Source organism: Phoxinus phoxinus (genome assembly GCF_949152265.1).
Source record: "Phoxinus phoxinus genome assembly, chromosome: 5".
Lineage (NCBI taxonomy): Eukaryota > Metazoa > Chordata > Actinopteri > Cypriniformes > Leuciscidae > Phoxinus > Phoxinus phoxinus.
The window spans coordinates 8962154-9034242 of NC_136880.1; the positions used below are offsets into that span (position 1 = coordinate 8962154).

General features: G+C 38.7%; 4 protein-coding genes across 8 annotated transcripts in view; 1 reads left to right on the plus strand and 3 right to left on the minus strand.

The window, feature by feature from the left end:
- Window positions 1-485: 485 nt before the first annotated feature.
- Window positions 486-14215, minus strand: irf4a (interferon regulatory factor 4a). The gene is made up of 9 exons (XM_079612172.1): window positions 14078-14215; window positions 13590-13789; window positions 12176-12362; window positions 10945-11036; window positions 10063-10219; window positions 6776-6877; window positions 6151-6546; window positions 2950-3062; window positions 486-1729 (listed from the first exon to the last, which is right to left on the minus strand). Exons 2-9 carry the CDS (start codon window positions 13785-13787, stop codon window positions 1589-1591), a joined length of 1386 nt encoding a protein of 461 aa, XP_079468298.1. The 5' UTR covers window positions 13788-13789; window positions 14078-14215; the 3' UTR covers window positions 486-1588.
- A 961-nt stretch (window positions 14216-15176) lies between these two features.
- On the minus strand, window positions 15177-32971 carry dusp22b (dual specificity phosphatase 22b). 2 transcript variants are annotated; one of them, XM_079612035.1, is made up of 7 exons: window positions 32789-32971; window positions 30722-30755; window positions 30545-30627; window positions 28663-28712; window positions 24900-24974; window positions 21912-22083; window positions 15177-17058 (listed from the first exon to the last, which is right to left on the minus strand). In XM_079612035.1, exons 1-7 carry the CDS (start codon window positions 32807-32809, stop codon window positions 16948-16950), a joined length of 546 nt encoding a protein of 181 aa, XP_079468161.1. In that variant the 5' UTR covers window positions 32810-32971; the 3' UTR covers window positions 15177-16947. The 2 variants fall into 2 exon arrangements, with proteins under 2 accessions (XP_079468161.1, XP_079468162.1); XM_079612036.1 differs by lacking the exon at window positions 24900-24974 and having other exon boundaries at window positions 16255-17058.
- Window positions 32972-33889: 918 nt separating this feature from the next.
- On the plus strand, window positions 33890-58696 carry ripk1l (receptor (TNFRSF)-interacting serine-threonine kinase 1, like). Of its 2 annotated transcripts, none has more exons than XM_079614513.1 (11): window positions 33890-33947; window positions 34326-34511; window positions 35028-35184; window positions 38018-38155; window positions 40027-40258; window positions 40588-40737; window positions 42688-42764; window positions 44649-44721; window positions 52556-53113; window positions 53664-53813; window positions 57506-58696. In XM_079614513.1, exons 2-11 carry the CDS (start codon window positions 34354-34356, stop codon window positions 57778-57780), a joined length of 1968 nt encoding a protein of 655 aa, XP_079470639.1. In that variant the 5' UTR covers window positions 33890-33947; window positions 34326-34353; the 3' UTR covers window positions 57781-58696. The 2 variants fall into 2 exon arrangements, with proteins under 2 accessions (XP_079470639.1, XP_079470640.1); XM_079614514.1 differs by having other exon boundaries at window positions 53664-53808; window positions 57506-57671.
- Window positions 58697-70714: 12018 nt separating this feature from the next.
- The window catches only part of LOC306998461 (uncharacterized protein), a 3610-nt gene continuing 2235 nt past the window's right edge, over window positions 70715-72089 (minus strand). The window contains exon 3 of one of the 3 annotated variants that reach the window (XM_079612557.1): window positions 70715-72089. This exon is cut by the window's right edge and continues 178 nt beyond it. In XM_079612557.1, coding sequence (XP_079468683.1) covers window positions 71591-72089 — 499 coding nt within the window. In that variant the 3' untranslated portion in view covers window positions 70715-71590. The other 2 variants (XM_079612556.1, XM_079612558.1) reach the window with 2 other exon arrangements.

A 72089-nucleotide genomic window follows, 5' to 3' on the forward strand; every position in this document is an offset into this window, starting at 1 on the left:
CCTTTTTGAATGATAAATTAGCTATCATTCATGTGAATGTGACAGCGCAAGAAACGTTTTGCGCAAGAAACATTTTGCAACGTTTTTCAACTAAAATGAAAAAAAAATTTATGCGTTTTGTCCGTTCATTTACACGTCAATGCCATTTTGTGGGCCTGAAAGTGCAAACTTTCAGTCTATAGGCATGAAGTGTTTCTTAAGTGACATGGCATTTAAAACAAAATATTATTAGCAAATAGTTTAAATTAGACCTTTCTTTTTCTTTATTCCCTTAAATCACTTTGAATACTTTAATTCCTTTAAATAAAATGACCAAATACCCAATTTCCGTTTAGACTAAAAACCCAAATATCCACCGTCCCCAGAACCGGCCCTGGATTCTCAAGATGATTTAGTCATATTCCTGAATCGATAACCGTGAATGTGCAAAAAGCATTTTTTTAAGCCAGTCGAGAAGAAAAAAGAACAATATACAGGAGGATAATAAGAACAATATCTTTATTTGACAGAAAAACATCCAGATTCGAAATAAAATAGACAAACCAACAATAAAAACAGCTGAAGCTGAAAACAAGAACATTTTTAAGGTTTTTCTCTTCATGCCTCTTTCATTCACACATCTGACATCATCACAGTTTTGTCTCGTGCGAAACACACACACACACACACACACACACACACACAGGGGAGAAGCAGATTTTGAATTGATAACATTTGCAACTTAGATCTTTACTCGAAGGCAGATAACAATCACGCACACACCACACACACAAACAACACACACACACAAAACCACAAACTGTTTCTTAGTATTTAGCATTATATAACTTCTTGTCAGATGCCATTCAGAGAAATAATTACATTGATTACATTCAAGATATCTATACACCTATACAGTACATTCGGCTTTGCATTCAGACACCTACATGCATGCAATATAAATACTCAGATGTCGCGAGTTAAAAACAATCAGAAAAATAGAGAGTTGTGTTAGAAAAGCAGTGTAATACAGGCTGGAAAAAGAAAATCTATGCAAATATACAGCAATTTATCAAAAATATTTGACCCACTAACAAACAATTCTTACTATATTTTGAGAGAAAAAATAGTTACATTTGTAGTTGTTACTTTTGGTAAGCTTCATTCTGAAATGACCAAGTGAAAGTCCAGTGGGGTCCAAAAGTCTGAGTCCACTAAAACCTGCTTCATCTTTTCTAATTTCATACAACATATTTCACAACAAAAGCATGATGACCTGAGTGAAAAGTTGAATTTGTCTCATAGCATTTGGTTGTTTCGCTTTCATGACATGAACAAAACCTGATGATCATCTTCTGAACATAAGAAATCTCACCAAGAATCTCAGATGCCCCATGTGTTCTCAGACCTTTGGACCTCAAATATATATTGAGACATAATTCACCAGAAACTTTGATCATCGTAAAAATAACTATATGATCATTTTGTCCGAAGAGCAGTTTAGATGCGCATTGTAGCTTTTGGGATGTGAAAGTGGGCACTTGGTCAGGCAATTGCAATACGATTTCAAGTCTTCATTACCATGTTAGAGACATGTTTTATGTGACGGTTACTCTTGCAAGTGTTGGATGCTCCTCTGATACTCTTCTACAGGTAAAGCACCTTGACTCTGAAGCTCGTATCCGCGCAAGTAGTGACCGTTGGTCTGGCCTGCAAAATACAGGAGCTGCCTGGCAAACATGGGCTCCACCTGTGAAACAAGACCAGACATGTTCAACAGATCTCATCAGACACATTGCTTTGGACTAACACTCGGTCTACACCAGACGAAAAGAATAGCACCACAACTATTATTAGTTCTTGCATGAAACTCTAGATGGCGCAGGCTGATAGGTCTTTAACTCGTTCGGTAGAGATCACATCATTATCTACATAAGACAGCTGATTGGTTGCCAATGCGCTGCGGCTCAACATTCAAACAAATACCGGTGTGTCGCTGTTAGCAGCACGCTTTCAGAAACCCTCCCTCTTCCCCAGCTCCACCTGTATAGATCTGCTACGGGGGTTATTTCATGTACATGTTCATGCATGTCTTACATCCTCACAGCAATGTCTGTGAATGTATTTGCAGTAGCAAGTCTCAGTACTTGCTATTACCATACCAATCTCCCAAGAGTTGTCATGACAGAATAACCATAACGTCACAGAGAAACAATATTGTTGGAATCACTTTCAGAACGATTTTTTTCCAGCTGATGAAAGATAAAAACACTGACAGCCAATCAGAATCCATCGTGCCTTAAAGAGCTAGAGCATTTAAAAGCAGCAAACGACAAAACTGCAGCGCCTGCTTCGGATAAACAGATTCGCATCGTCCGCTGATGTGGACACTAATACAGATATCATTATAGTTATCTTTATTGTTATTGAATATGGCAATGTTAATGCATTAGTTCTTGGCAGACTAGATCAGCTGCGATATTGATTATTGCTAGTATGGACTAGCTACTGCTAATAGATACACACTGTTGCTGTGAGCATGTCAGATATGCTGCTGCTGCATAATAGACATACATACATCCCGTAGTAGATCTAGGCAGGTGGAGCTGGGGGAGGTGGAGGGGTTCAGAGGAACTGTGATCACAGCAAACACTGAACCAGCCTATATTTAAATGTTGAGCATGCAAGCTCATTGGCTGCAGGATCAGCAGAGGCCAATCAGCTTGTGCCATGAGGTAATGATGTGCTTGCAGATTTAATGCAAAGGACCAGCCTGCACCCTCAAGAGTTTCATGACTGAACTAGATATCTATAACATATCTGAATACAGTGTTTGTAGAATACATATCTGCTGTGTTCACACTAATACATCTAAAATCCAGACCTCAACATAGTGTCGGCCCAGATCCGGTACATGCGGATTACAAGCTGCGGACCGGCTTGGGTTAGTATGGAGGTGGCTGGTTTTACCTGAGCCGTGATCATTTTGCTCTGCCGCTGGGGGTCCGGGAACTCGTCTCCAAAACACAGCACCACCTGAGAGCGCGGCATGGGGCGGCCGTGGTGAATGAAACCCTGCAATTCTGTATTGAGAAGAACAACAGATCACATCATCAGTAAACAGATACTAAAGTCAAAGTTCACATATTTAAGGGTGAATCTCACACAAAAAAGCGTATCACACTATCAAAGGAAAAAAATATTCAGCATGAAGAACATGAAGCCATTTTGGATCACTGAGATTAGTGTCTCGGTTTTTTGTCAAAATTTCCCCACTAAATTATCATTAATAAAATGAATGTTTTGCCTATTGTAATTATTTATCAATGGTAGGTTATTCTCATTATATATTACTATAATACACTGTAAACAAATATATTTTTTAGAAGTTTTGTAAATAAAACAAAGATTATTGGAGTATGTTAAAAAAGAAAATACCATTTAAGCATTCACAACTGAATCAATGTGTTACTCGTCATTTACTTGTAATAATTGTGAAATTTACTTGCAATTTCTCAGTGAAAATAGTTTTTACATTATTGTATAAATAAAAGGCAGAACAACAACCATGATGCATAAATTCTTCATTTAAATAATTGTTCAAATTGCAGTAATGAGAATGAGATTTTGTTTTGCATTTTGTTAATCCAGCAATAACAATTGTGATGGGGTGGAATGTGTTTAATATGATTTCGATAATAGTACTGACAGATTGAAAATATTCAAAATGGATTTAAATGGTAATGCTTAAAATGTAATTTAAGAAACCATAAAATTGAATAAGCCTTACAAAATATGAAGTGGTACAAAAGTGTTACTGAGGGGTAATTTAAATGCCATTTGACATTCTTTAGTCATTACTGTTCCCATCAAAGATAAAAAAAAAAACTCCTGATGAGCAATAATGTGAACACTAGACCCCCATGTTCACATAAACTGATGACTAGAAGAAAGCTGAAATGCAAATGAACTTTAGCAGATGCTGATGGAGTCCGTGAATGTGTGTGATAGTCAGGAACACTCGCTAAGAGCTCGCTGGAAAATCCCACAGTGTCAAGCACCGAGTGAAAAGTGTGACATTACAGACAGACCTAATCATGTGGCAAACCACACATAGGTTAATGAACACACCGCTTCACTGCCACAAGTTAAATGACAGGCCTTTCCCCTGATATGACAAAAGAATATGGGCTAAAAGATGCTTACTTGATCAAGTTAAAACACATCAAAACACTTCTTCAGCAGATCTACAGATAGGCACACATCTCTGAAAGGAGTGCCATCCGATAAAGATTACCTATGTTGCACTGTTTCCCATACACTCTTAAAAATAAAGGTTATTTATTGGCATTGATGGTTCTGTGAAGAACCTTTTCATTGAACAAAAGTTATTTATACTGGAAAAAGGTTCTTCATTAGAATATTCTCCACACACTGAAAAGGTTCTTTGAGGAACCAAACTCGGTTCTGGAGGTCCTGCAGAGTTTAGCTCCAACTTACTGAGGGTTCAGGAGTGTTTACATTGTTTTGGAGCTGAACTCTGCAGGATAGTGGGCCTACAGGAGCACGATTGGACACCCTTGATCTATTGCATTGCTATTCATAGAAAAAAAGGTTCAAAAGGGGATCTTAACTCAAGTTTACACTTTTTTTCCATTTTAACACAACGTTTTAAAATGAAAACGATCCTCGTCCATACTGGTGTTTCTACTGCATTTCAGAAAAGATCTCCATCCACACTACACGACCGAAAACGCATGTCACATGAGCATTCATGCGCACTGAACATGCGCATAGAAGTGTAAGCAGTTGCCGATTGCTCTAATAATAGCTAGCCTCTAGAGTCCTGCGCATGTAGGCAGCTGCGGGATTATTAAATGCAGAGTTTAACTGCACAAAAGACAACAAAATCAGCAAAGCTTGCAGTTCCGTCTCCATGTTATTGTTTTCATGGTCGTCGAGGCTGGTTTGATATTCTCGTGTTACGGTAGCGTAATGGACATATGATAGGGGCTTGACGAATCAGGGAAGGATACGCAATGATCCAGAAGACCCAATCAGGGAGCGAATGTGGGCACTGGGCAGCCATGCCTTCGTTTGATCCATCTACACTGAAACACATACTAAACTAAAACAGGGTCTGCAGCGTTTACAAAAGTCGAAAACTGGAGTAGTGTAAACGCCAGGCATAACCGTAGCAAACGTTATGCGTTTTAAAACGGAAATGCACTAGTGCAAACCGAGCCTTAAAGAACTCTTTATCCCCAAAAGGTTAAAGGTTGTTGTTTTTTGCAGTGATGCCATAGATGAACCACTTTGGATTCCCCAAAAAACCTTTCAGTTAACAGTTCTTAAAATAAAAAATAGTTCCCCTAGTGTGTCAACATTTTATTTATCTGAAGAACAATAAAGAAACTTTGGTATGTGGAACTTGTGGAATGGAAAGGTTCCATGGATGTTAAAGGTTCTTCAAGGAACCATAAATGCAATAAAGAAATGTCTTCAATGATTGCATAATACTTACATACAGTATTTAATGGGTTATTTCAGTTATTTTTTATAGTGATAAAGTATGTTTCCAAGCTATCTAATTCATAAAGTTTAATTACAATGATAAATGACTTAAAACAAATTCCACAAAATGATCTCATGATTGGGAACCCCTAAAAGGTTCTCTATATAAAGCGCCTGAAAGAACTTTTCAAGGTTCTTCTTCTATATAGAACCTTTTCTTCAAAGAATGCTTTATTTTTAAGAGTTTAAGAAGTCCATCAACATGGATTATTCAAAAAGAATAATCCATACAGTAGTTATTCCTGAAATGTTTGCATTAAACTGAATGTGTAAGTGCATGTGCAAGCGAATAGCTTGTGTAAGAACGGTTTTGCGAACGAATTACACAGAAATCCGTTCTGCACGTTTCATAAATTAGATCTGCATGGAAGCATGGGCGCCACATCCCCAACCCAAACAATCACAAAAACAGCTTATCTAACAGCAGATAATTGTGTTCAAAAGGATCTAATCTAGCTGCATCTTAATTAAAGGGACTTCAGTCAAACTGGACTGATTCTTGGACTAAACACAAAACCCCACTGGCCTGAGATCTTCAAAATATACCATGGTCTAAACCAAGCACATGTAGCAGTGAAGAGTGAAATTTCCTCTAACCTGACAGGAATTGCTGTGTGTCCATCAGCTTGCAGGTCTGCTCTTTCTCCAGCTTGTTTGGCTTGTCTGCATACGGTGCCAGTGGACCTTCCCAATACACCCTGCCTTGGCACAGGCGCTTGGCGTACAGCCCGTCCGGTGCCAGCCACAGCAGAACGCCACGCTCCAAGATGTTGGGCAGCTTCTCTGCCCCGCGCCGCTGGGACTGAGGGTATGGGAAGGGAAAGAGCACGGGCTCTGCCCCACCGTAGAGCCTTTCCTCTGGGCAAGGAGAAGAAGGGGACGAAGGGGATCCCGGGGACGAGGAGGACGAGATTCGACAACCTTCAGGGCTGCTGGTGGTCACTTCCTTAACAAGTGACTCCCGATAGTACAGCGAGACGTGAAGGCGACAGTCTACAGAGGACAGAACATAGAATGGTTTACAGTTTAGTCATGGTGACTGGTTTTAAATTTTTTAAGCAAAACTGCAATGCACAATGTAAGTGTTTTATGTGGTTTCTAGGTGGTTGCTTATTGGCCCAATACACAATACCAACCTTTTTATCATCTAAATCGCGAATAATCCTATAATAACATCATATAATGTTTCCTGCGTGTGTGTGTGAGAGTCGTGTTGATTTACCTGAAATGGCCATGGCTTCAGCGGATCTCATACTGGGGTCCATTGCCACTGGATGGGAATCTGTCGGTGAGTAGGTGTAGAAGGAGCCAGATATCTGGTAACCTGGAAAGTGTACCAGCATTAAAATAGCTGAATTTACCACAGCTGACACTAATCAGAGCACCATCAAAAATAATGATACATTGTGATGACAAAAGTGCCTAAAAAGTTAATTATATAAAATATCACAGCTAACAAACATAAGAACATTTTTCTAATGTCCCATTAAGTTATGAAAACGTTATTTCTGAAAGGTCTCTGAATGCCCAGGTCTTTTAATGTTTTGGTTATGCAAACGTTAAGCATTCTATTTCATCATCTCGCAAACATTATGGGAACGTTACTTTTGAATGTTCTCCGAGCGTTCTGAAACATTTATAAAAAAACGTAGACGACCGCCCAACTAAAATCTTTAGAAAAAAACAAACATTCCATGAACAATGTATAAATAACGTTTTTTTTTGTCCTTACATTTTGAGAACATAATTAAAGGGTAACTAAACACTAAACCAACTTTTTTTAGTTAATGATCTGTAAGAATGGAGCTTCATAAATGCTGTTCATTGATTCGAGTACTTTTTTTAACATTTGAGTATAAAGTGTTTTAATTTTCAAATATATGGTGTAAAAACGTCTGAGTGCTGCCCTCTTCAGGTTAAACGGGATCTCCTGAAGTAGGGGTACTCTCTGACGTAGGGTACTCTGTGACGCTACTCTGCCACGCCCCTGGCAGCCGCTGGTATAAAAGCATCTGCTTCCGTCAACACCACTGTAGCGAGTCAGGAGTTGGAAATTGGAATTACGAGTATTGAAAACGATCAGGATAGCGTATTTTAGCCTATGATTTTAGCATCTAGTTAGCATAGCATTTATATAGTTATTTAGATTATTTCGTATAGCCTAGCTAGTTATTTAGCATAGTTGTTAGTGTTGTTAGAAGCATAGTTAGTTAGTAGCATAGTATTGCATCAGTTAGGATAGTGTAGATTTTTAGCATCAGCTTTATCTGTGTTTAGTACAGTGGTTAGGATGGTATAGGTGTAGTGCTGCCGGTTGCAACAGCGCTGCTGGACTGTATAACTTTCCACCAGACTTGGAAATTAGCGCCAGTGTTTACATGCACTTGTGTGCCAAACGCTGCTCTTCCTGCATGGACTCCACAACCGCCGGTGCGTTTTGCTGGATATTTTTTTTCACATAGCGGCAAAATATGCTTAACGGAGGTCAATAGTAATAATAATCCACTCAGATACTGTCCCCATTCTCTCTTGCGCGGCTGCTTCGCTAGCATCGTCGGATGCCGAGTGGGGGAGAAAAGTCCTCGACTTTAAATGACCGCTCTGTTGTAAAGCTACTTCCGTCACTCCAGTCACTCTCCATCTTAGCGAGTCTGACAGCAGCTGTCAGTCACTGCGGGTCTGTCAATCACCCGCTCAGCCCCGGCCTCGGTTCGTCCGTTGGGCTCTGCCCACTTTTCCAGCATTTTTCAAATATTGCCAGTGGGTGGAGTCAGGCTCTGACCAGGGGTTTAGTTACCCTTTAAAGACAAGATAACTCTAACCAAACATTCTATTAACTTTACTGTAAGAATGTTTGTTCATAACTTCTCTAAGAACTTTACATAAAAATTCTAAGAACATTCCCTGTTATCTGGGATGTTTAGCTTTCCACTTTCTCTCATTGTAGGCCTTCAACAATCAGAGTTGGGATGTAGAGCAGACCCAGACCATGACTGGACCTGCTAAGCACAGATGAAGACTAGACCCAGGCCTAAACCAGAAACCCAGATCAAGACTTGTCAGTCCAAGGACCAGGCTACCTTCAATTTACAATTTAGAGCCTTTTATTATGGAGGTTAAGTAGCATTTCAGGACCATGCACTAATTCTGTAACGGTGATTACAATTATCAACTTTAGTACAATTATCCCTGAAACAAATAATGATAAAAGCCAGATCTGGACAAAGACTTTTGAGATTTGACCTAGGCACTGTTTGCGTCATCTTGAGAAGACCACAAGACCAAGACTCCCAATACAAAATGAGTTGCAGACAGACAGAAGTTCGTCTGTGATGCAAATGTATTGGTACACCTTGAGTTCGCCGAGTGAGAAGAGACATTAATAAATAACCTTCAATACAGACACAGTTTATCATAAATATGGATTTCCTCTTTCTTTTTAAAGTTGCTCGCCTTTGATAAACGCTCTTCTCATTCATTACAGGAACAAGTGAACCAGAGAGAGCTTCTAGCACCAAGAATAACAGCTAGCTTCTCTGAAAAAAAGATAAAGTCTATGGAAGTACAGTATATGCTCTAAATGTTTGCTAGGGCGTGGCTTGATGGCTTCATGAAGATCCCGGGAAGCTGATTGGTTGTCTGAGTAAAATGAGTCTCTATGACACAGTCCTGCAATGATATCCATCTGGACTTTGACATACATTTTCTGAAGAAGAGAATGTGAGAGGTACTTGCTGTGCGAAAATACAATGCCTCGAGTCAAAATATGCTAGCATGATTAGTATATTTTCAACAAAATGATAAAACAACTAGCATGTTGCTAACATGATTCTAACTCAATTACAACTATTTAAAGTGATAGTTCACCCAAAAATGTAAATTCTGTCATTAATTACTCACCCTCATGCCGTTCCAACACAAATGGAGACATTTTCGATGAAATCTGAGAGCTTTCTGTCCCTCCATTGACAGTCTACGCAACTACAACTTTGACGCTTCAAAAAGTTAATAAACAGATCATAAGCTAATCCATATGAATTGAGCAATTTAGTCCAAATTTTCTAAAGAGACTCGATCACTTTAAATGATGAACAGATTTAATTTAGGCTTTTATTCACATATAAACATTGATCAGCGGACATAAACAGAAGCTCAACTGACGCGCGAGAACGAACCTCATTGGTTCGCACACGTCAAGCAAACATGCTTGAGCTTCCGTTTTCCACAACTGATGTGTAAGTTGATGGAAATATTCTGAGAATCTTGGACTAAACCACTTAATTCGTATGCATTACTTTCACAATATCTTTATTAACTTTTTGAAGTGGTAGTTGCATACTCTCAGATTTCATTAAAAATATATTAATTTGTGTTTCGAGGATGAGCGATAATCTTACGAGTTTGGAGTGACATGAGGGTGAGTGAATGACAGACTTTACATTTTTGGTGAACTATCCCTTTGATGTCGTCCACTCATTTTGTAGCATTGTAGAAGCTGGATGCCGTTACCGTTGTCACAGGGCGATGTGTGCCAGGGTAATGAGCGAGTCGGGGGATACGGACACTGGCCGTACGGTAACTCCACGTGAGGCGTCTGTGCATGAGGCTGGTCTGCACTATATTCCCTCCAATCACGCCTCTCCTGGGGGAGCATATATCCCGGGATCTGCAGGAGACAATGGGGACGTTTTTGAGTCTTTATCACTAGACTCATCTGAGAAAAATAACATGGTCACCAGCATTGGTTTAGTTTTGGATACTGGTACCCAGCATGGACTCAGGAATGACTATTAGAGTTCTTAACTAGATTAACCAATGAGATTTACTTTGCGTTTCCCAGAAGCATCGTAAGCCTAAATATATCATATACTGTAATCATTGCCACCAATGGCGTCTCTATGATCAACTTACAGTATAGCTTCAATTCTGCTTTTGAGAAATGCAGCCGTGAACCAGCTGGTCTTTTCGGCAGGATTGATTGTACACTTTCACTTCAGGGTTATTATGGTAAACCAAAACTAGTGCTAAAACTAAAGCCATTTAAAAAAACGTAATTTAACTAAAACTACTGATATAAAAATGTAAACTATAGACATATTTAAAAACATAATAATAATAAACATAATAAAACGACTAAAATTGAAACTAAAACAGATTAAAAAAATAGCTATTTATAAATATTAACATAACAACTATAATAGTATCTCAATGATACTAAAATAACTCTCACTTGGAAAAGTGTCTGCTAGGAAAAAATAAGTAAATGTAAATGTAGTTGATGTAGATGCAATGCTAATAGGACACTGAATACGATAGGAAATATCTCTTCACATAAAACGTCTGCCATGTATATTAATAATTTGAGAAAAGTGTGACATCTTGGCATCTTACCTGAGGCTGTAGAGGTGGATAAGGAGAATGCATAGGATAACTAATAGGAGTCACGTGTGCCGTGTTGTCCTCCATGCTACTGGCCTTAGAGCCTAAAATGCAAAAATAACAGCTCTTCATACCCTTCACAGAGAATAACTGCACAACAATGTTTATCAATCTCAAGCTGCAAAACCTGCACGTCTTTTTGTTTGTTTATCTCTCATTGTGATCTTGAATCAGAATAACTTCCCCTCCCTCTTCTCTTCTCTGATGATGAGGGCGGGGCTATAACCTGTCACTCACATGAGATCGGCCAATAGCAAACCACAACCATCCAATCAATTCCCCACGGACAAAATCAAGCCCCGCCCCACATTTGTTCTTGTTTAAGAAGCCGTTTCACATTCGTCACATTAGGAAAGAAAAGACTATCACAACTTCTATTTCACGTTGAGATTAATTTTGGTTTGCTCTCCCAGAAAGCAAGTATAGATTTCGGAAAGCTGTTAAACAGCCAACTCGATCTCATGAGAAAACAAGATGTAAAATAGTTATGAATTACCACAAATGCAGAATTCCTTCCTGTGTTGATGTATTTCTCGTTTAAACAGAAGCTTTTCTGGACATTGATCTGTACATTTTAAATGTGTATGTCTACTAAAGCATTCACTCAAAGATGCACGCTCTCCTCCAGTTCGAATATTGCCTCTATACTTCACAGGTACTTCACAAGCTCTACGAATAGCAACTAGGTGTGAATCGATTTTTTTATGTCACCTTTTATGAAATTCTTGTTCTTGCACAAAATACTTGGATATTTCAGGGTCCAACCAGATGTCTTCATGGTCTTGACCCAACCTCTCTAAAGCACAAGCTTGAGTTATGCAAGGTCTGAGGGCTGATTTTGTTGCTTAGCGCTGTGCACTTGGTAACCGAAGCTCTCTATAAAAAGCTTGAGGGATTATAGCACATGTAGCGGCTTCCTCTTAGCTTCCTGCTACACATACTGAAGGCAAGTAGCAATATTTAATGTGAATGCAAGAGCATTGGTGTGGCAAATTAGCTCTGCTCAAAATTGTGCTTACGTTTCAGAAAGAGCTGGTGAGTTTCAATGCATCAAACCAAGACCAAAAACTGCACCCTTTAAATAGGTGACTTCCTATTACCAAAAAGTTACCAATAAATTGGTAATAAAAGACCTTGTATTCTTGAAACAAGAGAAAACCAAGCATCCAAGTGTGGGAATTACCTCTCTTTGCTCCTTCTGGAATTATCCTGTAGACCTTGTAAGGGTCGGATATGTCTAACTGGCTTCGCTCCACCAGTTCATCGAAGTCATTGCTTTTGTTCAGGGCACAGCGGAGTCTCGTCTTCCATGTTGGAGGGTCTGGTTTGTCCAAGCCTTCCCTGTATTTGCCCTTGAACAGAGCCCAAGCCTACAACAACCATGAAGAGAAGAAGAGATGAGAAGAAGCCAAGAAGGAGGAGAACTTTAATGCTCACGTCTACCAATTATGAACAGATAGGAACCCCGTAAATAATGTATATAAGAGACGATGCATGTCAGAATGGATAATGGATAGTCATTACGATTCTTATTAATGATAATAATATAATATAGAAATTAATAAAATGCTGGATACTTAGTATATTGGATTGATTGTAAAATCCACAGGTCAATCCAGCCATTCAATGGCCTTTTCAGCTCAGTGCAAAACTAAAGCATCTTCTCACATAAATCATCCTACAGAATATGAGGTTACACTTTATTTTAAGCTGACATAGTTGCATTGAACTTAATAAGTAAAAAGTACCGAGAAATATTAATTAACTACATATACTCTAGTTATAGTTACTTGTAATTATGCATAATTTACTGTTATTACTACAGCAAGTAATGTGTAACTATGTGACCTTAGAATAAAGTTTAACTGAATATGATTTTTAAAAAAGTAAAAAAATAAACAGCCTAAAATAAAACGTATTACACACACTGCCAAAAATGTGCCTTTATGTATTCACTATTATAATAAAGTCTACACGTTATACAGTTGCCCCAGAACGTACATGGACACTGAAGTCACTTAGAGGTGCATGGATGCATCGCATCAGATAACAAAATATCAAACCACGTGGCTGCAAACAAATGTGTTTCTCAGAACAATCTGCACTTTTCTTCATCATTTTTTGCTTGTTGACTTCTGATCAGTTGGTGTTTTTAGTGTACGTATGAAGTCAGTTCTTCTCATGTTCGCACAAGTGTCCCATCACATTAACTATAGGCATTATCTAATGTTTGCAACCACTTCTCTCTTCATTTTCAACACTAGATCTATTGTTGCGTATCATTTAAAAGCGAACCGACTTCTGTCTGTCTTGTCTTGCTTGGAAAAAAAAGTGAGTTTAAAAGACACTTGGTTTGATAATTACTCAGACTTGAATAAGGTCTAAAACTGAATAAAGCTGCCTTCAATTTTTAAGTACAATCAACTTGGATGTTTAAGTCATTGCGACTTAAATTTGGCTAAAACGAGTTGAATCTTGTATAACTTAAGTTGAAAATTACTTATAGTTTGCATTGCTTTAACTCATCAGATTGAGATATGTTGTCATAACTTATTGATACTACATTTTTTTACAGTGACATCCTCATCATCAATCACCTTGAAGAGCGCCGCGTCCTCATCACGATTGTAGTCCTGCTTCCCTGCGTGTTTCCAGGGAATCCTGAAAATGCTTTTCTCGTCATTTTCCCAAACCAAGCCGGGATACTCCCCGCTGTCAATCTGATCGATGAGCCACTGTCTAAGTTTGCCATTCCCACAACTGACTGACATGCTGCAGTCCCCATCTAAGTTCATGTCTGTCCGGGAGCAGGTGCACATGCAGTGAGCAGAAGAGTGTTTGAGATGAGTTCATGCATGCATATTCCTTAATAACACACACAATAATCACTACTCTACTGCAGACACTGTTGTAGGCTATTAAAAAAAAGCATCTAGATGTATAAAAAGAATGAAGCTTCAACTTTGAAAGTTTGCATGCAAGTCACACACATGCATATATATGAATAAGTATGAAGCATAAGCATCATAAATGCACAGGCTACTTTTTTTTTTAATCAAGTCGCTTTCGGCTCAACAAGTCTTACCTTAGTGAATGCACAGCTTGACTTCACTTTCACAGCCGACACTTCTCAAGTCATGTCAGAGGAAGGTGTTTCTATTCTTAAATAATGTAAAGTGCACTAGGTGGAGAGATGGGTGGAGCGTTACGTGGAAGCGTGTTTCTCCCTCCAGCACCATTAAGAGTTGAAGACTTCAGAGAAACACGACACAACCGCAATAAACATCCAACATACGGGAAATCCCTCGTCCGAGACACACACATACACACACGATGGAACAAAAATAATGTCGATAAAATATGCCAGAAAATCTCCCAGCACTCGTCATCAGAATTATCCTGGTGTTTGATGTTTGTTTATGTAGGTTTCTTTGAGGAAATTCACAGCCGTCGCCGACAGTCACGGAACAAGACCTGTTATCTGAGAGTGTGTCCCGTCAAAAGAGACTCACTAATGGCAAAGTAATTGTGTCTTTCTGTAAGTTTTTTTATATTTAAATGTCACAGAGGCGCACACTGCTCGAGGTCAGTTTAAACCCCAAAATGATAGAAGCGAATCAAATGATATAGGCTATATGAAATTCATCAAGCGTTTCATATCAAGTCATTTCACATCTGATATTAAGATGTTGCGAGTGTTGAATATGCCGCCACCTGCTGTCAACAACAGCGTTAAGAACAAGTTACTTCTCAACTGTAGCATATATCATTTTCAGGTTCTGGACGATTATTTATCAGACAGTCGAAAATAAATAGGAACATTTGCTAATTTAGTTGTTAGCACAAAATGTAAAATATTAAAAGAGGGGTAAAATGTATAAATTAATAAATGGCTTTATATAATTCTTATTAATACTCTCTCTCTCTCACACACACACACACACACACGCACACACACACGTAAATAAAAGTGCCATTCATGTAAAATACTAAATCAACTACTCTATTTAAAATGTTATTTTGACAATTTAGTTGATGATACATGAATAACAGATGATAGACAAAGCAGAATACCACTAAAAGAGATTCATTTGAAAGGTAAAATTATTCTGTAACATAAATATTTACACATTTAATTGACCATATTTTAATTGAAGATATATCATAATAAAAACTGTGATTTTACTCAACCAATAGGTATTAATGAGAGCAAAGATGTCTGAAATGCACATCTAATTCATGGAAATATTAAATAACCCCATTAACTAGAGGAGTAAAGTTTAGTAAACAAACTTTGAACTTGGCTTGAAAAAGCCAATTAACTTTGATAAGCTTAAAGTTTGAATTAAAAAATTTTAATTGAAGTTTGGGACAGCAGGGAAATGCGTTTCTAGTATGAATTACTACATTGTTAACATGGAATTAGCATGTTGCTATCATGATTTAACATGAATTAGCAGGATGTTAACTTTTTTAGCATGCACTAACATGTCACTAACATTTAACATGTTGTTAACATTAATTAGCATGTTGCGTACATGTTTTTAATAATGTTGCTGGCATTATTTAACATTTGTTAAACATGTTTTAGCATGTTGTTAACATGGATTTGCATGTTGCTAACATTATTTAACACGTGTAACATGAATTTACATGTTGCTAGCTTGAATTATCATGTTGTTAACATTTGTTGCTAGCACAAATTAGCATGTTCAAGATTGAACATGTTAACATTAATTATGTTGATATCTAACATACGCTGCTAACATGAATTACCATGTTGCTAGCATGATTTAACATGAATTAACATTTTGCTAACAATGTTTTAACGTTTAATATTTTTTAGCTGCTAAAGTGAATTATTTAGAATTAGCATGTCGGCCTGCATGATTTAAAATGTTTTGCTAACATATTTTAACACATTGCTAGCATCAATTACTATTTAACTACCATGATTTAACATGTTTTTAACATGAATTAGCATTGCTAGCATGATTTAACAAGTTTGCAAACATGTCCTAAGCTAGTTGCTAGGCTTTGTTAGTGATAGATACATAGAGTATGAAGCTTAAATATTCTGTCTTAAAGTTTTGAACCCCTCAATGAAAGCGCATGGGACTTCTATGACGTATAATCTTAGGAAAACCACAAGCCGGATCAGTTTGAAAAGACATAGCAACCCGAGTCAGAACAGTCTGAAGGCCGGACCCGAGTCTGGTGGCTGTAGCTTTAAAGCTGGAGGAGGAGATACAGTCTAAATTTTGGCTCAGAAGAAGTAGTTTAATAGTGGATCAGTAAGTTGGCTTTTTCAAGTAAACTTAATTACAATCATTACTACATTTAAAAATAATACTATTACAGTAACAGGGCCAATTTGATCTTTTTACTTCAATGTTTTTGGATTTGGATATCCCTCATTAACAAATAGACACAAAACCTTTAATATTCAACATCATGGATCACTATTTTCCAGAGATCAATTCATCTGAATATCAACGTTTGTGAGATTTAGTCAGTCAAAACAATTTAAAATATCGTAATTATTCATCAAAAGTGCCGAGATGAGATTGTGTCATCTACGATCAGGAGAAAAAAAATTAAGGCTCATCTTACCCCATGTTACCCTACAACTACAAAATACCCGTACATTGATATTCAATAACATGTGCAGTTATTATTATTGAAACTAAACATTTCTACTTTCTTTATGTGACTTCGGCACTGAAACAGCGCCTCGGCAAGCTTTGGTAATCCAGCTTCACACATTCCCAGCAAGTGTAGAGGAAAAATACAGTCAGTTAGAGACCATAGTATAAAAATCAACTTTTATAATATATCTGTGAACACTTATTTGCCTTTAACATCAGTAGTAATCCTTAAAACCTTGCATATTTACACAAAGAGTCCTTGAGTAAAACAGTGCTGTGCCATGATAATGAGCTGTGGCGAGTGCGGTCAGGCGTCCTGAAGCCGGTCCTCCTCGGGGGTCTGAGCGAGAAGAGTGCGGATCTCCTCCTCGTCCTTCAGGGGGTTCTCCTTGTACTCCTCCTTCAGCCACTCTCTGAACTGAACACACACATCAACAACGGTCATCCAGCACTTCAGTCACACACGCTCAGAAAGCGGAGTGGTTCTGATTAATGCAACCACATCCCAGCCGTGTTCATGTTTCTAGAAATCGTGTTCTGGTGTTCATGTTTCTAGAAATCGGCATTTGGTAATCTGGATCACATATTTACACGGGCCGTAACATATATGTATATACAGTAATTTACAGTGTCTTTGTTACGCATGTAACAATATGTGACCCTGGATTAAAAAAACAGTCTTGAGTCGCACGGGTATATCTGTGGCAATAGACAACAATACACTGTATGGGTCAAAATTATACATTTTACTTTTATGCCAAAAATCATGAGGATATTAAGTAAAGATCATGTTCCATGAAGATATTTAATACATTTCCTACCGTAAATATAAAAATATATATATGTTGTGAGTGAATGCAGCACAATCGCGAACATAAATGCACAACTTTAAAGGAGATTTTCTCAATGTTTTGATTTTTTTGCACCCTCAGATTTCAGATTTTTTATTATCTTGGCCAAATATTGTCCTATCCTAACAAACCACACATCAATGGAAAGCTTATTTATTCAGCTGTCAGATGATGTATACATCTCAATTTCAAAAATGTGACATACAGTATATCGTGTCACAATATAGCGCAGTACAAAAATGCAACAATATGTATCGTGGATAGTGACAATCTGTATTGTGTAAAGTTCATCAAAAAAAATTATGTTTACAGAGTTTTAGTGTCAGTACTACATTAAACTACTATATATAATGTTGAATATAATGTATAATAATACAATGGGGGAATATTTTTGGTATTTCCTGATAATGCCAAGTGTCCAGGATTATTATTTCCTGATAATGCCAAGTGTCCAATGTTACCAGTATAAAGTGGCCTACATTATTTTAAGTATATCTAGCCAGTGACAGTAAAAGCATATTCGACTAAAATGATTCTCAGCTTCAGAATCATGAATATTGTTATTCTGGTGTCTCTATTGTCCTGTGCTTTGGGTTTCCAGCACCTATTCATTTACACACACCAATAATACAAAATGTAACATTTTAATCAAGTTAATTTTTTGTTAATCTTTTACCATATGTCTTGGAGTATCGCAATAATATCATATCGTGAGTTCAGTATCGTGACATAAGGGTAATCCTTACACCCCTAATATTAACCCTATAAAGCTACCGTTTCACTGTATTTGATGCAAATGATGGTTACACTTTATTTTAAGGTGTCTGTGTTACAGTGTAATTATATATTAAGTACTGAGAAATAATAATTAACTACATGTACTTAGTATAGGTTTAAGATTAGCGTTTGGTTGAGGGTTAGTTGCATAATTTATAGTTGTTACTATAGTAACTAAATGTAACATACTGTATGTAACTAAATGTAACCCAAATTTATAAGGCATCTAAATTATCAAAACTTAGATTTACTTGATTATCCATAAATCGTTTTTTTAAATCATGTTCAAATGCGAGTATTAAATATGATCATCAGGCTTTTGAGGTTTATTTGAACAGCTCTCAATCATCTTTCTATTGGATTGCATTGTAACTTTTAAAACTACAGAGCTTTGATCATAAAACTAAGCATTTAAATATCATCTTACTAAGATATTATTGAAAGTTATTACATGGCTTGGTTGAATCCTAATGTCGAATGCGGTGTGTTATTTCTTGATAACACCGCTGCTAAGTATAACAGACTGTTGCCATGAAAAACAGAGCGTTGCCATGGACGCAGGATTCTAACCGTAGAGACTGAATGGACTATTTTATTTAGCGGAAGCCATAAAAATAGTTTTTAAATCAAACCCCTTTTTAAATCAATATTTTGTGTCAAATTATTGATTTATTTGGTAGGTAGCCATGTAATAAGCAGGATAATGTAGAGCGAGGCGGTTGTTATAGTGAATACAAGCTCCGCTTCGCGTCGGGTCCTGATCAGCCTGTCGGGGTTGTGTTCGCTATAACAACCGCCTCGCTCTACATTATCCCGTACATACTGTATAGAGTGACGACTGATATTTAAGTCAAACGCCCTTCACAAAAAAGATTAATGGTAACACTTTACATTAAGGTTCATTAGTTAACTTTATGTATTAACATAAGCATAAAAAACATAAGCAATCCATTTGTTAATGTTACTTAATACAAATACAGCTGTTCATTGTTTGTTTATGTTAGTTCTCAGTGCATTAACTAATGTTAAAGGTTGGGTAGGTAAGAATTGTCTAAAGAACTTTTTTTCAAATTGGCTTAAACTGTCTTTACATACCAATACATAATTAAAATGTAAGTAATTTGAAAAAGAGATTATAAAAATTGAGTGACTGTAGTGCATTTAATCTTCAAAAAACACAGCTCATTAATTCCTACCGGGACGAAACAAGTGATTGGCTTGCGCGACTGTCACTCTTCGTCAACATGACTACCGCCCCTATTACTGGCTCTGCCCACGTGCGCGCAGTCGCGCACCCGTAGGTGGGAGTGAATGGAATTAATGAGCTGTGTTTATTGAAGATTAAATACACTAGAGTCACTCTATTTCAGAGTACTTGCATTTTAATTATGTATTGGTATATAAAGACAGTTTAAACAAATTTGAATAAAAGTTTTTTTAGACAATTCTGACCTACCCTACCTTTAACAAGGTTTTAATAAAGTAATAAATGCTGTATAGATGAAGTTCATTATTACTTCATGCTAACTAATGTTAACTAATAAACCTTATTGTAAAGTGTTAGATTAATTAATAAAAGGTAAAACAACATTGACTAGGTTTACAAGCTGTCAATATTCGGGTTATGGTCGGGTTAAGGTCACTATTTGGGTTTCTGAAACATTCAGAATAACCCGTTTACATGCGTGAGCAGAAAGAGTTACTCCTGTATACATGGAATTTGTAATCAATTGGCAATATCCCGATGTAAACGGCGACGCACGGTTAGCGTCTGGACGTACGGACAACCTTAAGACGCAATATGCGTCATTTCCGATTCTTCTTCCTGTATCCAAAGACAACAACAACAACAGCAGCAGCACGTGGATAATGAATAGTTCGGGGCAGATAGCGATCGCCTTTGTTTGCGCTTTGGTGCTGGTACTGACCCGCCAGCAGCACTTGACACTACTGTGCTGCGTCTCACCATGTTTACCTCTACTTCTTGTTTACTTCCGATATACTGCAGACGGCGCATACAAGAAGTTCCTCTACTCAAAAGACCAAGATTCCTTGCGAATAGAACATGTGCAGAACACAAATCAATGTTCCTTTTGATGGGGATATGCCGATACACATTTACATTACCAAATATTCGGGTTAGAAAAGGGATAACCCAGGGATCATATTCGTGTTTTTAAAAACCGGAATATGAGCATATTCGGGTTTTTGTCGGTGTTTACATGGCCGTGCGCGACCGGGTTATTGCTAATATTCCGGTTTTGAACGGGTTATTGTTACAACAACCCATTCAAAACCAGAATATTAGCAATAACCCGATCACCGTTCTAATGTGAAACAGCGTCACCGTTTACATCGGGATATTGCAAATTGATTACAAATTCCATGTATACAGGAGTAACTCTCTCTGCTCACGCATGTAAACGGGTTATTCTGAATGTTTCAGAAACCCAAATAGTGACCTTAACCCGACCATAACCCGAATATTGACAGCTTGTAAACATAGTCAATGTCGGACGATTTTGAAGTTGGAGGACAACATGAGAGTTTTTCGCCCTTCCCAACATTATCCGCCTACGTCAGGTTACCACCTAATCTTTCCAACGGGATTACGTAATGCGTGAAGTCGTGGACGTACAAGACAAACATTTGTGGTTAAAAAGTATATAAATGTGTTTTTTTTAAATAAAATGGCCGATGGTTTCTCTAGATGAGACTCTTATTCCTCGGCTGGGATCGTGTCGAGACTTTGAAGCTGCACTGAATGGACTTTTCGGACTATAAAAGGTACGAATGAAACGGTTTCTTCTTCACTGCAATTGTCGCTTCTTCTGTCACTAGTTTCAGTGTTTGAGGGGGAAAACATCAAATACCGTTCATACAGCGCACTGTGTTTCCGTGACTGTGCGAAGCATCTGGGTTTGCGTAACAAAACCCGCCCAATCACGGCCAAAACTAGCCCAAAACTAACCCACTTTACACATTTACACGTTCCTTTACGGGGTTAAACGCAGGGTGTAGTACGCCAATAACCCGGGGTCGCATGTACACATGGTCACTGACATAATCCCAGGTCAATGGTAAAGTGGTCAGGTTTGTAAAGTACTGCCACAATAACAACAAACCAATTTGATAGGGTTTATTAACCTTCAAACATGAACTCAGGGCCCTATTTTAACGATCTAAGCACATGGTCTACTCTAAAGTGCACTTAGGGCGTCCAAATCCACTTTTGCTAGTTTAACGACTGGAAAAATGGTCGGCACACCCGGAGAATGGTCTATAAGGGTTGTCTCTATTCTCTAAATGAGTAATGGGTGTGTTTGGGGCATAACGTCCAATAAACCAACCAGAGTCTCATCTCCCATTACCTTTAAAAGCCAGTTGCGTTCGCGCCATGGCGGATTCGCTATTTACAAGACGGAATTTGCAAGCGGAAAAAATGAATGCTTCTCTAGTGAGGAAACGGATCTGCTCGTGCGCAATGATAACTGCGTCGGGTTGTAACTAGCAGAGAACACTGGCGCTGCATTGCCCCGGGTGCATGATAGGGCCCATGAGGTTCAGATGGCACTGTTGGCTGAAGTTTGGTGCTGCTAATCACTGACAATGTCATGGCACTCATCACATGTGGAGGAATCACCTGCTGTAGTTGAGTGCTCTCAAACTCCTTCAGCTGGGTCTGGAAGCCCACATTAGGTGAAGCACAGGGTCTCGCCAGCTTCACCGCGGCCAGAGCCTCCTCCCATCCCAGAGTAGTGACGGTCATGACGTACGCCACCACCAGCGTCACGCTGCGCGACACGCCAGCAAGACTGGATCACAGGAAATCAAAAATCAGCCACTCATAAAGCCATTCCGCCCACACTGAGACGGCGTTTTTATGAATGAAAACGAAGCTTTTTAAAAACGCTCTCCAAAGTGGATAGATTTGGAAACGCTGTTTTCGTGTTGTAGAGTGGACTTTAAAAGAGGTTTTTAAAAATAATGATGCAAGTTTAGTCATGTGAGGCATATTGTACCAATAGATATTCATGTTTATACCGGTATGTTGCCTGTTATGTGCTATACACGTTCACACTGTTGCTAAAATATGTTTATTTGCACACTCTTCATATCACAGTCCTGCAAACATGACAGAATATACTGACATTTCAAGAACCGCTATAAAGCCGAAACAATCTCGGTTACCTTAAATTATCCGTATATCACTGTAAAGCTGCTTTGAAACAATCTACATTGTTAAAAGCACTATACACTGTAAATACAAGTTGCTGCCTTACATTTTTAAGTGCAATCAACTTTGATGTTTAAGTAATTTCAACTTAAATTACATTGAAATTACTTTTAAAAAATGAGTTGAATTTGTGTAAACTTATTGATCATATAATTTTTTTACAGTGTATCAATGAAGTTGACTTGACTTGACATTTGCTGTCCTGCTGTAAAACATGAGAGCAGTTTTAGCGTTTTAGACCAAACATATAATGGTGAGTGAGTGTGACCTGGACACATCAGTGAATGAGGAGATATTTTGCTATATAAAATTATCCTGTCAGAAGAATTGCTGATAACTTTATTATTCATTTTTCTGTCTGTATCATCTCCGTGAGCTTCTGTGAGGTTTTACGCATGCACAGTAAGGTGAATTTAGCGTTATTCAAAAGTTTCTCATCCGCACTGAAACGCCAGAAAAAGCAAGCGTGGACGGAGAGCGTATTTAAAGAAAAAAAGCCTTTTCAAATGTATCCAGATTAATGTAGAAGTAGCCTGAGTTTCTTTGATTTGATTCTATATTTTCACAAAATGTTGACATTAAAATAACTACAGGACGATACGACATAATGATTACTGACGTTTGTTTAGGTTAGGGATTAGAACAAGCCCCAAACCTGAAGCATTCAACTTCATTGACGTTGCAAGATTCACATTTCAAAGTTCAAAGTTCATTATGTTTTCCAGAAAGAAGCACTCTACACATATGCTGCATTATATTCTCATATCAAACAGAGATGCTCGTGTTTACAGTTGTTTTTGGGAAGTTCAAAAATAGCCCACCCCCCTTGACACCTAGTTATCAGCTGTTCACATTATCACACTAGGCTCGATTAGGGCTGGTATCTTGGTTGTGTGCACATTTTGCTTCCTCTTAAGGTAGGCTCTTATATCGTGGTGCATGCAACCGGGTCTACTAACATCAGTTCATTTACAGTGTAGATATCAATTGTTCGAGGACATACAGTACAAACAGGGCTTGACATAACTTTTCTGCTCACCAGCCACTGTTTTTGGCATCGATACCATGGGGGAAAACCTGCCATAAAGATATTTTTAATATCATCTCATAATTTGGCAGCAGGTTTATGAGGCTGCTGTCACTTTAAGACCACGGATCCATTTGTTCTTTCCCAACTATTTACGTTCTCTTACAACATAACTGACTGTGTTTACGTGAATAATCGCCAAGACCGGCATTTTGCCATTATTTTGTGCGTTTTTGTCTGTTTAAGCGCAATAAGCAGCTAAAATAATTTAATTTAGTACTGAGAGGCGGCTTTATGTTTGCGCCCTTTAGGTGTGAGCCCAAAATCTGTGGAAAATGAGTATTGAAAGCATTTCAGAATCCATATGTAACTTAAAAACGCTTTTGACAACACTAAATTGCACTTAATTGTTTCAGACCTTTTAAGACTACAACTGACCCTTCGCTAAGCCCCGGCCTCCTTAGTTACTGTTGCTACGCCTGACAAGCTTTAGCGCCTAGCACGTCTATTACAGTGTGTATGCAGCGGTGTCAGACATTCCCAAGGAGATAATTAGTCATTTTTGGAGAACAGGTGAAATATCTGAGAGAGCGAGACAGAAAGGACTGCAGTATGCATTCGAGGGATATATCCGCGACATAATATGCACCCGATTAGAGAATAATTTTATCAAAATTGAGGCTAAAGCCTAATGTTAGTCCCAGCGCAAGCAGCAGCCGCCCCATACGCTGACCATTCAAATGGGAAACACACAAATTGAGGAGCAGCAATGTTCATGCACAGCAGGGTAAGTGAAATGTGAAAATAATCGAATAATTATAACAGCTTTTCCATAAATCTTGAGGAATAACACTGACATCGGGATAGCCGCGATCGTATTGGGGTAAAGTTACTCAGGGGTTGTAGGCCGTCGATTAACAAAATGCTGAAATATATTTTAAAGTATGTCAGTGAGCCTCCGTTTTGCCTTTAATCGTCTTATTTTACGTTACTTCCAAGCAATAGGTGTTTTTGTTAATCCTGTCGACATTTAGTTGTGAATGGGGCGTCCCACACAGCATTTTCCCAGCATTTCTCCCCTTGGCTTTTAGGTTTCGGGAAGGGAAAGAATTCCACCCCACCGTCCAAACTTTCAGGATACCGGGTATCAGATTTGCACAATCCATATGCACAACGCTTCGGCATGTTTCCCTCGCGCGAAAGCTTGCCAGACCTCCCCCGCCTAGTTACGGTTGCTAAGCCACGATTGGCCAGTGGCGGTTTTCGGTTTGTAAAATGTATATATTATATATAAAATTCAACCCGCCAAAGTGGCTAGTAGGAGTGAAATGTCAATGTCAAGCCCTACATACAAACCCCTCACTTACCAGTGAACTAGACAGCCCTCCCCTTTCAGCCGGGACTCGTGCATAAACATAATGCTCTTCTTAAAATGCTGAATGCTGTGGAGGGGAAAGAGACCAGTTTTTTCAACCGCATGTAGGTCTACAGAGATGACACAAATGTGGAGGATGCTGGAATGAAATATAACCTCTTGTAATGTCATATTTGGACACTGAAGACACACTTAATGTATAAATGTAAAAAATTTGTTTTGACATTTTGTTATCTAATGCATTGACAATCAGGCAGTAAGTGTGGCTTTAAAAGATTTCACCAAAATATACTTTGAAGAATTTTTTTTTTTTTTTTTACAATGAAAGTCAATGGGGTCCAAAACAACTTTTGCTGTATGGGGGAAGGGGAAAAAACGGATGCATTTTTTTACCAAATATCTTCTTTTGTGTTCAACAGAAGAAGAAAAATCATACAGGTTAGGAACAACATGAGGGTGAGTAAATTATATAAATGTTTGGGTTACATTTGGTCAGTTTTGGTTAATGTCGTAGAGTTCAGACGATGACGCTGACAGCGCGGTTCCTCCAGTGGCGGGAAGTAAACAGAGGATTACGAGACATTCTGTATAAATGATGTCTTCCAGATGCAGATTGCTCAGCGGCCGACCGGTCTACCATAAACGCTTTTTACAACTTTAATATTTACTGCCTTCACAGTCCAAGTTTATGTAGGCTTGATACTGACACTCAAATGAGTATGTGTTGAAATACTCAAAACATTTCAGAGATGAGTTCAAGCTGAGTCAGTGTTTTATGTGAACATTAGACATTTTTTTGTTCATTAGAAATTATAAAATGTATAGTATCGGCCGGTCCCTGATTCTGATTGGTTGTCACATTTGAAGCCATTGTAAATTACTCTACAAACATACACCAAATAAATATTCAGTGGAATGAAGTGTTTGAGTAAAGATAATTAGTTACTGTACTTACATAACTTTGTCTATCTTGTAGTTTTACTGATAGTAGCAAATTTGACTATTTTTGAATAAGTAAATACTCTTTACTCAAGTACATTTGTGATATTGCATTACTTTACTCGTTACATTTTGTATGGCACCTAACAAGTTTTTCTACATTTATTTCAGCTACAAAAGAAGTGATATCGCCATCTACAGGGCATTGGAAGTCCTATATCTTGTGCGTTTTGCCTTCACTCAGATTTACACACCCAAACTCATCAACCAGGCTACTTGACGTGGATGCGAGTGCATTAGCAGGTAGTTGTGAAGCACAGGTGTTTGATATATGAGATGAGAGCATGACTGCAGTCGGTGATGAGGCAGAAACCAGCATGTCCAGTGCAAGCAGACTTCGACTATCTGATTTTACTTCACATTATATTCAAGAGAACTTTTTGAAGGATATTGGCTTACTTATGGCCACTTTGAGCACTTGAGCTTAACAGAGACTTGAGTGTTTGTAGATGTTTAAGAGGCTGTTGTGTCGACCTTATTGCAATATTGTGGTGTTCAGATATGTTTTAATTTTAGAAAATAAACATGATTGCTCCCCTCATAAATCAACTATATCTTGTTTTTCACTGGCATGTCTCTTACATTCAGTACGAATAAAGTACTATTAAAATCAGATACTTTCACCCCCCGGTTTCACAGACAAGGCTTAAGTCTAGTCCCAGACTAAAATGTATGTTTGAGCTGTTTAAACTGAAAGCAAATTGCACTGACATATCTTAAAATATGATAACTGTTTTGTGTCAAGATCAGTAATGAGCCCATCAGTAATGTGTTTTTTTCCCTAATGCTTGGCTCACACTACAGGAGTTTTGAAATCCTAACCGATTTTTAAATCTGGTTGCAGCACACACTTTAGGAGAATCTTTGCAGATTTTCTTACCTCAAATCTTAAACATGCTCATACTACAAGATATGAAAATCGCGGCGCATCACACACTACAAAAATGTTACTAAGATTATCGTGCCAGAGGAAGCGCCTCACGTGATCTAAGCAGCAGATCGGAAGCGGGAAAGCGGATGTAAACAAAAGGGATACTGTAACACGAAAACTTGCTTTGTCAATAATGATTGTTGTGAGAAAAAACAAAAGCGGAAGAATAAACGAGTGTGGATGAGAAAATGGAGACGGACTGAACATGGATTGTCAGTTCTTCAGCGAGAAATGCAGGTAAGAAATGTCTGTCACTTCCGTCTCGTCGTAGACTTGTTTCCTATTGGCTATTGTGACAGTACTGACGTAATCACAATCTTGCTCATCCCGATAAATATCAAACATGTTTGATATGATCAGGGCGAGCCCGATTTGTGTGAGAGTGAGAGCAGATCGGGAGGGGCAAGATTCGAACTGTGAACGCCTCACATTACCAGATAATCTGCGCCGAACATCGCAACCGATCGAGGTCCTCGACAAGATTTTTTCTCCGATTCTCGGGAGGGGGAAATCGGGCATAAATCGGCCCAAAACTCCTGTAGTGTGAGCCAGGATTTATTATGTACTGTAGATATGTGGACTACAAATTATCTAATTAATTATTTGCTTAAAGGTTTGAAGTAAAGCATACACTTTAAAAGCTTTGCTTAATTCAGTGTTATGTTGTTTTGTATTGCAAAGTAAACTTCAAAAAAGCACAAATTACTCAACAAACTTTAACTGGACAAGTTAAAGTTACTGGTAACACTTTACAATAAGGTTCATTAGTTAACTACCTGAGTTAGCAAGAAATAAGAATGAACAATACTTTTACAGCATTTATTAACAATAATTTAAACATTTACTAATACTCTATTAAAATTAAAGGTTGTAATTGTTAACATTAGTTAATGCACTGTGAAGTAACATGAACAGCTGGATTTTTATAAACTAATATTAACAAAGATAGATAAATACAGGAACAAGTGTATTGCTCATGGTTAATTTGTGTTAGTTAATACATTAACTAATGTTAACTAATAAACCTTATTTTAAAGTGTATCCAAGTTATTTTCTTTGTTAATTTTCTGAACTTAGTCCATATGTGAAATTTACTTAAAAAAATTAATGTGCGTTTAAGAATACATACACTCAACATATAATAAAACCTTTTTCGCATCGTCTTACTATTTGAATATCCTACTAGCAACAAAACACAGACATTGTTTTGCTTGAAACTGTCCAGTTAGTGTCTGTCAAGAAATCTGACTGTGGTTTCTCTTAAGCATCAACAACACGGTCAGGTACGGTAGCGTTTCCTCCAGAACATCCATCCTTCTGACAGGACCAGGATGAGAAAGGGTTGGGTTTGTCCAGTTTGGTTAAAGAGGGTCAGTTTCACATTACGCATGGCCGGGTTTCGCAGGCTCGTAAGGGTGACAAGAGGGGCTGATGGTGAACGGGGGATAAAAATAAAGGCGTAGTGAGACCAAGGCATCACTGCAGAACCCAGCTCATAACTTCCTTCCTGAACCAAGAGAGCCACAAGAGGAAGTGTGCGTATGTGCGGGTCTCTACGTGTGCGAGTGTGTGTGTGTGTGTGTTAATACATGCGCGCTCAAGGGTAAAACTAGTTTGATATGGCGTGTAAAAACAGACTGAGTGTAATGAAGGGAACAGCGTACCCTGTTTATTACACATGTAATGATGTGTAAATGCAGAACTTATAATACGTTTGCTCGTGAAAAGCATTGAGATCTTCAGGTTGCCACAGTTACTCGCGCTGCCCACTGGCGGCCAGCTATTAGCAAACATGCCCGTCAGAAACGCACCAAGCTATACTTACAGGTTTTGCGTGGGCGAATCTGCTGCTGGGATACAAAGATAAGTCATCTCCTAAAGAAATGGAGGAAAGACATGGATGTGCTTTAATGCGTCTCTAAATCACATGTGAAAACAGAAGAACTATGAAACATGTAAAATCCAGAGCTTTTGGTTGCACATGCCCACAATGTGGTAATTTTCAATAATAAACTCAAAACATAGCACTCTCATGGCTCATGCATACACACTGCAGCATATTGCATTGTTTTATTTGCCTTAGCATGTCAAAATGTGTACAATGTCAAAAAATCTAAACTGTTAGTGTTTCTTTTTTTTTACTTGCTCCCAAAACTTTGGATAACTTTGACAATATATTATTTTTTTAAACACTTCAATACTGCAAAAAAATACTTAATTAGTATTTTTGTTTTGTTTCCAGTCCAAATATCTAAAAATTCTTAAACCAGGAAGCGTTTACTAGAGAAGTAAAATGATATAAGAAATTCTATTTCGTTTTAAGATAAAAAGTTTTAAATAAGATAATTTTTGCTTAAAACAAGCTAAATTATCTGCCAATAGGGTAAGAAAAAAAGTCTTGGTTTCCATTTGAATTCAGATTTTTTTTCTTACCCCATTGGCAGATAATTTAGCTTGTTTTAAGCAAAAATTACTTAAATTACTTTCTTTTTATCTTAAAACGAAATAGAATTTCTTATGTCATTTTACTTCTCTAGTAAACGCTTCCTGGTTTAATAATTTTTAGATATTTGGACTGGATACATTGGAAAAATGCCGTAAATTGAGTTTAGTTTACTAAAATCACACAAAGAAATGCTTTCGGCACAAGTGAACGGGTGCAGGCTTATATTCCTGCAAGAGAAGTCCATCGGTGAGGAAGAGTATCTGCAGAATTTAAGACTTTTTAAGACAAATTAAATAAATACTGTTTGTCCCTACAGAACAAACCCATGTAAACTCAATAAGTGAAAATAAATCTTGTTCACCTCAGAATTCAAAAAAATCCTAATAATTTACTCACTCCCACGTCATCCAAGATGATCATGTCTTTCTTTCTTCAGTGGAAGAGAAATGAAGGTTTTTGAGGAACACACTCCAGGATGTTTCTCCATATAGTGACTTCAATGGTCCAGCGGGTCGAAGGTCCAGATGTGAGTTTCAGCTTCAAAGTCTCGACACGATCCAGCCGAGGAATAAGAGTCTCATCTAGACAAACCAGCGGACATTTTATAAAGCAAAATAAACATTTATATACTTGTTAACCACAAATGCTCGTTTGCACTAATAATGTGCGGCACACATTATGAATCAGGTTGAAAGGTCACGCGTGACGTAGACCAAAGTACAGACCTAGTGTTTACAAAGTGAACGTACAAAGACTACCGGTGAGTCAAATGCCCTTTACAAAAATAAAATAAAACAAAGATGTCGGATGAATTTTTTTTAAAGTTGGCAGTACCACCTAATCTTTCCACCGTGATTACGTGAGACGAGCAATTGTGGTTAAAAAGTATATATATATGTTTATTTGCTTTATAAAATGGCCGCTGGTTTGTCTAGATGAGACTATTATTCCTCGGCTGGATCGTGTCGAGACTTTGAAGCTGCACTGAAAATCCTTGAATGTTTTCCTCAAAAACCTTAATTTCTCTTCGACTGAAGAGAGAAAGACATGATCATCTTGGATGACGTGGGGGAGTGAGTAAATTATCAGGGAATTTTAATTCTGAAGTGAATTACTCCTTTATTTAAACAGGCAGCAACACAACACACTAAGCTTTTAAACAGGGTAAAATACTGAGAATGTTCCAGCTGACCTGACACTGATCTCGTATGTGCGCATCAAACGCTTCTTTATGTTTTGAAGACATGACGAGTCGAACTACCTGTAAAATGGGAGCGGCGGTGTCATGGATGGAGAGGATGTGTGTGATGTTGTTTCTCGCTAATTGCTCCCTGTCTCTGGCATCTGTAAAAATTAAAAATAAGCACATTTATCATCTTTCCTAAACATGCACCTTATTAAAAATGGTGTTTTCGCTTCCAGTGTTGTCCGTTCTTACCTTTGAAGTTACCCAAGTACAGGTCTGACAGAACCTGGGACGACACAAGCAGGTTTGATCAGTCACAAGCAGACCACAGTAATACAAAACCAAATACTACAGCACTCCAAATATAGACAAAGTTTGATGTGTTTAAAGTCACCATACAATCTTTTTTTTTTTTTTTTCATTCATGTCTCTTGAATCAGAAAAACTTCCTCTTCAGAAACATCTCTGATGATGAGGGCGGGGCTATAACCTGTCACTCACATGAGATCCACCAATAGCAAACCACAACCATCCAATCAATTCCATGGACAAAATCAAGCCCCGCCCACATTTGTTCCCCCTTGTTCCAGAAGCCTGTTCACTCAATAGGGTATATGTCGAACGTCGCATGACGAAACCGGAAACCTGGTCTCATCGCATCCGCTTGTCATAGAAAGTGTTAACAGCCGTATGAACTGACGCCGATATCTATGGAATTTTAAGGTAATCAGCTAACCTACCTATCTCACTTTGTTATTGGCGTTTTATTCTATTTCAATATCTTAAAGTCCGCGTGAACCGGAAGTTGCAAACGACTTTTCTCAAGTGTTGTGACGCATTTCCGAGTGAAAGGGAATATTGAACAGAGGGCAGGGTTTCACTTCAGCGCTCCTCCTCTCCATCTCTCGCCCATAGCAGAGTAACGGTTCGAGGGGAGTGGTTAAGCGTTTAACCAACCCAAGTCGTCAAGCCTATGTCATCAGAAAAGAACACCATTCCAGACCCGGAAGTAACTTTTCAGACTTTGATTAAAGATAACTTCGGCAAACAAATTTTTTCCGTGTATTAACTTGCACGGATTAATTGTTCACCACACAAGACTAGTAATATCCGCTAACAAAGTAAATAGGGTCAATTTTGATTTCATGCCGACTTTAACGTTAGTGTGAAGAGTTTTTTTTTTTTTACTTTTAAATATCGATCTTCACATGCGAGGGACATTGGTTATGATCATCTTTGCTCGCTCCTTTTAAGTTATCTTGAGTAAAACAGTAAAAAAATGCATGAAGCACATACAAAAGACCTGAACCGGAAGCGATGCGTTCTGTTTTCCGGTTTCGTAATGCGACGTTCGACATATACCCTATAGGGGGGAAAAGACTCAACTTCCATTTCATGTTGACTTTAAAGTCCCCACGAAACCGAAAACATTAACATGCCCCGCCCCCAACCCGTCGCTCACATGAAACCATGGCAACAATTAGTAACTGGTAATGGTAATCTAATCCCAGTGGATAAAATCAAGTCCTGCCCTACATTTCTCTCCTCAACGAGCCATTTTACTTTATAAAACATGGTCACAGATTTCGACTCTTCTGATTCTGTGAATAAATTTTACCCTGATTGCTTTTCTGATCTCCTGTTGTAGTGAATAGTGCATTAGAAGCTGTGCATGATATTATCTCGAATGTGTCATAAATGACCAATCCAGAGATAACACACAAGGATGACAGAATGTTGCTGTGCGTTGCTAAGGTGTCTATGTGCGGTTGCTATCATATTGCTATGAGCAATTTTTAGCACAATGCTATGTGGTTGCTAAGGTGGTCTAGTTGTCAGCACACTGCTAAGTGGTTGCTATTGTGCTCTGGGTGTTTGTCAGCACGTTGCTATGCAGTTGCTAAGGTGTTCCTAGCAGTTGCTAGCGTGTTGTTGGTTGTTTTTAGGCAGTTGCTTAATGGCCATAGTAAAAAGAGTCAATTCAAGTGATATTATCTGTGAGATTTGTTTTTACATCCGTTTTATCGTAGTAATAGTAACCGCAAAACTCCTCAACAAAACATGTAACGTTAACAGTTTGAGGAATCATTCATAACCGTCACAAAGTTTCATACTTAGTGATTTGTTCAAATCTCTAGCCCAAAGTATGCGCAACAGTGACGCTTTCCTCAGCCAACACCACTAATAAACACAAACACTTGAAAGGCAGCTTCGTGTTGAAGGCGCATTGATTCTTGTCACATCGATCGATTATCCCTCTCAAACTCACAGGCGTAAAGCACTACAGAAGAAGGAGATCAGGGAAGCATGTCCATATACCTTATTTATTCCGTTTCCCATGCCACGGTGTTTGTTAGCAGTGGCTAGTATTTCAGGAGTCCGCTTAAACGAGGCTAGTACAAGTATAAACTATTTTTTAATCACTATAAGCGCTCACAACACAAGCCTCGCGTCCAACTGGTCGTGCTTCCACTCAAATCTGTGTCGAGTTCCTGGTCTGGAGCCGCTCTTAAAGGCACAGTACACAAATAACAGACATGGACTCACGGGTCGTTTTGCTATCAGGACTGTTTTAAAGTGAAATAACTGTATTTCATAATAAAATTAGTAAATAGTAAGATTAAAAACACACAGTTGTCTTTTAAATTAGATTATTGTAGTAGGTGTCATCAATGTGACCCTTCTCTGCAAAATAGGTAATAGAATATAATATGAATCAATTTCACTTGGAGAACGATAAACAAAGAGGACATTTTTAATTTTTTAAAACCGTTTTATGAAAGTTTAATTATGATTAGTCAGTCTAACTGTTTTAACCATAACTCCACTGTCTCTATAAATTAAGCCAATAAAATAATTCAAATGTATTTATTAATCTTCCATTTGCTCCATCACCCTATAACCTTTGATTTGAACATTTTCTTTGACATTGATGCATTTTTTATATATATATATATATATATATATAGTATTTATTTATTTATTTAAATACATTGCATATTTTGGAGAAAGATAACAAAGACGAAATATTTCAAAGCACAGTTTTCTGGAAAGCTTGATTCTGATCAATCCAATAAACCAGTGCTGCAACTGTCACTGTCTCTACAAGTAAGGCCATAACATAAATCCTATCTATCTATCTATCTATCTATCTATCTATCTATCTATCTATCTATCTATCTATCTATCTATCTATCTATCTATCTATCTATCTATCTATCTATCTATCTATCTATCTATCTATCTACTTCATTTTTAAAGTTTACAAACATTCGCTGTTTATTTATTACAACCTAATAAATGGTGACCATTAGTAACCTACATAAGCAGTAATAAGCTGACATCACTGTAAGTGTGGTCTCGTGATCTGGTTTTCTGCTGTTGATTATGTTTGTCTGGCTGAATTTTACTTTCACTTTTGTAAACCAATATCCCGGAAGCAAAGGATAAGAGAAGAGAATTGGCGTTATGTCCCACGGTATGTTATACTGGTTTACTCGTGTTTCTGGTCAGTGTTAAACGTTTGGTTTCGGTAGTAGGCGAAGTCTAATGGTTGAAGTCAACAAAGCAACAGAGCAAAAGTTGCGTCGATCTGACTGGTATTGAAACTAATGGAAAAGTTTTGCCAAAGGGGAATGTACAGCGCAGAAAAATGCAACATTTCGCGTACTGACGTTTATTAAATAATTTTGTATTTAATATTTTTTATCTGAACTACTTTTTTTCTGTTACTTTTCATTTCAATTCTCACTTTTGAGCGTCGGGAAAAAGCGATTTGTTAGACTTAATGTCCGCCTCTTCCGCAATGCTCCAGACAGAGTCATAAAGTTGTAGCCTATATTTCTGTTGTTCTAAGGGAAGTGGTCTTTAAGAATAGAGGAACTATGGCCACAGCATCGAGCCTGAGTGTCATGAAGCCAACAGATCTGATCAAGAAAATGCCTTTGGATTATGGAGGTTTTGGGGAAGTTCACCTGTGTTACCACAAAACACTGGGCCAGGTGGTGTTAAAGACGGTCTACACTGGACCGCAGCGCAACGGGTGAGTAACAGGATGTCTGAGCATGACCTCTTTACGCTTTGTTGACGTTAATAAATTCCATTTAAACGCTTAGTTCATCCAAAAATGAAAACCCAACCATAATTTACTCACCTCAAGCCATCCTAGGTGTATGCCATTGCCATATACATACTCATAGAATGGCTTAAAGGGGATAGGTTACCCAAAAATGGAAAATCTCTCATAGTTTACTCACACTCAAGTTCTTCCAAACCTGTATGCGGAAGATCATTTTTAACCAAACAGATCTCGGGCCCCATCGACTTCCATAGTAGGAAAAAAAATACTATGGTAGTCAATGGGGCCCGAGATCTGTTTGGTTACAAACATTCTTCCTTTGTGTTCAGCGGAACAAAGAAACAGGAACATCTTGAGTGTGAGTAAACTATGAGAGTTTTTTCATTTTTGGCTGAACTTTCAATTTAATGGTGAGTAAATGATGGGATCTTTTTTGTGTGTGTGTGTGAGCTAACACACTTTAATATGACTGTGTGCCAGGCGCCAGAAGCAGTCTCTTCTGGATGAAGGCAGTCTGATGAGCAGACTAAACCATCAGCGAGTGGTCAAGCTGCTGGGTGTTATTCTGGAAGACGGAGACTATTCTTTAGTAATGGAGCTCATTCCCAACGGAAACCTGCTCAGCATGCTGGAGACGGTGAGACTCGCAGACTCTGCACTTTTTTTACGTTTTTCTTTTTTTCTTACATCAAGTTTTGCATTTTTATTTGAATGGGACCACTGTGAAATTGAAAGTCCAAAGACAATCTGAAATGTAGTACAATTAAATTATTTAAAGGACGCTCAACATCTGTAAAGTTATTGGTAGCTTGATATAAAATGTAGCATCATGTTCCTTTAACTTGCAAAATGAACATTATCACTATCTAAATGTGATTATTTAAAGTCGACATGACAGTTGCGCTAGTGTTTTCTTCCCTGACTAGGGTTACACAATTCCTGGAATTTCCAAAGTTGGAAACTTTCTGGAATTAACGGTTACACAATCTGAGCGGCAGCGTTTGTTTTCAGCGTGAATGCCGTGAAAAACACACAAAACACATTTAAACCGGGAAAGAGCTTTTAGATTGACTGTACAACTAGATTTGACAAGAAATTTGAGGTATATTTTTACAGACTGCCAAAAACTACAGAACAGAAGCAAATTAATCTCTGCGATTCATAGAAACAACTGGAGAGCGAAGGGTGGATTCACAGCTATCATTTTGTGTCAATATGCTGAATTTAGGGGTAAAATCATACCCTATATATTATTGAATTCACAACTCATCAATTCAATATTTACCTTTGTATATTCTGCATAATTGGATGTTTTTAAATAAACACTGACAAAAAACTACAAAAGTTTTAGGGCTGGACGATATAATGATATATAGCATTGATATAAGTGTTCACCCGGATTTAGACCTATATTGTATTTATATAAAGCGTTCACCGGCAAATTTGCTTTATGTATTTCCCCGGCGTCGAAACCAGGTACATATAAATGTCAGGAAGCAGGATTCCTGCGGCATTTAAATATCCACGGATCCCTGGATCTGTGGGAAATTGTAAGGAACACTATATCGAGTCCAGGCTTTAGTTTAAACTGATAATCGTCTGTTTTACAGGCATTTTCACAGTTTCCCTGTTAAATCCAGTCACTCAGCAGCTCTTCTGTCACTCAGTCCGGCTGAGGGAGTGTGTTCCCGCGGGAAAGTGACGTCAATGCATTCCCTCAATTAATTCCCGTTAAGTTTCCAACTTGGACTATTTCCAATATTCCCCAGCTCAACTTGCCAGCTCAAGTTTCTGGAAAAGGGGAAACATTCCCCTTTGCATTCCCTAACTGTGACGTATATCCAGGGTGGGATTTCCCCTCCTCTGCTCTAAATATCCCTGCCTCTGATCAATTATTTCTAGCCCCGGTTGGGATAACATTCATCGAAGTTCATAAATAAGTGTGTTGGCACACCTGGCACGAGCGGCGCTATGCATTGTTGTAAAGTCAGGTTAATTCTGGCATGTTAAATTAGCGTTCGATGAATGTGCTGGGGTTTTTACTAACAGTGAAAAGAACGTTAAATGCTCTGTTGTTTTTGGTCATACAAGACATCATTTGAAACTAAAGGGTCTTCTTTTATCTGTATCTTATTATCTTTATGCTTTTGTAAAATAAAGGAAAAACAAACAAACAAACAGGATGCGCAGTCTCGAGACTGCTAGCTGGATCTGCCATAACCAATCGCTAACGTTTGGTCGTGACGTATGATGACTCAAACTAGCGCACGACCTCAACGTCATCGTTCTCAGCCACTCCCTCTGTTCTCTGATTGGACCGGTAAAAAATTGATCGGAGAAAACCCAAGAATACACCACAATCCCAGACGACGTACTGCAGGAAAATTAAGAAAGCAGAGAGAGATCGCGGAGCAGCGCGTTGATTTAGAACGATTTAAGGCGAGACACGGCAGGCAAAAACATTGTTGATCTCTCTCTGCTTTCTTTAATCTCACACACGTCTGGAAAGCGCTCTCTCTTCTGTACGGTCGGATCCAAATATGGTCATTTCCTTTTAATCAGTAACCAATCGTGAAAGTAAAATGGGCATTTAACCCTAAAAGCGAAATCTCATTGGCTGATGTCAATTTCTGACAACGTGATTCGTTCAGATGCATCACGTGACGCGCTCTGACATTTAGATGTGTGTTTTTGACTGTTTTTCTGCTCAGTTGAAGGCCATAAATGCTGTGTTTATAAGTTTTGATGTGATTTAGGTGGTTTGTATTGTTGTTGCTAATGTTTTGACATGGTGAAAATATTTTTTTTTTAAGGCTATTGACAGTATATTCTGATTTACAGGATAACAAAAGTAGATATCCATAAATCCCTCTGTATTTTTTTCCCATCTAATATATGAACACAATGAAAAAAGAATTTTGAACCTGGCTTTATCCAATTCGGAGATTTCGTTTTTTTAAATATAGGCAAATTAGCGCATATTTAATTAGATAATGCCTAATTTGCATATTTAAACATTAAATTACAGAAAACTTGTAATACATTTTTTTTCTCATCTTTATGTAGGTAATCAACTGGGAAAGTTTCATGGTGATATCTGCTAGTTAAAAATATTACCCTATTCACCTGTAGTGTCTCGCCTTAAAATGATCCGCTCATAGCAACAGAAGTGAGTGCCACTGTCTAAAATTATTCAGTCCAACTGGTTTGGGTTTCTTAGGAAGCGGTACAATTTCCGCTGTTCTCCATATCTTTGGGACTGTGTGTGTGTCAAGTGATTTCTGAAACAGTCTTTGAACACCGGGCTCAGTTGTTCTTTAGGACGGTGCCTTCCAGCCTGTCCGGTGTCCTTATTTGGGAGAAGATCCACTTCCCCACAGCTTACCCTGATTGATGCACTCTCTCTTCCATCAAGGCTGATATAATAATTTATAATTTCACTTAATAATTTCCTTATATGTTTGTTCCAGGTGACGGTTCCAATATCTGTGAAAGGAAGGATCATTCTGGAAATCTTGGAGGGAATGGTTTACCTCATGGAGAACCAAGTTATTCACAAAGATCTAAAACCCGAGAACATCCTGGTGGACAAGCATTTCCATATCAAAGTATAAAACTTATCTCTTAATTCCCCAAAGAACACCCTTTTGCAAAAGTTGTGCAATAGTTTAATATTTAGACCTGTTTAAGGCAAGACGCTACAGTTTGTCTGTATATTTACTGTACATATTTTTAAAGGTTGTTTTTCAAAAAAAAAAAAATCGGTAACACTTTATTTTACAGTGTCCTTGTTACATGTAGTTACTGTAGTAATAACTATAAATTATGCATAATTACATGCAATTAACCCTAAACCTAACCCTAACTCTATAGTAAGTACATGTACAGTAGTTAATTATTAATACTCAGTACTTACATGTATAATTGCACTGTAACACGGACACCTTAAATAAAGTGTAATCGAGTTTTCAGAAAACTTGTAATACAAACATGTATTGCAATTCTTAATGTAATCAGTCAACTGGGGAAGTATGACCTGTGATGTCTTGCTTTAAATGAAAATAATTATTAATAGATTAGATTATGGTCTTATATGGTCCCGCAGCACCAACCTCATAAAAGCAAGACAAAAGTATGACTTGTATCATAATCATAATTGCTAGTGTGTATCTCATAATTTTAAGCTTAATGTGGCTCGTCAAGCAGCTGATCACGTCTTCCTGCAATATCTTGTCACTGTAATATAATAATAAAAATAAATTGCAAAGAGAAGAAATATATGTATAGTATATCGCATATAAACTACCATAGAAACACATTTACCAAAAAAGTACCTCGATGCACAAAACTCATGTGACTTTGCCTCAACAGATTTGATTGGATAACTAGACAACCCAGCGGACCAATCGCATCGCAGAGCATCTTAAATGTTGGTTTAATCATTCTGAAATCACTGAGCCAAAGGCCGACATCGCCCCCTATATCCTCAAATAGGGCACGGTGTCCGAAACCATAGTGGACGTCATTGAGCGCACTTATTCAATCCCACATTGCACTGCAATAACGAGTGTACAACCGATGTACACTCAACAGCTGTGCGTATTCACTCACTTGTTTTCATTCACTCCTTCAAGTGAACAGTATTAGTGGACTAACGCAGGGAATAGTGAATGAGGGTTTAGGGGTGGTTTCGGATTCAGACAAAGTCTGTCATCAAAGTGGTTCGGTATAATGACATCTCAGAAAATGTATTTCATGACTGCGTTCCCAAACACCAGCGTCTGAACGCAAGATAACACGACAACGTTTATTGTGTTTCATCTGCACGCTCTGAAACTCAAGTCATTTATGATGGAGGAAAAAAGAGAGTTTCTTACCCGATTGCAGCAATTTCCATTTTTATTATAGATATTTTGCACCGATTTCCCAAGAAGTGACGGTTTTGTTCTCCCTGTGGTGAAAATCAAGCTTTTAATGTTGTTTATTTGGTGTTTTCTAATATGCTTTAAGACAATCCATGTGCAAATTCTTAAAACTGCAGTGAAACAAAGACAGTCTCAAACATACGGTTTGAAATCGCTGGTGTTTCTGACGTCACAAACTACCTTGTAACCAATCAGATTAACGTGTGATCGTAAACCAGTGGATCTCTGAGCTGAGTGAGTGAGTGGAGGCGGGGATCATTTGCATATTCATAGAACCACGTATACTAAATGAGGCAAGGGTGTCGAGTTAAATTCAAGCTTTTAAGGCATGAATAACTTTTTTCAAGGAAAAAAACATTTAAATATGTAATTTTGGCGATCAAAGAGGAGTTTTAAGGGATACAATCATTGACTACAGGGGGACTTTAAACACATGGAATGAAAACAGTGCTTTATTCACAAATATTTTAATGCGATAATCCAATTTGACTTGACTTTTACCCAAAGACAGAATAAATTTCATGCATCCTCTGCCCTGGTTTGTTTTGCATCAGATTGCAGATCTCGGTCTGGCCACATCTGAGGCGTGGAGCAAGCTGACGAAAGAGGAATCTCGCAGACAAAGTCGGCTGGGAAGGAAGTCGTGTTTGCACGGCGCCGGCACGCTGTGCTATATGGCCCCGGAGCACCTCGGGAGCATCCACACCCGCTCCACCGAAAAATCTGACGTCTACAGTTTTGCCATTGTAGTTTGGGTCATCCTCACGGGCTGCGAGCCGTATGAAAGTGAGTCTCGTTTCAGAACCACTTCCTTATGTGGACGGACAGTGTTACACAGCTCTTTTATATGTGCAAGAGAGTCTTTTCGAGTAGGAAAAGCTCTTAATAAAATAATTTTAAAATACATTTTCATTATTGCTGTCAGTTTAAACAGCACAGTTCCTTATTCTCACAGAAATAAAAGGGGGTCCCTGATATAACACTCAATAAAATAGTCCTTTTTTGCCATTGTGCTTTTAAGGCTATGTAAATCATTGCAAACCCTCTTTAATATTTGCCCTATAACAAGCTCAAGACCAGTATTTAACCAGAAAGTATTTTTCCTGTTACTTCAGATGCCAGAAGTGAGGATCACATCTGCCACTGCGTGTGTCAGGGGGAACGGCCCAATGAAGCACTGATCCCGAGTGACACACCCCCGGAGATCATAGACCTCATGAAGACGTGCTGGAATAAGGAGTTTAAGGACCGCCCCACATTTAAAGGTAGAAGCACTGAAGTTTTATCCTCAAATTAATGTTTTGTCACACATGCCAATGCGAGAGAATTGAGAATATTTACCAACCATAAATCTTCCTCACCATTTTGCCTTTTTTTCTGTCAATTTAGCACGTTCATTCACAATCTTAAAAATAGATATATTGGCATCAATGGTTCCAAGAACCTTAAAGTGTAAATTGCAGGTTACATTTTTCATGAAGATAATGCAATGTGCTTATTAAACACAAAGATAAGAACCGCCCACCATTGTTAGTCTAACGGCAAGTAGGCTAGCAGTAATATTGGAGACCTAGCTAGCAAAAATGGTTAACTATTGTGTTTGTGCGGGATGTACGAATACATCAAAAACGGGGAGAGGCTCCACAAGTTCCCCAAGGACAAACGGCTGATTCGTGCCTGGGTGAGGTTTGTGGCTACGAAGCGGGCAGATTTTACTACCTAAGTCAGCCGTCATATGCGGCGAACACTTCACTGCAGACGACTATGACCCTGGAGACATGCGTTGGTTCAATATGGGTTTTAAACTCCGGGTACGGCTTATTTCCGATGCAATTCCTTCAGAAATTGAAGTACAAAGATGACAAAGATATATTTTGGGTGATTTTTAAAATGTACACGTTTTATTTTCATTTTGTTGCCGCTTTGCAACAAAAAGGCATTAGGTCACCAACTGGAATGGAAAAATGTTCGCAAAACAAAATGTTCAGGCAGAATGCGTCAAAACCAGATGCTGCGTGAGGCACGTCAGATTTGCCGGTCGCGGGTCGAGCTGCTCCACGGCGATAGGGACATCGATCTCTCTTCTTCTTTCTGACAATGAGCATCGCTAATTAGTTGCGTTTTAGCACAGGCAATATCGCGGTCTGTCAGCAGATGCCAGCAAAAGCGCCATTGTGCAGTGTGTGCATCTCTACAGCTCTGATTAGGACTACTAACACCATGTAAGTAAATAATGTCTCCAGTCGTTGTCCCTCCTTGCTATTCTACATGACGGCAAGATTTTGAAAAGACTTTGGCTTGTTCCCTAATGTTATCCGGGTTAGCACCAGGCTAACGTAGGCTAGCCCTAGCTACTCACCAGGACACCTGGCCAACCCGCCACTCATTTTCCTCACACCAAGCATTTATAACTCTTTGAGGGCCATGATTTCTGGCAATTTCCTCCCCTCTCTCACGCATGACTGCTTCAAAATTGTAGGGCTGTGGTCCATCAAGAATTTGATGGTTTCCCACCTCAGTCGTTCTCCATAGTCACGCCACAAACAGTAGGAATCTAGCAGAGTATGGGTTGCTAGAAACCCCAATAAATGTTATTTTAACGCATTTTAAGACAGAAATGTTTAAATATATACATATTTAGCACTTTAATTTACACATTAATTGGTTGTGGTGGTTAACCTGCAATGTACACTTTAAACATACATGGAGCCTTTCCATTGCGTAAACGTTGCTCAATTGTGGAAAGGGTTTCTTTATATTATTCTAATGTGAACAGTTCTCTGGGGAGCCAACTGGATCTATAATTCCCTTTTTTTTAAAGTCTTGATTTAGTTTTTGGGCTCTAGAATAATATTTTGGTGTATCAGTGACAAACAGCACAGCTCATCATGTACAGTAACTCTCGTGTGCCTCTCTCCTCTGCTTCATCTGTCCTGGACAAATAAAGGCTAATAAATATATCTTAAAAGAAGTGCACGCTGCACTGGTATTGACGGATCATTCCTTGGTATGGATACTAATAGTTCTCATTATAATTATTGTTCATGGTGTAAAGGGCCTAAATTCTTTTATTTGGTTTACAAGTTTTGTTTGCTTGCCAAAACCGGTTTGTAATTGCGTTTGGCACCATTTTCGGCCTGGATTACATTGGAATCCTTTTGTATCCAAAAACTATTGCAGTTATCAATTTGCTTGTTTTTGTTTTGTTTTTACAGATAGCTATGAGAGCTTTTTACCGTTTTACCAAGAAAAGCTGGAACCAAATGTAAAAGTGGATTTGGAAAGTCTGATGGTAAGTTGTTGTTTTCTCTCAGCTTGTGTGTTTTCTTTTAATAAAAAATAAAATGTATTTTTTTAAAGGTTGCTAGGCCTGTTGAGATTATTACATAATCACCTGAGCACAGAAATTCCCTGAAATGTATAATAAAATACTTACAGTATTTAATAGTATTTACACTTAAAAATTATAAAACATTTTAATAGTATACTATTATGTGAAAGATTTGTTTTATGATCGTTAAAGGAAATCTACGGAGCCCCTGAAGGGACATATTGGTGTAAAAATATGGGGTGGAAGAAAAAATATATATTTTCAATGCTTGTGTTTTTTCTCGCAAAACTTTTGCGTTCCCCCGAGAAACTTTGCTTTTGCTCACAAAGAACTCAACGCAAAAGAATTAAAGAGATAGTTCACCCAAAAATGAAAATTACCCCATGAGTTACTCATCCTTAAGCCATCCTTGGTGTATATGACTTTCTTCTTTCAGACGAATACAATCAGAGTTATGTTGAAAAATATCCTGGCTCATCCAAGCTTTATAATGGCAGTGAATGGGTGTTGATATTTTGAAGCCCAAAAAAGTGCATCCATCCATGATAAGAGTGCTTTTTTTGTACACTGACAAAACTTACATATGATATTGTTTTGTGTACGTGTTTGCCTCGTTCTGCATTACACTAACACAGTCAAACTTTGCTTGTGTCCAGTGCAACTTACAATAGAGGAACATGAACATGATCATATTGGTCACCAGTTCTTTCATCTTTAGGTCGTATCCTACTCTAAAAGAGCCATTTTTAAAGAGTTAAGCGTGTCATTCTGATTCGCAAAATGAATCTGAATGTAATCTTTACATGACCGTTAAATAAAGTGAACGGGTTGATGATTAAATCAGAATAGATTGTTTAACATGTGCACAGTTTCCCGGTGTTAACACATACTAACCATTCTCCTACATTGCTTATTTTCCTTGTTTTAAAAAGCAGAGTTGATATTTATCTATTCTCAGGTGCTAATTGACCGTTCGCTAAGACCCGCTCCCCTTAGTTACTGTCGCTATGTCAGACAAGCTACGCCGCTCTCACACACACACCATGTTCTCACGCAGTGAAAAACACATCGCGGAGCAGAGACACTGACAACACACTGACAGACAGGACAGACCAGGTTACTTTTGGGTTACTTTTAATATTTAACATATTAAACAAAGTCTCACCTTTCAAATTTGGTCATTTTTAAAAAGAAATTTAAACAATAAATACCATTTTGTGGCTCTTATGTGTGTGACAGATCGCTGTAGAGCATCAGTTAAAGCTGCTCATGAACCGATCATCTCTTCCTTCTAGTTCATTTATAGCATCAAATAAACACGCTAAGTTGGCAACACTTGAGGGTCATTTATGACACTTCATTCAACAACAACAATAGCTCGTTCTGTGCGTTATACGTTGTTACACCATTTCTACGTCATTGCCCATGCGTAGCACTTCCCTGTTTTCAAGAAAGTTTTCAATCTGATCAGTGTTTACATGTTCTCTTGTTATGATTGGAAAAGGTTTAAACGACCCTTTATAAATTAATTTGTTATGGATTTGGCCAATTCATTCCAATTGACATGGTTACAAATTTTTTTGAATTCTGATTGCAACTGTATTATTATTAGGGTCCGTGTAAACACAGCTATTGAAAAGAGCAGACTCGGATGATTCGGTCGTGAATTGGTCATTACTAGACCATATTTCTTGCATTCACACGTCTATTTGACCTCATGTTGTGCACATTTTGAAACCAGTCACATAATAATGACTGCATTTGTGAGAGATGCAGTCAGGAAGTGAAACATAGGACAGTCATGCTAGTAATATGCATTTCATTACATTGCTTTGTTTTGCACAGAGATTGTATCAGGGCCCTGAGGAGCTTGTAGAAAAAATGAAATCCCTCACAACAGACTCACTCTCTCCTGAAGGTAAGCAAATGTATTCATGATTTTTTTTTTTTTTTGGTGCTGTTTCACTTCGGGGTTCAGCAACTATTTGACATCAAGTGCCATTTTTATTGTTTATCATTGATGATCTAGATTTTTTATCCAGACATCAATAGCTGTATTAGTATCAATGATACTGATCTTCATTCAATAAAAGATGGTACTAAACAAGTATTTTAAATATACTGTCTTTATATTAAAAATGATTACTTTATAAAATATATAAACACACTTTTTTTATTTTATTAATCAAGCTATTTTTTTTAAACGATTAACAGCACTAATATATATACATATACAGGTCCTTCTAAAAAAAATAGCATATTGTGATAAAGTTCATTATTGTCCATAATGTAATGATAAAAATTAAACTTTCATGTATTTTAGATTCATTGCACACCAACTGAAATATTTCAGGTCTTTTATTGTTTTAATACTGATGATTTTGGCATACAGCTCATGAAAACCCAAAATTCAATCTCAAAAAATTAGCATATCATGAAAATGTTCTCTACACGAGCTATTAACCTAATCATCTGAATCAACTAATTAACTCTAAACACATGCAAAAGATTCCTGAGGCTTTTAAAAACTCCCAGCCTGGTTCATTACTCAAAACCGCAATCATGGGTAAGACTGCCGACCTGACTGCTGTCCAGAAGGCCATCATTGACACCCTCAAGCAAGAGGGTAAGACACAGACATAAATTTCTGAACGAATAGGCTGTTCCCAGAGTGCTGTATCAAGGCACCTCAGTGGGAAGGAAAAAGTGTGGCAAAAAACGCTGCACAACGAGAAGAGGTGACCGGACCCTGAGGAAGATTGTGGAGAAGGACCGATTCCAGACCTTGGAGGACCTGCGGAAGCAGTGGACTGAGTCTGGAGTAGAAACATCCAGAGCCACCGTGCACAGGCGTGTGCAGGAAATGGGCTACAGGTGCCGCATTCCCCAGGTCAAGCCACTTTTGAACCAGAAACAGCGGCTACAGAGAAGCAGCACTGGACTGTTGCTCAGTGGTCCAAAGTACTTTTTTCGGTTGAAAGCAAATTTTGCATGTCATTCGGAAATCAAGGTGCCAGAGTCTGGAGGAAGACTGGGGAGAAGGAAATGCCAAAATGCCTGAAGTCCAGTGTCAAGTACCCACAGTCAGTTATGGTCTGGGGTGCCATGTCAGCTGCTAGTGTTGGTCCACTGTGTTTTATCAAGGGCAGGGTCAATGCAGCTAGCTATCACGAGATTTTGGAGCACTTCATGCTTCCATCTGCTGAAAAGCTTTATGCAGATGAAGATTTCATTTTTCAGCACGACCTGGCACCTGCTCACAGTGCCAAAACCACTGGTAAATGGTTTACTGACCATGGTATTACTGTGCTCAATTGGCCTGCCAACTCTCCTGATCTGAACCCCATATGGCATAGAGAATCTGTGGGATATTATGAAGAGAAAGTTGAGAGACGCAAGACCCAACACTCTGGATGAGCTTAAGGCCGCTATCGAAGCATCCTGGGCCTAGATGACACTAGACCGGATGAGGCAATCCTTCAATTACTAGAGATTAGCCTAACACGTAATGATTTTGAATTCGCAGGGGAACACTACCTCCAAACAAACGGTACAGCTATGGGCAAAAAATTCGCACCCTCATATGCCAACATTTATATGGCGCAATGGGAAGAAACTGTTTTCCCCAAGTGCGATAGGTTACCAACCAAGTACTTTAGATACTTAGATGATATTTGGGGAACATGGGAACACGGGGAGGATACCCTGGAGGAATTTATACAGAGTTTAAATAATCACCACCGGTTAATCCAAGTTAAGGCCACCACGGATTCCTTCACGATTAACTTCCTGGACACCACCATCTTTAAAGGGCCAAAAATTGACTCGTTACACCAACTCCTAACCAAAGTATTTTTTAAAGAAACAGACACACATGCCCTACTCCACCATAAGAGTTTCCACCCCAAAACATACTTTTGAAGGAATAGTCAGAGCTCAATTACACAGATTTTCTCAAATATGTAGCAGACGGGAAGACTTTGAGGAGGCTAAACAAACCCTATTCAGATCTCTCCGTAGCAGGGGTTACACTAGATCCAAACTGTACGCAATACATAAGAGGTTTCATCAACAACAACAACAACAACCTAAAGAATCACAAAAAAACCTAGAAGAAGGAACCTCGGACGAACCAACATTGGTACCAGCAATTTTCACGTACACACTTACCACGACCAAACTAAACCATGAAATTAAACAGAACTTTTTCCGAACCTTCGGCGCCACACAGAACATCAGGATTCTTCCCGCCTACAAAAGGAACCCCAACCTTAGAGACATGCTAGTTAGAAGCCGACTCCCTTCACACAAAGAACCCATCCGATCTATTCACAGACCCCAGGTCATTAAACAAACGGGTAAATACAGGGGTTACAAGGTACCAAATATACCGCTTAACCAAACCAACTGCGTCTATCTAATCACCTGCAATAGATGCAAAAAACAATATGTAGGGCAAACCAAGAACTCCATCCGTAGCAGACTACACCAACATAGGTATAACATCCGAACCGCTCAGAGAAATTCCAGAAATGCGACTCTAATCCAACACTTCCAGAGACACGGCAGTCATAACCTACGCATCCAGGGCATAGAACATAACCCACGATGGCCTGAACAACAGAGAAGGAAAGCAGAGTGGCAATGGATTAATAAATTAGAAACCAAATTTCCCAAAGGCCTAAATGAAAGATCGGAGAAAAAAGAATTTTTTGAAAAACACACACAAGAGAGTAACAAATAGACACAACCCACCTCATTAAAAAAAACAAGGCTACCAGTCTTACTAACTCCCCCCCCCCCCGCCCCCCCAAAAAATGACACCGAACGACAACTTCAAACAGCTGGTACGGAAATACTACAGTTACCTTAGAGCGTTTCATCATGCAAGAACACTAACAGCCAACACTCAACAACACACGGTCCCCCGCCGATTGGACCAAGTGGCAGACGAATTAGCCGCGGCTATAAAACCGGCCATGATAGCCCAAAATCCAAAAACGGAGAGATGGCTAGGAACTGGCTTCACATGGGTCTGGATATCCTCCGGGATCATTATCAGGAAACACTAGCCAGCACGGAAACGTCGATACTTAAAACTTCCTCAGCCAGGTGGGAAGAAGCATGGCAAATAGCAATTAAGTGGGGCAGGAAGAACCTTAAAACTCTCAAGGAAGTAACCATTCGGGAGGCTACTGAGGTAGTGAATAGATTCATGACTAAACAGAACGTGACCAAACAGAATACTAAAGAGGAACCCCCTTCAACATCCCGAGATACGCACCCTAACAGTCCCAAACGGAAGCTCATCACGGAGGAAGAGACCCAACAACATCCCCCAAAACGGGCCAAGATACCCAGAAAAGACGTTACCCCCGAAAACACCGACACCATAAAACCACCCGAACCAACACCCAAACCAACACCTAAAACTATCCAAAAATTTGGTCTCTTCGAAAAACAGGAACACAGGGGTGACAAGTTCAGGAACTGGACCCTTGATCCACAAAAACCCATCCTCATCTTAGGCGACTCTAACCTCTTCCGCCTCCCTCTGATTCAGAAAGAAGAGGTACAGGTGGTTAGCTATCCTGGGGCCAAATTCCAACATATTTTCCACATCCTCAAAAATGGAATGGATATGGCTCCAGAGATACATCGGGTCATCCTATCTTTCGGTACCAATAATAGAGAAGAGGGCAACCCAACCAAATTGGCAAAACTGATAGAGAGAGTAAAGGGAGTAGCCAGGGCCCAGTTCCCAATGGCCGGGATTTATTTTCCCCTTATTAACTACTCCCACACACTGCCCACCAGGATCAAAGAGAACCTAGATACCATTAACCAATATCTCCGCCAGAAGACAGAGTTCATTCCACTACTACCTAACGAGTCCTTCCAGACCACAGAAGATCACATCCACTGGACCTCGCCAACAGCAGAAGCTATGTTACAACACTGGTATCACTTCCTGTGTATTTAGAAAACACTTGAAGAAGCCCATAGAGAGGTAGAGAAGTTCCACCTGAGAAGAGAAGGAGGACCTGGGCAGGATAGTTAGAAGATTCACCTAAGAAGAGAAGGAGGACCTGGGCAGGATGGTTATTAGATAGGCTCCAACTGATTTCAGTTCCCTTAATTACTTTGACTGTCTAAATTAAGAAGGACGGTTCAGGGATCCTTCCCTTAAAAATGACGTTTATCACCTATGTTAAAATCAATCACCTATATTAAAATCAATCACCTATGCTAAACCAATCCCTGTTAATACTAATCACCTATGTTAAAACCATTCTATTCTCCTGTTTACCTATGTTCCAATTCACCTGTTAAAAATTACCAATGTTCAAAATAACCCAGAATCAACCTCCTTAAAAAATTAGAGGGGAGAGGAACATGATGATCGAGGTATGTACACAAGAGCTTGGCTCAAACTGTTCTACTGAAATCTGACCTCCTCCCCTACAAAATTACAAAACTACAAATCCACCAAAGTATTTATTTAGAATCTCGGATTCTCTCCCCAAGCTATCTAAAATCGGAATTAGACCCAAAAATCCAGAATATTACCAACCCCCCCCCCCTCGATAACTTACCCTACCTCTACTCCCACTCCGGAAAAATGTACCCCCTTAAAACAAAAAAAAACCTACCCCTAATCCTACCCAGGAACCCACCCCTATCCCCACCCTACCCCAATACCACCCCCACCACAAAAAACCTCCTCCCCCCCTCCCCCTCCTGGGCCAGCAGTACCACAGGCTGATTGCCTCCATGCCACGCCGCATTGAAGCAGTCATTTCTGCAAAAGGATTCCCGACCAAGTATTGAGTGCATAACTGAACATAATTATTTGAAGGTTGACTTTTTTTGTATGAAAAACACTTTTCTTTTATTGGTCGGATGAAATATGCTAATTTTTTGGATTTTTGGTTTTTCTTTACTTTTTTGCCAAAATCATCCATATTAAAACAATAAAAGGCTTGAACTACTTCAGTTGTGTGTAATGAATCTAAAATATATGAAAGTCTAATGTTTATCAGTACATTACAGAAAATAATGAACTTTATCACAATATGCTAATTTTTTTAGAAGGACCTGTATATATATATATAAGGCGCACTGAATGAGAGAAACATTTCAGAATCTCGCCGGAAGAAGAAGGTCATCCGGGTACTTTTAGTCTACTCTTTTATTAGTTTTTTGTCACATACTATTTTTCGCCTACTATATAGTACAGGGTTCCTCAAACACGGTCCTGGGGGCCACTGTCCTGCACAGTTTAGCTCCAACACTGATCAAACTCACCTAGCTGTGAGTTTCTAGTGATCCTGAAGACATTGATTAGCTTGTTCAGGTGTGTTTGATCAGTGTTGTGTGCAGGACAGTGGCCCTCCAGGACCGAGTTTGAGGAACCCTGAATGTAGCGCATGTTTCGCTTTTAAATAAATTATTTTTGGTTTGGTGTTAATTATAAATTATATTTATTATGGATGCCACTATAATTTATGTTATTAATTATAATGTTAAATGTAGAGGATTGTTCCCATTTGCTCCTATTACAAAAGAAAAAAATCCAGAATAGCATTTCTATGATGTAAAAAAAAATTTCAAGAGATTGATTACGTTGGTCAGACGAGAGAGAGAGAGAGATTTGCCTTCACTCTCTCAGCCGCTGTATTAGAAACACTTAAGCAGAAGTTTTCTGTAATTTAATGCCAAGGTAATGCATCATCACAGTCTGTTAAACGGTTCCATTACTGAATGTAATAATGAAATGTGGTTTATACACTGATTATTATTTTATATTTTTATGAATCATAACTAACATTTTTTTTCCTTGCAGGAATAACATTTATATGCTTTTAAAACCTTAATATTTCCAAACACTTTGATCAAAGTCAGTCAGTAGGTGCGTTTCCATTACAGATTTGCACAAAACTTTTGCAATTTTTTTCCGCCTCTAAATGGCGACAAAAAACTATTGCGAAATGATGGCGTTTCCATTGACCAATGTTATGCGAATAAAACTTTTTTAAAAAATTTCCTCTCGCGATAAATCATTCCAAAAACCATGGTGACGGATGTTGGTAGGTTTATGTAGCCTATATCCCAGCCACCACACTGGCCATTATTATTAATCAAAGGAGGCGTATGTGTGTTATCCAATCATTAATGTCAAGGAAAGAGCCTTATACTGTGAGCGGCTAATATGAGGTGCTTCTGGGAGTTTCTCCCTCATATCTGCTTCGAGGTCTTGATTGTGGCATTTCTTTAAGGTTTATAATATTAGTATTCCTGTCATTCTTTTGTCTTTTATGAACTTAATTAAGAAATCGTCTCGTATTCTGTCCGAACACACCGCGTCATCTACGTCAGGTGACCTGTAAATGTGCAAAAACAAAAATGATTTTCCGAATTGCCTGAAAAACCACCTCATGTGAGCGCTAAAAAAGGTTTTGCGATAAATGGGAGTTTTCGCGAAATTGACTTGTTTCCATATTTTCCATTGCAATTTGAGCAATTTGAAGGGTAATGTAAACGCGGCTAGTGTGTGTCTGAATCAACTCCAAATATAACAAAAGGGGAAATGAAACTAGACCTATCATTCCTTTGAGTAACAAAGTAAAGCTTCTACCTAGTAACAGAAGGGTTTGCTGAATTATGCATATGAGGAACCAATAATATTGGAGAAAAATTATGTAATGAACCTTGTCTAGGGCTCTAGAGATCTTTTTCCCCGGGTACAAGTGTAAAAAGGTTGAGACGTCATCCGACTCGAAGCCAGTTGTCGACTGTATACGCAGTGCTAGAGTATAAACATTATTAAGTGTCGACTGGAGACATGTTTACATTACATGGTTCATGTGCCACAATTCCGGGTCTCAGATCGGATCTCAAGTGAATAATTGGAATGCAGATACTGTATGTAAACTGGTCGTAAAAAAAACAGATATAGTCAACATATCGGAATTGGGCATCAAGACCTTGGGCCCTATTTTAACGATCTAAGCGCATGGTCTAAAGCACATGGCGCAAGTGCACTTAGGGAGTGTCCGAATACACTTTTGCTAGTTTAACGACAAGAAAATGGTTAGTGTGCCCAGCGCATGGTCTAAAAGTGTTGTCCCTAGTCTCTTAATGAGTAATGGGTGTGTTTTGGGCGTAACGTAACGTGTTTCTCCCATTCCCTTTAAAAGGCAGTTGCGCTCGCGCCATGGTGGATTCGCTATTTACATGGAGGAATATGCAAGCGGGGAGACGGACCATCTACGGGACAAGGTGTATACGCGTTGCGGACCCGACTATAGGCGCACATTACTAATTTTGAGGCAACTGAAAAATATTCCACCATTGTCCAACAAAAACCTGGTCTAAAGTCAATGGCGTAATATTTTTCAGTTGTCTCAAAATAGCAACACACCAACAATGCTCCTGAACACACCAGGTTTTCAGACCAGCAGCCCATGGGCGCAAACACATTTGCTATTTAAACAACGTGGCGCAGGACATGACAACGCTAACTGCGTCGGGCTGAAACTAGCAAAAAACACTTGCATCGTGCCTGGTGCCGCATTGCGCTGTGTGTACGATAGGGCCCCTTAAGTGTAAATGCGGCTAAGAGTGACTGACTGAATTTGATTAGTTGTTTCATAGTCTGTGCATTTTTTGTTATTTGCAACAATGTTCATTGTACTGTACGTGAGGCACATCAGATGCTCATATATGCAACGTTTCTTGTGTTTCCGCAGACCCTTCGCCATCTTCCAGAGACTCTCCGGCGCCCTTGAGGAGCTCCGATATCGGGCCGGTGGAGGCCAGCATTGAAGACCTCAGCTTCAGGACGCCTGAAGAGTCTCTCCTGGAGATGGACGCTGCTCCTCCCAGCTCTCCACATCTGGAGCAGAAACTGGCACAAGAGTACGACTATCACAAATATGGTAGTCGAATAGTCGATCAGCCAGACTTCGCATCGCACAGCGTCGATAATCCGCTCCCACAGCAACCGGCCAGTAGCAGGTGGGCCGGAGATGTGTCTTCTGTGAAACCCACCTCCTACCCGGCCTCACAGGACAATCTCTACCTGAAGCCGGCTGCCGCGACTTCATTAGACGGTTCTCACAGGCAAGACTTTGCTGGTCAGCTCTCGGTGCCGTATTCTGAGGTGGACCGACTAAATCTTCCTCAGCATCCATACGATCGCTTCAAGTCCTGCCCAGATAGTGGATCTGCAGCAGAGTCTCTCATACCGGAATCAAACCCTGGCCAGCGGTTTAACTCACAATTCATATGTCCTCCGTCTGACTCGGGTACAGTTGAACAGTGAACAGCTCATACCTGCAAACTCTCGCACAATTCACCGTTCTGACATTAAAACGGGTCATTTGTGTGATTCGTGCAAATCTAAGACAATGCTATTTTAGTGTCAGTGATGTAATATTATAGATTCTGTTAATAATTATTTTATATTTTTAAGTTTTAGTAATTTTAATGAAAGGAAAAGTCTGTCTTCAGAAAGGTTTTGATTGCATTTTCTTTTTATCTTACATTCATATGATGCCTAATAAAGTAGTGTTCATAAGCTCAACGCTGCTTTTTTAAACGGGGGTAACCGCTTAATTTATGCTTGTCCATAAACGCCATCTACTGTCAGAGAGTGAATTTTAATTTAACACTTCTGGCATGTCTGTTCAGACCAGTTATATGTAACATACATAACCATTTATTAGGCTGAAATCTGAGGTAACGTCCCTCTTTCTGCTGGTACTGAGTTTGCAGGCATGAGAAGCTACGGAGAATGACGTGCCGTACTGGGACTGTACTCTAACTTTTCGCCTTCTCTGTTTGCTTTTTGTTTAGGGTGGCCTGTGAACATCTCGAATGCCAAAGCAATTCAAATCGGGAATTGCAACACAATGAATTTGCGAATGTTTGAAAGCAGCCCCATCAACTCATTATCCACTGGATCTCCCGCCAGAACCAGATATAATGAGCTTCTGTCGAAGTACGGTAAGACGTTCTCACACTGCTTCATACCTAGTGAGTTGCTGCGGAAAGTCCAGGGTTACTTTTAAACAGTGATGGGAATAACGGCGTTATAAATAAACGGCGTTATCTTTTTCAGTAAAGAGTAATCAAATTAATTACTGTTTCCTCCGTTACAACGGCGTTACCGTTACTGACAATAAAATGCAGCGTTGCTATAATTGAGCTCACTGACGCGGTGTTCATCCGAGTAGGCTCTCTCTCAGCCATAGGACCTGCAAAGTTTTGTGTGTGTGTGTGTGTGTGAGCGAGAGAGAGAGAGGGAGAGGGGGGCGCGCCGGACTATGCGCTTGACATTGCGTGAGAGAGACCAAGGGTGTCTGAGCTTTATATAGTATGTGTTTATAAATAAATTGCACATTTCAGAATAGAGAATTAGAATATCTACAGAGATTAGAATAATCTCTGTACCTATTGGTATCATCTGCAACGTTTTAATTAGTTTACATGGTTATAAAAATGAAACCCAAAACACGCCTAGAATTTGGCTTAAATAACTTCTGATGATGATGTTCTCTGTAGGTTATAAAAATAAAACCCAAAAAATATTATATTTGATTATTATTATTTATTTTGTTACATTGTTCAGTATTATATTGAGGGCACTTCTTGTTAAACTATTTACTGTGTGAGGCTACAGTCTACCAGTTGTGTGAAAGTTATAATATGTATATTTTATTATTATTATCATTTATTCATTTTTGGTACATTTCTTAAGAAGCATACTTTATTTTTAGACTTATTTGTTGGCCAGTTGTGGTCTGTTCTAAAAAGTTCTAAACCATCTATTGTGTTTTATTGATCCACTAATCATAATATTTACAATAATATATTAAATTTAATTGGTGTCTCACATTGTCCCACAGGAACATTAAAATAGTGCAGATTAGTGTACAATGTTTTATATTATACTGCAGGGCCGTTGAATGCTTGAATCTGATTGGTTGACAAATGTTCTACGGTGTGCAATTATTTTCAGGGAACCGCACGGCTAAAGTAGTTCCGGCAGGTCTTGACCTCATTACAGTTCCATATCACTGCGCGTAGTCAACTGTAATAACGGAAAATAGGATACAATTCATAACAAGAAAAAACGCAGCCCCATGCGCTTGATCTGCAATTTTCAATGTCTAACTTCACAATCAATGGAAACATGCAGTTTAATTTTAATAAATAAAGTATATAGTCCTATATATAATCAGTAGAAAATTAAACTGAATATTTCAATAAATTGATAGTCCTGCTGCATATAATATAACAAATAAATAATTATTGATAGGCCTATACTTGTTAAAAGGGCTTTGTGTTTCATTTATTAGGCTAGTCTACTGTCACTAATAGAAAAAAAAAATTATTAATTAATTAAACCGAATTGAATGCTTCTCTCTCTCTCATAACTGCATTAATAAACTGCATAAAGCCGGGGACACACACTGGAAGGCAGCTATGAATGTAATTTGATAATATGATGACTGATCATGCCCGCATGTTCAGCGCGTTCAGTCTGAATGCAGCAGATTTTAAACACCGCTGTGAACACACAGTCAGAGAATGTTTCTAGTGGTTAAGTGTGTGTCCAGCATTACTCTGCTATCAGCGGCTCAAACCTCCGTTACTAACTCTAAAATTACGTTTTGGAATTAGCAACGGAGCATGGGTTTAGATGCGCAAGGAATTAGTCTTACATACAAGCGTTTTAATGACAAAAACTTTACAAACGTCTTGAAATACATCATCTGAACAATATTTCGAGGTGTGGTAACTGTAGTATAAGCGGAATAATTGACTCCAGGCCGTTGAATTATTCGACTCCGCTTCGCGTCGTGACCGCATTACCACCTCGGGTGTGCATTATTTTTCTAATAATTCAACGGCCTGTCGTCAATTATTCCTTACATAATAATGTATTCAATTTAGTGTCCATTTCATTCATTTAACATATTTAATATTGGGGGCATCCAAGTTATTTGACACATTTGAAATAATTAGTAACACAATAGTTATTTTCTCTGGTAATTAGTTACTTTTTTAATGATGTAACTCAATTACTATTTATGAGAAGTAACTATAACTAATTAATTTTTTTATTTTTTTTTGATAGGGACCATGCATATTCATGAACAAATATGCCAGAATTAGTAAAAAATAACTACTTTTCATCTGCAGTCCCTAAGTGAAAGTGTTGTATTCACTGTTGTCCCTAAGTGAAATATGTATTTCAGTAATTACTTGAGTAACATATTCTAAATACTTTGAAATGCATCTCCAAAACTGGTAGATTTGGTTTTGTTTAATAAGTATAAACAATTGAAGAAAATTGTCTAGTGTTGCTTCTCAAGTAAGTTTATCTTTTTTTATGTTTTTTGGTCAAATGTCTTACTCTTTGGTTTGTGCAAAACAGCCAGTTGTCATAGTCAGTCAGTGTTGAGGGAGTCCTGCATAATGAATCGGGTTGTGTCAGGTCCACCACCTCCATTCAGACATGGATTTATGGACACTAAGCGCAGCTCTTCAGTATAGGATGTGAAATGGCTCTATATCTATATCACATGGGCTGCAGCATTAATTTTGCGTGAAAAGATTGTTTTATCAATAAAATTAAACACTAATTTCACATATATTGTCTTTCAATAATTCAAGCACTTTTCAAGTACCTTTTCATAAATATGTCTGTTTTCAAGGGTTTCAGAAAGTCAAATTCAAGTGCTTTAAGCACTTTAAGGTGCAGTGTGTGAATTTTAGCGACATCTAGGGGTGAGGTTGCAAATTGCAATCAACAGAAGTTACAGTGACCGACAGGAAGTGATGTCGTCGTCCGAGACAGTAGAGTAGCCAGTTCAGCAATGAGATTTCTTTACAAAGATTAAGTAGGAAATGATATTTACTTTACTATTCAGTAAAACTCTATGTTATTGCTAATATTATTGTTACCTGTTCATCATTGTGTCAGTGTTTTATTCGCTGACTTTAGCTCTAGCTTCTTTGCACAAAGAACAACACAGTGACGAAACATGTTTGTCCGTTTAGGGCCACTGTAGAAACATGTCGGTGCATTTCAATGTAAGGGGACCCGGGGTGTGTGTAGATAGGAACTGCTCATTATAAGCTAATAAAAACATAACGGTTCATTATGTAAGGTCTTTATACACCACTCAAAACATAGTTATGTATATTGCATTTCCGTCAACAGATCCTCCTAAATATTACACACTGGTCCTTTAAGGACCTTGTACGAACCCTGTAACAATTCTATTAATATTTTTATTATAACATTTATTATTAAAATATATTATTGTTATTGTGATTATTAAACACTTTTAAATTTGAAGTACAACAGTGTATTATTTCAATAGTAAGATACAAATATCTTTAATAATTGTGGGGTTGGGGGTCTAGTTTTTCTTCTTTTTTCTAATTTACATGCTTGAATCCTATTGCTTTATATGTCTTTTGTTACAATTTTAATAAATGATTTTATTGCCGTTTTGTGAATTCAATTAACTAGACATCCTTCTTGATGATTAAAACCATCACCAAAAACACATTCTAGAAAAATGAAAACGGAAAACACAGATTTTGGGAAACAAATAAAAGAGATTCCTACTGTGCCACGTCTGATAACCGTCTCTGTCATGTGATTGTGTTGTCATGAACAGAGGACCACACCATCACTGAGGTTCACCTGGAGCTTGTGCGGCAGAACGTCGGTGGAAACTGGAAGCAAGTGGCTCGTAAACTGGGTCTGACCGACATAGACGTGGACACCATCGAGCACGACTATGACCGCGACGGCCTGGCGGAGAAGGTGCACCAGATGCTGGAGCGCTGGAAGATGAAGGAGGGTCTGCTGGGCATCACCGTGGGTAAGCTGTGCCGTGCGCTGGAGCGCTACATCGAACCCAGCGTCCTCCTTCAGCTGCTGGAGTCCTGAAACACCAGCGTCATGATCACGCTCCTCTCTGGAGCGAGTCTGTACTCTCTCTACCTTCATCTAAAGGTGAACCTTTACAAGCTGACCGAAAAACATCCATCACTGTTACACAGTGTGTTTTGTACTGGATTGGACACGTGCATTATGCTACAGCATAGTGATGACAATTCTCTATAATGCTGTAAACACATCATAGCATGTCTTGAGTTCATTATTCACCGTTTTTGGCAACTGCCATTTTCCATTTCCGTTGAATCGACCTAATTTTCCAAGGAACGCATGTATGATTTTCTGTTTAGTGATTTGTTTTAAATGAAATGCTGGTATACAGACGGGTGACCAATGACATGAAAAACCAACACACAAGTATTATAGAGTCTGCATTCAGACGGAGATCTGGGGCCTGGTGTATAAATGTTGCGTACGCACAAAATGGGCATTGAAACATATGGGGATTTATACAATATAAACTTAATACAAATATGTTTTTTCAACTCTCCTTTCCTCTTGATACACATTATGCCACTCTCGTTAATGGAGTTAAGCACTCAAATTACAGTAAATCATTATCCAGGGCCCAGTTGTTCAAAAAGTTGAATCTGGAATTATCAAGATTTAGAAATCCCATGTTTTGATATCCAGGATCAGGTCATCCATCTGACTTTTGTAATGGTTTTTCAAAGCAAAATAGGTTTGGATCCAGATACACACTTTTTGTGTATGACCAAATCTGGATTAGCAGCGCTCCAAATTGGGTTACATTTCACTACGTCTGCTAGTTTATAAAGATCAACAGATGGAGTCAGTGTTGGTCAACCCTCTTGTGCTCTTCGCATGGCAGTCAAATTATGAATTTATTTTTTATTTCAATGAAATTAATGTACTATATTTTAGTTTGATAATGTTTTTTATTTTATATTTTGTATTTTTGGGGGATTTTATGGGAGTAAATTATATTTACACTGTAGTTATAATCCATTTATTCACGTTTTGAGCTTAGACCTGAAAATGAAATTTCCAGCTTAAATTGTAGTAAATCTTGACTTTTGTTTATAGATCACAGACTTCAGACTTTGATCTCTTCTCTTCGAAGTGAAAAACGTTAAAAACATTTAACTTCTAAAAAGTTACAGAATTTTATGTTTATTATGAAAAATGTGCAAAAAAAAACTATTTTTCAATCTTTATATGAAAAATCACTTTTTACTGTAAAACTGAGAAAATCAATGCCATAAATCTAGTTGTTTCAAATTTGAGGTATCCAAAGGTATCCTAATCTTACTAAAACTAAAACGGAACAACACAAACTGACGGTTTGATCCAGATCAAAACCAAGACTGGATTATTATTTTTTTATCCCATTTTGAAACCTATTTTCAAGCTTTGATCCAATCCGATATCTGATCAGATTACTTGTGAACAACTGGCCCCTGGTGACTGGAAGACACAACGTCCATCTGGATAGAAATGCTTCATCATATAAAGCTGATCAGTGTTGTATTGGTTTGCCGTGACCCAAACCATGCCAGCAAAATGCAATACCGCCACCGTATTCTTCTCAGATTGGTCACCCATCTGTATATATCAACTGTTTTGAAATGATATCAATCCAAACTGTTTTATTAAAAAAAAAATTTCCTATTATGAAATCATTTTCTGTCTATTGTCTTTGTAGTTCTACATATGAAAACTGCCCTTCTTCCATTGATCAGTATAGCTAGAGTTCAGAATAGGGAATATATACAGAGTATTAGACTAAGTGCAATAATTCAGACAGTGATATCTCTATATTAGATTAGGCTCTCACTATTAATTAAATATGAACTACAACTTTCTCCTTCATAAACTCCTAATTACTGCTTATTAATGGTTACTACGGTAGTTGTTAAGTTTAGGTATTGGTTATGATTATCACTGAACTGATATATTTCTGTAAAGCACGTTGGCCACAGTTGGTGTATTATTGTTCTGATGGAAGATCCAACCACGGCCCATTATATGATTTCTAGCAGAGGCTGTCGAGTTTAGATTTTTATATCTGCTGGTATTTGCCAGAATCCATGATGCCATGAATCTGAACAAGAAGTCCAGGAGAAAAACACACCCACAAGATTAAAGATCCAGCAGTATATTTACTCATACACACGACACGTGGTACTCTTTATCCCTGTGTGCACCTAACCCATCTCAGACATCAATCTTTTGCTTTTTGTTAATTATTAAATAAAAAATAAACACCTCTATAGTTTAAATGTAAAATGCCTGGCGTCCTCAGCCGTCTCTATGCCAGTGTGTGAGTCTGGAAGTTCATGGACACGAGTGTAAAGCTGAGATCATCTCTGCTGGACTCGCTTCAATGCATGTGATGACCTTTACGTATTCAGAATGGAATGAGGCATTTATAAGGCACTTTCATATGTACTACTGTACACCCAAAGCGCTGTACAGTCATATCATGGGGTCTCTCCTCAACAGCACCAGTGTGAGCATCCACTGGGATGATGCGACGGCAGCCACAGTACAGCGGCGCTCACACACACCAGCCATTGAATCCAGTGTTCAGGTTCATTGTTTCGTAGTCCAGGCTTCTGATTGGCCAACATGGCTTTACTGTTAGGGTTATATCGCCACCTGTTGGTTTGGAATGCTTAATAGTGTGTTTTTGCATATACATGTGGACGCAAATATTTTTTTTAAATCAAAGGAGGAAAAGCTCAGTTTATAAAAATGCCCGTGTACATGTGGACTAGGCCAAAGACGGTCTCAAACACACGGTTTGAAATCGCTGGTGTTTCTGACGTCACAAACTACCTTGTAACCAATCAGATCAACGTGTGATCGTCAATCAGTGGATCTCTGAGCTGAGTGAGTGAGTGGAGGCGGGGCTCATTTGCATATTTATGGATTAATTCCTATTAATATTAAATTCAAATGAATATATCCTATTCAAATGATTATATCCTTTATCATTTGTGTGTGTGAGAGAGAGAGAGAGAGAGAGAGAGAGAGAGAGAGACCAACACACACCTCCCTAAGTCTGTGATTTTAATGTACATTTAATATGGAATTGTTAATGTTTTGAGTTCCTAGCATAACTTTAATTCCATCATTCATTGTTTTTAATTTAATATATTGCAGTTTTGCATCGTTTATCTTTTCTCAAAATAGCAAACAAACCATACACATTATTTTAAAAAGTTCATGATGAAATCACTTAGTTTTTCTACGTGGAATATTCAAGGTCTAAACTCCTCAGTCTTTGGCCTAAAAAGTAGAAATTTAGATTTTATGAAAGAACTTCAAGACCTAGATGTCATTGTCTTACAGGAAACCTGGTGTAGAGGACGTGTATGCGTTCACTGGCTGTCCCTCAGGATACAGAGAGATTATATTACCATCAGTCAAACTCACATCAGTCACACGAGGGAGAGACTCGGGAGGGATGATAATATGGATCAAATCTGAACTGTCCATAGAGTTAATAAAAAAAGAACAGCTCCATCTGTGGCTAAAAATAGAAAAAGAAATGATATCAGCGTCTAAGCCTGTTTTCCTTTGTGCAATTTACATCCCACCCCTCGAGTCTCCGTATTTCCAAGAGGAAACTTTCCAAAACGTAGAAAGAGAAATCAGCCATTTCCAGGCCCAGGGAAACGTGCTGCTTATGGGGGATGTAAACGCTAGAACAGGAGAAGAATTCGATTTCATAGAATCGCACGGTACCAGATTCATCACAGGCAATAACGATTCTTACCCCAGCAGACAAAACTGCGATCAAACCGTGAACGCTCACGGACGGCAGCTTCTGCAGCTCTGCCGAGGACTGGCTCTGTACATCGTCAACGGAAGACTGCGAGGAGACTCGCTCGGCCGATACACCTACAGCTCAGCTCTTGGTAACAGCACTGTAGACTATACCATCACAGATCTAGACCTTTCCTCTCTGAGAGCATTCACAGTCAAACCCCTAAAACCTTTCTCAGACCACAGCCAAATCATCCTCTATATAAAGCAAACTGAAACATCACCCAAACCAATTAGAACCCCATATCAAATGAGCATAATAATGTCTTTCAAATGGACTGAAAACAGTGGCACTAATTACAGCTGTTGAGTCTTCAGAAATACAGTCCCTCGTACATTCATTCCAAGTACAGGAATACCCTAAATATAAATTCGGCATCAATCAAGAGGTACAAGATCTAAACAATATATTCTACAAAACAGCACAAAAAAGTAATTTGTCAAGTGTTACACCAAAGAATAAATATTTAGATACGGACAAATGGTTTGATTTGGACTGTAAGGCTCTGAGAAAAAAAACTCAGAAATGTATCAAACCAAAAACACAGACAACCAGATAATTCGGACCTCCGCCTCCTTTATTGTGAGGCACTAAAACAATATAAAGCCACACTCCGGCGGAAAAAAGCACAGTTTTTGCAAAACCAGTTTGAAGAAATTGAAAAATCGATAAACTCACACAAATTTTGGGATAAATGGAAAATGTATACAAACCAAATCAAGAAGTTCTGGCAATTCAAGACGGGGAGAAGTGGAAAAACCACTTCCAAGAATTATACAGCCCAACTGAAATTCAAGATTATAATCAAAATGAAATAATAAACTAGACTATTTGGAAAAATCAAAACCCTTTAGATTTCACCATAACAATGAAAGAATTGGAAGACAAATTAGGAGTCCTTGAGCCCAAGAAAGCCTGTGGTGTCGACAGCATCCTGAACGAGATGCTGAAGCACACAGACCAACGCTTCAGACTGGCCATGCTAAAACTGTTCAATGATGTTCTGTGTGTAGGGTTCTTCCCTGAGATCTGGAACAAGGGCCTCATCAGCCCCATCCACAAGAGCGGAGACAAATTAGACCCCAACAACTACCGAGGCATCTGTGTGAACAGTAACCTGGGGCAGGTTCTCTGCAGCATCTTAAACGCCAGACTTTTACACTTCCTTATGAAGCACAATGCCTTGAGTAAATGCCAAATTGGCTTTCTTCCAAAATGTCGCACATCCGACCACATTTTTACAAACACTAATTGATAAATATGTACATCAAAACAAAGAACACATTTTTGCTTGTTTCGTTGATTTCAAGGAAGCATTTGATTCAATCTGGCATGAAGGACAATACCTAAAAACTTATCGACAGTGGAATAGGGGGGAAATTCTATGATTTGATCAAATCTATGTACACCGCCAGCCAATGCGCTGTTAAAATTGGAAACCAAAGAACCGAGTTTTTCCCCCAGGGGCTTGGAGTGAGACAGGGCTGCTTGTTTAAGCCCCACCCTCTTTAACATTTACATAAACCAATTAGCCAATACATTAGAACATGCTCCCTTTCAAGGTCTCACTCTACACGACACCGAGATCAAGTGTCTTCTCACGCAGACGACCTGGTCCTCCTGTCGCCCACTAAAGAGGGGCTTCAGGACAGCCTGGATCTGCTGGAGGACTACTGTCAGTCCTGGGCCCTGACCGTCAACCTCCAGAAGACTCGAGTAATGATGCTCCAGAAACGCCCACACATTCACACTATCACACAGAACCACTGAGAGCACAAAAACATACAATTAACTCGGCCTGAAAATAACTCCAACTGGCAACTTTACTTTGGCTGTGAATGAACTCAAAGAGAAAGCTCAAAGGGCTTTCTATGCCATAAAAAGATCAATCAAAATTGACATCCCAATCAAAATTTGGCTCAAACTTTTCAAATCAATAATTGAACCAATTGTTTTATATGGCAGTGAAGTGTGGGGTCCTTCTATAAAATTTGATTTTTTAAATTGGGAAAAACATCCGATTGAAACTCTACATTTAGATTTCTGTAAACGGATACTCAAAGTCCAAAGAAAAACACCAAACAACGGATGCAGGGCAGAATTAGGCCAATACCCTCTCCTTCTAAACATCCAAAAAAGAGCCATCAAATTCTGGAAACACCTGAAAACAAGCGACCCCAACACAAACCATTACAGAGCCCTAAAACACGAAGAGCTGAGCGTAGCGAGGAGTTCCCTGTGCCAGCTGGTGCTGAGACTGACTGAGCTCTCTCCTGCAGAGATCAGCACACCTCAGCACACACACACATTCGGCCTGCACAAATGATCAGAACAGAACAAGACAAGTACATCACCCATTGGACAAACACCATTAAAAACCAACACAAACTGGAATGTTATTTGGCACAAAATCGAGAGTACACTGTTGCGAACTACCTGAGCACAGTGAGTGATGTGAAGCTCAGGAAAACCCTGACGATGTACAGACTCAGCGAGCACAGTCTGGCCATAGAGACCGGCCGGCGCAGACAGACCTGGCTCTCCCGTGAGGACAGACTCCGCACTGCATCCTGGGAGTGACGGAGACCGAGCTGCACTTCCTCACAGAATGCCCAACATATAAACACATCAGAGACCACTATTACCCCAAAATTAATCAAATTTTTCCTCAATTCAACACCTGTAATCCAACCCAAAAACTCTGTTTCATTCTTGGCGAAGAAGCCAAATGCTCCAATATAGCTGCAAAATTTGTAGCATCTTGCCACATCCTGAGGGACGACCAGAAACCAGCAAACAACCAATAAACACACTCACTCACAGCCATCAGACACACACATGTATATAATGCTCAATTCCAAGTTCAGTGTTAGTTTGTTTTTGTTTTTTTTTTGTTTTTTTATATAGATGATTTAAGATTGAGAGAGAGAGAGAGAGAGAGAGAGAGAGAGAGAGAGAGAGAGAAATTGCTAAAGATGATTGGTTTGATAAGGAATGCCAAAAATTAAGAAAAGAATTACGATCATTATCAAATATATAACACAGAGACCCTGCAAATCAGCAAACCCTCAAAACATACAAGTCACTACTAATACAGAAAAAGCTGATCACATGAAAGCAAAGCTTAATAAGATTGAGGAGGCAGTTGATCAGAATTCTTTTTGGGAATTATGGAATAATTTAGATCAATCAAAAGAACCCAAACACATTCCCATCTATGACCCTAACATCTGGACCGGACATTTTGGAAAACTTTATTCACAAAACGAACCAACCCTCACCCAAAAACATCTGACCTCCCAATTATATACCCTGGAGCGCACTGTAAAAGACCAGCTAAACCAGTTAGACCAGCCCATATTATTATATGAACTGACAGACAAGATGAAGTCCCTAAAAAATAAAAAATCCTGTGGCGTGGATTTAATATCTAATGAGATGCTGAAACACAGCAGCCCCAAACTGAAAGAGGCAATTCTGAAATTATTCAATCTTTTATTAAAATCAGGACACTTTCCTGAGATCTGGAAAGAAAATTTGATTACACCAATTTTTAAAAAGGGTGAGAAGTACGACCCAAATAATTATAGGGGCATCACAGTGAGCAGCAACCTGGGCAAACTCTTCTGTTCCATCATCAATGGCAGATTAGTTCAGTTCATCCAAGAACACAAGACCCTCAACAGTTGTCAAATTGGATTTATGCCTAAACAGAGAACATCAAATCACATTTACACACTCCACACACTCATACAAAAACACGTCCAACAAACAAAACAAGGGAAAATATTTGGCTGCTTCATTGATTTAAAAAAAGCCTTCGATTCGGTTAGGCATAATGGACTTTTCCTAAAAATAATTCAAAGCGGAATAGGAGGAAGGACATATGACATTATAAAGGACATTTACAATGGGAACAAATGCGGAGTGAAGATTAATGAGAAACGTACTGATTATTTCAGTCAAACTAAAGGAGTCCGTCAAGGCTGCAGCCTCAGCCGGACTCTATTAAATATCGATATTAATGAATTGGCATCAGCACTTGAGAAGTCCTCTTGTCCTGGTCTGACCCTCGAGGACAGAGAAATCAAAAGCCTCCTGTACGCTGATGATCTTCTGCTGCTGTCTCCTCATGAAGAGGGTCTGCACCAAAGCCTCTCGCTTCTTCAACAGGACAGCAGCGACTGGGCCTTACCAATAAACATGGAGAAGTCCAAAATCATGATCTTCCAGAAAAAACCTCGCCTTACTGACAAGAAATACAAATTTACACTTGGGGGAACAATTCTTAATCATGTCACCTGTTATAATTATTTGGGTCTGACAATCTCAGCTTCTGGAAAGTTTGACACTGCAATAAAAGATCTGACTGATAAAGCACGTAGGGCGTATTATAGTATAAGAAAACCCCAGTTCAAATATAACCCACCGATTAAACTGTGGCTAAAAAATCTTTGACAGCATCATCAAACCGATCTTCCTATATGGCTGTGAAATCTGGGGCCCCAAATTTAAACTAAATTACGAATCCTGGGACAAAACCCCCGCTGAAGTTTTCCACCTTGAGTTCTGCAAGAACATCCTGGGAACTCACAGAAACGCTCCAAGTCTGGGTTGCCGGGCAGAATTAGGCAGATTCCCTCTCCTATCTGAAATCCAGAAGAGAGCCGTAAAGTTCTGGTTCCATCTATCAGACGCGCCGCCAGAGAGTTACCATCACTGCGCTCTCAGATACAGGGCAGGACACCCAGAGAGCGACCCCATGCAGCATTTAGTGGAAAAACACAAACTCAATTCAACAATTCAGTTCAGACACTCAAAAGTAAAAGAAATTGGGAAAATAACCAAAGAAGAATACATACACGCAGATAAAGGTCACACAATTAAATAAATTGAAATACTTCCACAAAATAAAGTCTTCCTTCTTCATAACAGATTATAAATTGGCACCATACCTGACCAATATTAGTAACTATGGTCAGAGAAAGCTCCTGACAAGGTATCGCATTAGTGACCACAGTCTGTGTGGAGACGGGCCGACACAGGCCCAGCTGGAGAGCCAGAGAGCTCAGACTGTGTGTGTGTGTGTGTGTGTGTGTGTGTGTGTGTGTGTGTGTGTGTGTGAGAGAGAGACAGAGAGCTCAGACTGTGTTCACACTGCCCTGATGGAGTCGTAGAGGACGAGCTGCACTTCCTCACCGAGTGCAGCAAGTACAAACACATCAGAGACACTTATTTCACACAGATAGCACAGATTTTACCTCAATTCCAACAAGCGAGCCTCGTAAACAAACTGTGTTATATTTTGGGAGAGAAACAAGAGTGTGTTCACCTGGCAGCGCAGTATGTGTCTTCCTGCAATCATATGAGGGACAAGGGCTGAACCCTCTTTTCCCTTAAACTGCTCCCTGTACTTATTTCTGTTATTCTATTCTTTTTTTTATTGTGATATATTAATGCATAATATGAAAAAAAAAAAATTCACTTTTATTTATCTACACATGTTTGTACATGTCTATTGCTTTGGCAATATTGTGATACTTTACACATTCATGCCAATAAAGCTCATTTGAATTGAATGAGAGAGAGAGAGAGAGAGAGAGAGAGAGAGAGAGAGAGAGAGAGAGAGAGAGAGAGAGAGAGAGAGAGAGAGAGAGAGAGAGAGAGAGAGAGAGAGAGAGAGAGAATAAAAGCCAAATGCTGGCGTGATGAATTTAGTTAATTTATCATGATGTCATCGTGCAGCTTAGTTCTCATAACAGCGTCAGTGCAGGAAGATCAGTAATAATGTTGAATATTAAAGGAGAACTCCGGTGCAAAATGAACCTTTGGTCTAATTACACATTGTTACCTAGTCAACCGTTATCTGAGATTTGTTTTCATGATTATCGAATGTAAATAGTTTTATCTCTAAAAACAGTTTAGCCTATAACGCTAGTATAACGCTAGTATACGGGGCATGGAGTAATGACAAATAAAAATCGCTTGTTAATACCACTAACAAGGCTCAAAATAGCCCCACACTAACACGGTAGCATAATGAGGGTCCCTACATGCAAACCGAAGCATTGAGAACTGTGTAAGTGTCCAGACAGTTTAATAAGAAGATATTGTATACATACAGTCAACTTCACGTATATAAGCAGAATCCATCTTTGAAAAACAGACTCTATCAGTCGAACTACGAACCGCCGATCCAAATCCGCTGAACTGTGTAGAATCTCATATGGTCCAGCGCATTTGGATCGGTGGTTCGTAGATCGATTGATAGAGTCTGTTTTTCAAAGATGGATTCTGCTTATATACGTGAAGTTGACTGTATGTATACAATATCTTCTTATTAAACTGTCTGGACACTTACACAGTTCTCAATGCTTCGGTTTGCATGTAGGGACCCTCATTATGCTACCGTGTCAGTGTGGGGCTATTTTGAGCCTTGTTAGTGGTATTAACAAGCGATTTTTATTTGTCATTACTCCATGCCCCGTATACTAGCGTTATACTAGCGTTATAGGCTAAACTGTTTTTAGAGATAAAACTATTTACATTCGATAATCATGAAAACAAATCTCAGATAACCGTTGACTAGGTAACAATGTGTAATTAGACCAAAGGTTCATTTTGCACTGGAGTTCTCCTTTAAGTGTCTCCAACTAAACAAGCCAAAGGAGGAAACAGTGGCAAGGAACCCAAACTCCATCAGGAGACAGAATGAAGAAAAAAAACTTGGGAGAAACCAGGCTCATTCGGGGCCCGGGGCCTATACCTTGAAGCCAGGTATGTTTCGTTTAGTTTGTGCCAACCCTGAGTTTGAGGCACCGTGAAAGTGACTCGGCTTTTAGCGTTGTTCATCGCTAATATAGTATCTTGTGCTCTGGCTGACCGGCTCCAGGTTCTAGATCTCAAACCAAAACTGGACCAATCAGCTGTGAGCAAAGTGACACATGACTGATCCCCCTGTTTCTCTTAATCCAAATTTAAGAAATAACAGATTTTCAAAGATTTTTTTTTTGTTAAAATTATATTATAGCCCTAATCCATTACATTTGATCAATTCTAGTTAAAATCGTTTAGTTTAAATGAATGTGTGTATATATATATATATATATATATATATATATATATATACCGTACAGATAATATGTAATGTAAATAAGATTTGAAATTGGTAAAAGCTTTAAAAATGACTGCATTTGAGTTTACATGTTCAAATCCCTATATACCTGTTATCAACTAAACTAACTTCACTTGCACTGATATATGAAAATATTTTCTTCTTGCTGTTCAGATGCATTTATATACTTCATTTTCTTCAATCTTGGCAGAACAGAGAATTGAATCACACGACTCTCTCGCGAGAATTTTCTCTCTCACAGTTTCTCTATGTTTCAAGGCATGTGATTGGCTGTTCGCTAGTGATGTCACACTTTCACGTGCACGTGCTCCATGACCTCAGGATCAAAGCCTGAGTTTACAGAGGAAAACCATCAAGCCCCAGTTCTCCTCTGGCCAGCCGATTGAACCTGCCGTGGTTTAATTCCCGGCATTGATATCATTCAGAATACTTCATCCGGTTCCTTCTGTTTGAAAAACAGGACACATTATAAATGATGAACTTTACAGTTATTGAACCGAACTGAATCAACACGGAACTGATTTCAACTGAATATCAACTTTTTACAGTACAATTTAATTCTGTTTGCACCATTATCTACAGGTGAAAACTCGCAAAAGTTAATTTATTTCAACAATTCAACTTAAAAGGTGAAACTAAAATATTATATAGACTCATCACATGAAAAGTGAGATATTTCAAGCCTTTATTTGTTATAATTTTGATGATTATGGCTTACAGCTTATGAGAATTTTCAAGATTTTTAAGTTGAGTTGTTGAAATAAATTAACTTTTGCGAGTTTCACCTGTAGATAATGATGCAAACAGAATTAAATTCTACTGTAAAAAGTTGATATTCAGTTAAACCTTGAATATTCTCATAAGCTGTAAACCATAATCATAAATAAAGATCACTTTATAATAAATGATCACTTTATAATAAATAAAGGCTTGAAATATCTGTACGTTTCCATTCAAAGTTGCGAATTTAACTTGTGTGCAAAATTGTAAATTCCCTTAAATTATTTGCAAATAAAGCCATTTCCAACTAGCCTGGCAAGCCAGACTTACATCAAGATGTTTAGTCTGGCAACTCTCCATAGACGCGGCTCAATCCGAGGGGCGGGATAAACGGTTGTCTCTCAAAATCCCTCTGCACGCAATAGGATAGCGCTACAACCAACCAGAGCAACGAAGAAGGTGAAACTTTTTCCTTATCCAGTCGGCTCCGAACATTTCTTCCTTTTTTAAGAATGACTTAAGTGCCGTTCTTTGCTCTTTTCTTAAAGAAAAACTTAACACCAAGTCCTCCAGAGTCGCGGCCAAAGCCGATTCGAAAGACCGCTGTTCTCCATCCGCAGCCGCCATTCTTTGTTTTCAAGTGGCAGCCGTCGCAACTCTGTCGTCATATGTTAAGCCCGCCCCCGCCTACTCTATACACGACGTGATTGGCCGGACCCAATTTAGGTTTTTGCAGCTAGAAGGTCTATGGAGAGTTGCTAGCCTGCCCTGGCTGCAAAATACATTTTACTAATACTAGAATACAAAAGAATACAAAATACTAGATTTCTAGGCTAGTTTCCAACCCATGTGTTCAAGAGAACTGGCACAAAATATCAGTAATACAAATTTTGCTGCAATCAGGGAAGAAACTTTGACAATTTTCCTCCATCATAAATGCCTGGCTTCTCAGAGCGCGCTGATGAAACACAGTGAACGCTGTCGTGGTCTCTTGCGTTCAGAAGCTGGTGTTCGGGAACACAATCGTGTTAGACGCTTCTGGAGGGAAATCATTCTGACTTTGGCTCAGACATTTCAAAATGACCAAACCAACATTTGAGATGCTGTGTGACGCGATTGGTCCGCTGGATAGTCCAGTTATCCAATCACAGCCTCTGTTAAGGCAAAGTCATGTGAGGTTTTTTTTTTTTGTTGCGCATCAAGGCATTAATTCAGTAAACGTATCATTGTAATTTATGCGCATGTCTTCTTATCAATAAAAAAAAAAAAACATCCTCAATTGAGTGCATTTTTTATTTATGTGCATCTTGGCATTTCCATCCAACGTTTTTTTTTCTTTCTGCGATATCCCAAAATGCGTATAAAAATAAGTGGATGGAAAATGTAATCATAATTTTCCTGTTATCACTGTAAAGCTGCTTTGAAACAATCTGTATTGTATAAAACACTATATACATAAAAGTGACTTAACTATACTGTACTGATTTGTTAAAGTCCCCCTGTAGTCAATCATTGTATCCCTTAAACACATCTTTGATCACCAAAATTACATATTTAAATGTTTTTTGTCTTCATGCCTTAAAATATCTTGAATGTAACTCGACACCCTTGTCTCATTTAGTATACACTGTTCTATGAATATGCAAATGAGCCCCGCCTCCACTCACTCACTCACTCAGAGATCCACTGGTTGACGGTCACACGTTGATCTGATTGGTTACAAGGTAGTTTGTGACGTCAGAAACACCAGCGATTTCAAACCGTGTTTTTGAGACTGTCTTTGGTTCACTGCAGTTTTAAGCAGAAGATACTCAGCAATGCTGTCGACTTATAAATTTACACATGGTTTGTCTTAGAGCATATTAAAAACACAACATAGACATATAAACAACATTAAAAGCTGGATTTTCACCACAGGGGGACTTTAAAAAGTGCCATTGACCATCAATGTTTCTGTTGACTATCAATAACGTTTATCAAAATTAGGTTTGATTAATCAGAAGCTAATTCCTTCACGAGTTTAATCAGAAATAATCAGGAACATGTAATCAGAAATATAAAACGATGTCACTTGTTGACTAATGGCATATCTGGAGTTATACAGTCTATTTACAGTCTCTGTTTACAGCTGGTCCTGGTTGGCCCGTTGATCAGCGTGACTTCGGACAGTGCCTCTTGACGTGGGTCAGTAGATTGCTGGACTGTGTGAATCTCCTCCCGCAGAGCGGACAGTGGTACGGCCTCTCTCCGGTGTGCACCCGCTCGTGTCTCTTCAGGGCTCCCGAGTGGCTGAAGCTCCTCCCGCAGTGGGAGCACTTGTAGGGCTTCTCTCCGGTGTGGACCCGCTGGTGCATCTTCAGTGCGTTGGCCGTGACGAAGGCGCTGCCGCACTCGGAGCACACGTGATCTCTCACACCCGTGTGTATGTTCTCGTGGTCTTTGAAAGTGCAGAGGCGCGAGAAGCTCTTGCCGCAGATGGAGCACAAGAACGGCTTCTCGTTCGAGTGAATGGACAGGTGCGTTTTTAAGTGCGACGCCAGAATGAATTTCTTCCCGCACTGATCGCAGGTAAAGGGCCGTTCGCCGGAGTGATAGCGCAGGTGACCTTTGACATCCGTGGCCCGCTTGAAAGTCTTCCCGCACTGAAGG

Bases quoted from the DNA above. Each gene is read 5' to 3' on its own strand.
- irf4a (XM_079612172.1), bottom strand. From the start codon at position 13,787: ATGAACTTAGATGGGGACTGCAGCATGTCAGTCAGTTGTGGGAATGGC. The intron at 11,037-12,175 runs GTAATTCCCACA...TTTGCATTTTAG, and splicing joins TCCAGAAGGAGCAAAGAGAG to GCTCTAAGGCCAGTAGCATG. The intron at 6,878-10,062 runs GTAACGGCATCC...TACACTTTCCAG, and splicing joins CACATCGCCCTGTGACAACG to GTTACCAGATATCTGGCTCC.
- ripk1l (XM_079614513.1), top strand. From the start codon at position 34,354: ATGGCCACAGCATCGAGCCTGAGTGTCATGAAGCCAACAGATCTGATC. The intron at 34,512-35,027 runs GTGAGTAACAGG...ACTGTGTGCCAG, and splicing joins ACTGGACCGCAGCGCAACGG to GCGCCAGAAGCAGTCTCTTC. The intron at 44,722-52,555 runs GTAAGCAAATGT...GTGTTTCCGCAG, and splicing joins AGACTCACTCTCTCCTGAAG to ACCCTTCGCCATCTTCCAGA.
- dusp22b (XM_079612035.1), bottom strand. From the start codon at position 32,809: ATGGGAAACGGAATAAATAAG. The intron at 22,084-24,899 runs GTAAGTGAGGGG...CCTGTGATCCAG, and splicing joins GAGGGCTGTCTAGTTCACTG to TCTTGCTGGCGTGTCGCGCA. The intron at 17,059-21,911 runs GTGATTCCTCCA...GTGTGTGTTCAG, and splicing joins AGAGCACTCAACTACAGCAG to TTCAGAGAGTGGCTGAAGGA.